Genomic DNA, 71,250 nt, shown 5'->3' with positions numbered 1-71,250 from the left:
CGCTCCGTTCAGCCCGGAGCGGGCTGCAACAGAAGCCTGCCCTGTCCAACGCGGCCCCCCTCTCCGTAGTTCACCCTGGATCCCCTTCCAATTCAGAGCAGGCAGGATTCCTGAGGATGCCTCCTTCCAAAGGCAAGCCCTCTCCCCTGGCCCCCCTCTCACAGGGCCCCCAGCAACATGCCTCCAGGATTAGGGAGGGGGCTTGCATAGCAGCTCTCTGTGCCCCTGAACAGGGACCATCTTTTGCGATGGGCAGAGGCCGTGCAGGGGGGCTCCGGTCTGAATCCTGAAGCCAAAAGGTCGACTCCGGAGGACGCTGACGCTGGCAAGGGCGGCACAGGAGTCCATGACCAGCTCACAATGAGGTGGTGCCCCATCCGCGTCTTAAAAAGCCCAGCGGGAGAAACCAGGCAGTCCCCCCCTCCAGACACACACACACTAGGAAGAGCAGGAGCTGCACTGGCAACCTCCACTGTTGCTACGGAGGGCAAGTGAGCCCCTCCCCCCATCCACACACAAAACACTGGGCAGCAGACACCCAGGGAGGGCAGACCTGTCAAGGCAACCCTCTTGCCCTAGCCCGAGAGCTTCCCTAGCTTCACCCAGAGCCTTGCCAGCCTAACGCCTGCCTCAGAACACCTTTCCCAGGCCAGGGCACAAACGCTGCCCGGAGCAGGGGGCTCTCTTCCAGAAGGCTCATGTTGCCAACTGCCCACGGAGCCTGGACTTCCTGATCAGGGCACCAGCATGGCCCAAAGAGCCCTGAACACACGGATTGCGGGGAAAGTTACAAAGGACTCTCCGGGCAGCCTCTTGCTTCCCTATAGCCTGTTCAGGATCCCTCCCCTACTCTCCAGCACCCCAGGATCTTCAGCTCTGACACGCGCACACCCCTGCAGCAGTGGGAGCTTCCAGGAATTGACTACCACAGGCAGCAAGGCAAAAACCAGAGCAGGAACACGGGCTGGTGAAGCAAGAGGGTGCGAGGCCAGCCTGCCTCTACAGCTATGCTGCCGCAGAACGGGGAAGGAAGGCCTCCTTGCAAGGCTCAGCCTGCCAAAACCTGGGAGGTGGTGGCATCCTGCCTGCCCCCGGCTGTCTGCTTTCTCCCGGTCTTCCGCAACACCACAAAATGGGAGGCGCAGGACGCTGCGGGCTGGAGGCCTATTCAGATCACGCCTCCACCCAGGGAAAACGAAAGCAATCCTGCTCTGGCTGGTGTGTCCAGGCAGGCTGCGGCACCCTTCCCTAGCCTGGCCCTTCACACCGCTCCTGCCGTGCAAGGTGGCAACCAGGAGGGGAAGCGCTCCAGCCTTGCCCCACTGCTGCCAGGGCTGCCACCCCAGGGCTGGCATTCTCCTGACCCTGTCCTCCAGGCCAGCCCCAAGAGCGTTGCTTTCCTCGCTGCAGAGCAGTTCCCCTGGAGCTCCAGGCAGAGGACACCACCGCAGGGGCCCAGAGAGCCTGCCCCCACGGGGGAGCAGAGGCCCGGGCCCTTCTCTACTGCTGCGCTGTCAGCCATGAGATCACTTGCGCTCGGAACAAATAAACGATAGGACTGAGGGGACACCCCACCCCACCCGGAACATGGATGAGGTGGGGCTGGCGTTAAGGGGACACAGAGACCCAGAAGCCTCCCATGGCGTTCCAGTGGAGCCTTTCAGCCACCGAGTGGCCGCGACCACGAGCACCCAGACCACGAGCTCTCTCCTACAAACCAATCCCAGATACTCATAATCCCAATGACTACAGGCAGAGAGGGCTGGGATGCCACCCCCGGAGCCTTGGGCATCATCCCACACTGCCCTGTCGACTTCTGCATGTGGTCAGCTGGTCCAGTTAATCCAATACAGCTGGAGAGCCATCTCTGAAGAAGACGCCGCCTTCTCAGAATGCTGCACGGGGAAAACAGGGTTACTTCTGATGGGCAACTCCGGATCAGACAGAAGGAATCCCCGAGGCATGCCAGGCCACCCTACAAAAATCCCCATTTATAGAGATGCCAACACCCAGGCATAGATTTATGTTTATTCAATTTATACCCTGCCCTCCCCCGAGACAAGTGGGGTCAGGGTGGCTTCCTTCGGCAATCATACCACACTTCACAACACTAACTTCTCCTCCAATTGTTACCAACCATCCCAGATCCTCTGCAATCCCAACCCTGGAATTCCAGAACCATCAAAGGTCTACTGAGCTCCAGGCAGGAGACTGAAGCCCTCAATGGAGACAAAGGAATGGAACGAGGAATTGACAACATCAATTTTGATGAAATACTAATTAGATGCATTTTGTTCTTTTGCTTCGGTTTTTCTTAAGTTAAATTCAGCATCAGTTGAATTTCACTGCTGTGTTGTCTCTTTTCTGTTCCCAAACAATCTTTTTATTTTGTATTTCTAATGTTTATTTATTTAAATCATAGGATCACCAGATCATAGAGAGCCAAAAACTGATGCAACCCTTCCTGCCCTCCCTCTCGTGATCTGCCCAAGTTCACAGAATCAGCATTGCTGACAGATGGCCATCCAGCCTCTGCTGAAAAACTTCCAAAGAAGGAGAGCCCACCACCTCCTAAGGAAGCCTGTTCCACTGAGGAACTGCTCTGTCAGGAAGTTCTTCCTAATGTTTAGCTGCCCCAGCCACCCCCCAGGAGCCATTTCGTTCTTGAGACTGGTAGTGGCTGACACCATTTTAAAGTGAGCAGCCCTCTCCACATCATGTGGCTGAGAATTCCACAGGTTCATCTGGGCGAAGTCCTCAGAACCTGTCAGTTCGGCAGCTGCCTGTTCACATGTATCCTCTGGGGCAGGGCCCACTTTGCGGAACAGCTTGCCTGAGGAGGCAAGAAGGACCCCACGCTTCTCTCATTCTGCAGAACATGCAAATCAGAAATGTTCCAGGTGGGGCCTTCTTCTAAAGGCAGTGTAACGGAACACCTCAGAAGGAGCTTTTATAAGGAAACTGGGCTGCCGGCTATGGCAGGGCTGATTGTATGTACCACCTTGCCTCTACTGCATGAAGGTACCATCACGCCTCAGGGAGTTTTCTGCTTGTGTTTGGCCTGTGTGCTTGTTCTTTAAATCCCACTGCCTTGTTCATTGGTAGTCCTTGCAGTTTGATCAATTTGCTTTTGGGGTTTTTTGTAATCCTGCTAGAGTCCCAGTGAGAAAGGCAGGCTGGAAATGGAGCAAATAAAATAAAACCAAGTGAATTATGCATTGCATGAGGAAATGTGTCGTGACCAGAATGTGTTTACTTGGGTAACACTCCACCCTCATGCAAGAAAAATGGAGAAAGGTTCTCTTGCTCTACACCACACAGACCTGTGTGGGTCATCCGCTCCTCTCAGTGCAAGTCATTCCCCCCCAAAAAACCTAAGCAGCCGCAAATGCCCCAGTTTGTCATCACTTCCCCCTTCCTTTTTCTCCAGCTCCCCAGTGTCTTTCTTAAGATGAACTGAATACAACATATTCAATGCAGCCACAGGCCTGATTTGTACCAAGGCATCATGACACTGACCATTTCATTTCAACAGCTTTCCTAATTAATCAAAGCACAGAGTTTGCCTTTTCACCACTGTAGCACTGGCATTTTCAATAAACCATCCGCTACGACTCCAAGATTTCCTTCACAGTTAGTCACTATCAGTTAAATACATGCATAAAGTTAGAATGCCTTTGCCCCAACGTGCATCACTTTACACGGTCCGTTCCCCAGGCTGGAGAGATTCTGCTGGAGCTCCTGGCTGCTCCCTTCGGTTTCCACAGTGTGTGTTATTTGGCGTCATCAGAGCACTTGGCCGTTCCTTGTCTGCCCCTGACTCCAGATCAGGTATTAACGCAGATCTGCAGGGGACCCTACTGCTGACTTCCCTCCATTGTCAGCAACAGCCATTCATGTTGACCTTTTGTTTTCGGTTCTTTAACTTGAAAAGACCTGGCTGCTTATCCCATGGACTTCCAAGTTTGCTTAGGAGCCTTTGGTTAAAAGCCTTCTGGAAGTCCAAGTGGCTACAGCACGGTTTCTACAAAGCAAAGTCCTGTCTCCATAGTTTCTGGGAGTTGTTTGAAGGGATCCTTATGCTTGTTGATATCTTCCAAGAAATTGGTGAGGCGGCGCTTCCCTTTGCAGAAACCATGCTTCAGCAATGCCTTTTTCTTCAATTTGCTTAACAATTCTGTCATTAATAATTTCCACTATTTCCACTAATGTATCCAAAACAGACAGCCTAAAAAGTCTAATTTTTTTGCTCCTTGTTAAATTCTATGTTATGCTGGCTACTTTTTCCAATACACTGATAAGGAAGTTAATTTTAATTACTTTTGTTAGGCAACCAGCAATTAATTTTTACTTCATTTATTTATTTATAGTCCACCTTTCTGCTGAGACACAAAGAGGATTACAAGACATAAACAGAGCAATCAGACAGCACAAGACAACAAATGAACAGTGCAACAGAAGGGAACAACAAACTAAGGAAAGGCACACTGTCATCCGGTGGTTCCCAAACTTTTCCCGCCTCCCCTTAGGTCCGTAAACTCATCCCCAGGGCCCCCTACCGTGCCCTCCAAAAAGCATTATTCATTTTTGGGGATGTGTTACTTTTGTCTAATTGACTAGCCAGAGCCCATCACGCAAACCACAGTCGAATGCAGCCTCTTTCTCCAAGGGCTTGACAGCCACATTTCCCTCCACCATTGCTGTCCGAGCGCACCAGGATGACTTCGGAGTCCTCCCAAGTGCCACCTGTGCGAGTGGAGAGACTGCAGGAGCTCAGCGCTTGGCTCCCTTGGCCTGCGGCTGATTGGGCCGGGGCCCTCTCAAGGAAGCCACCACGCCCAGTCGCTTTCTCAACAGTCCCACTTCATCCGGGCTCTTTGGGGTCTCCACCAAACAGTGTGCATCGCATGGCCAAAGTGTCAATGCAGGGATCTACCAGAACTGGAGCACCAGCTCCTAAGTCCAGCCCAAACCATCTACACCCAAACCAGCACAGGCTGTGTAGTTAGAGGAAAGCTATAGCAAAAAAACAAAAATCCAGGCTTGAGGGTACCGACACTGACAGGGGACTGAAGAAAGGAAAGGCTCTAAAGGTAGCGGGGAGGAAATTCTATAGAAGCAGGATGGGGAAAATTCCCCAGGTTGCAAATTAACGGTCACATTTCCAGAATGCTTCACATTACTGCACTGTTTCTTCTAATCTCAGTCAAGGGAACCCCAACTTGGCAGGGAAGGAAGGATACAGGAGTGGCACAAGGTCAGGATCTCTACCTTGAGGCCTTGGCCCCCCAAGTCCCCGAACCAGCAACAATGCTCCATGCAAAGGTTTCCCAAGCAGTTCTTGACCAAAATGTCAGAACTAAAGCACTGCAAAATTCTGCAAAGGACGAGGCACAGAACAAAAAAACAAGCAAGCATTTCACAGAAACGCCTAGAACTTATTTAATACCCCATCTGGTGGATGGAGAACAGGTGGCTGTAGCAAAATTCTACAAGTTCCGCTTACCCAAATAACGTGTGCGCGCATGCAGGCACACGCCACTGCTCAGCAGCCCCAAGACTGGCTGTGGACAAGGGCGAAGGGAATCCTTCTCCTAGGGGAACACACCTGAGCACTTTCCCTCCCAGTGGTCAGGCCCCAGTGTTTTGTCTGGCAGAGACTGATTCCTGACCCACCGGAAGGACTTTACCCGCACAGCCACCACAGCCGCTCCCTTCCTAGAGGGCCTGAACTTTGCTGGCCTGAGTCATCACTACTCTGAGGAAACACTCTCCTCCGAAATGGTCTCTATGAACCAACAGCCCGTGTCTCCCTCTCCGTATACCCAAACCTACTCCCACCCGAGTCACCAGACTGCAAAGGTGTGCTGCTGAATCTCGGTCAAAACAGCAAAGAACACCCTCCCAGGAAGGGAACAGAAGGGGGAACTGTATTAGCCCCTCCTTGCACATTCCACAGTCCCCACCCAAAAACATGCCTGTCCTATTAGCGCCACAGAACAGGACCCAAACTGAGCTTTGCTCAGTAACGCTGAGGGTAGCGTGGGCCCAGCACGCCACGTCAAGCCACAGGCAAAGGAACACCGAAATCAGAAAACAAACGGGGTGGCAAACAAGAGGAAGTGTACGATTCAGGCAGCAGCTGAGTGTAAGCCGGTTTGATTTTTCCTTAAGTGGTAGAGAAAGTCGGCATATAACAACCAACTCTTATTATTGTTATTATCATTATAGACATCATATTTTGGTCACATTATGAGAAGACAAGACTCACTGGGAAAGACAGTAACGCTAGGAAAAGTGGAAGGCAGCAGGAAAAGAGGAAGACCCGACATGAGATGGACTAAGTGGATCCAGGAAGCCCACGGGACCTCGGTCAGCAAGTCGGTTAAGGAGAGGCTGCTTTGGAGGCTGCTGATTCAAAGGGTCACCGTGAGTCAGAAGCGACGTGACGACACCAAACTTGCACAGAGACATCAAAAACTCACTGATGTAGTCCTTACATGATTTCAGCAGCCAGGATGGGCAAGGACTCGGGGGGCCCAAGTGTTGGGGCCCCCACAGATCCCAGGACCCTGTCAACTGGGTCAAAATGGTCTTTACACAGACCAGGTGATGTGTTAGAAATGTCTTCTGACTGACCTCATGTTACAATTGGCATCCAGATCAGAGCATATTCTCAGTATTTTATCAGCAAAAAACTTTGCAACAGTATCACAACTAATCGTTTTATCTCTGCATTTACAACCAATAAAACATACATGTATGCTTACACACGATTCCTGGAGATAATCACCTGGAAAAAAAATTAGGCTGCCGAGCTTGCTTCACTTTGTATTGCCCACGGCAGCATCCTTTTATTGCTATTAAGTTTATGAAACAAATGACTCTTGAGGGGGTTAGGGTGTGTGGAAAAATCTTCCACCCCACGCTTCTGACTGTGGCTGGCAGTAACTTCCCAGCGTTTCAGGCCAAGGCCTTTTCCACCTCTGCTGCCCAGATCCTGGCAGAAGTGAAGATGCCAAGGGGTCAAAAGCACTCTGCCCATTCCTGCCACAACAAAGGCTGCTGACCACCGTCTGCTCAGCACACGCAAGCTTTCGAAGCCCCACTGCAAGTAGCAGGCAAGCCATCAGCCCTCTCCCATCCTTATGGTGACTGATCTCCAGGTCCTTGGAGGTGGACTGAAATGCTTCTGGTTGGTTCCAAAACACGTGGGCTAGGAGGTCAACTTTAGAGTCCCACGTCCATACCAAGAGCCACTCACCTTACAAAGCTGTTGACTCTACTTGACTTACAGTATGTAATCCGCCTTGAGTCTCAGAGAGAAAGGCAGACTATAAGGAACCAAATAATAATAACATCTGAGCAACCTGTCTCCATGGACCTCAAGGGTGCAACCGCTGTTACCCTGGAAGAAAGAGAACAAGCATGGGGGCCGGGGGGGTTTAGCTTTGGCAGCCTGCTTCTGTCTCCCTGCAAGACCAGCAAAGTGTCAGCTTCCGCTGCGATTGCCCATCTCGAGCAGCACTGGCCTGTGACACTCACTTCCACTGATCCTGAATTAGATTTCCCCATTGTGATTACCCGCTGAAGCTCTCTTACAAATCTGTCAAGAGAGACCTCAAGCCCGCCGGTTCCTCGTTCCTTTAGATATGCACACCTCTATCCCGCCACCTGCCCCCAATAGGGACTCAGAGGCTTTCATCACTCTGCCATCCTCCATTTTATCCTAACTACCACCCTGCAGAGCAAGTTTTGGCCCAAAATCATTCAGCACGTTTGCCTGGCAGACAGGGGATTCAAACCAGGGTCTCCCAGACCCTCGCCCAACCATCTAACCACACCGGGTCTTTTGGGTCAAGTAAGAATCATAAGTTGGAAAGGACCACCATGGACACCTAGTCCAACCCCCTGCACAATGCAGGAAATTCACAACTACCTACTCCACGCCCAGAAGATGGCTAAGATGCCCTCCCTCTCATCATCTGCCCAAGGTCATAGAGTCAGCATTGCTGACAGATGGCCATTTAGCCTCTGCTTAAAAACCTCCTGTGCTCCCCCGCCACAGGAAGAGGAAAGCCGCTCCCAGCGTCAGAGCTTCACTCCTCTCCCTCTTGTGCACCAGCAGCCACACACAGAAGAAAAGGGGCTCTCTTTCTCCCCCCAGGAAGGGAGCCCCGGTTTACCTGCAGAAGCACTTGCGTGGGCAACCACAAGGAGGGGGCTGGCTTCCAGCAGCAGCACCCTACAGCAGGAGAGAGGGGCACACCTTCCACAAGGGGCGACGGCAGGCACTCCCCCCCCCCTCCTGCGGAGCGCAGGACAGGCTGAGAGAGGACACCAGAGTGGCTTGGCACCTGGGGGAATGCACCTGATGTCAAGTGTCAGCGCGGAAATTGCTATTGGCTTCTCCATCAACAGCGGCAGCGAGCTAAATGTTCCCCTGCGCTGGGAAGGTTCACTCGGATTCAGCCCAGCTGGCAGTATTGACAGCCCAATCAGCCACTTATCCAGGCCTCGCTAGTGGCCCCGCACTCCCACCCTGAACACGCCCTTTCCGTTTGGACCCCCACCCGTTGGCCAGGCCTGCCATCACGGGCACCATCCGGTAGCGCTGGCATGGCCTCTGAATGGAGGAGGGGCGCAGAACCTTCACAGGCCGGTCCCGGCTCTTTCCCAAACGGCTCCCTTGTGGAGCAACAGGCCTGCAGGTGAACCCCTCCTGTGCCACCTGCTGAACACCGGCATATTCCCACACAGCCTTGCCTTTCAAGCGGAAATGGATCCCACTAGGCAGGGATGCGGCCACCAGGCCACGTGGGGTGAGGCGCCCCGCTCGGCTGGCATTCGCACTCTACTGCCAGGCAAGCCCAAGGAACCTGCTGAGCAACGGGACGGCAACTGCTCTGTCCTCCAGCAGAGCTTCCAAGGGGAAATCTCAGCGCTTAAGGAAACATTTAGTCGGAACCAGTGGGCTCCTCAGGCTGAAGAGAGAGAGAGCGGGCAAGAAACCCCCCCCCGCGCTCTTTGGCCCAACGGTGTGAGAAGCAGAGAGGGGAGGGAGCTGCTAAGGGCCAGGAGGACTGCAGGAGCCCTGCGCGCCCCCCCATCCATTCTGGTAGTGAGCTGGTCCTGAGCTCCGAAAAGGTTAGCCCAGTTCTAGGCGGCCATCTGATAAGCGGCTCTGTGGAAAGCCAGTTCCCTCGCTGGGAGATATGATGTCACTAACCTCTATTGATCCACAATCAGAGAACTTTGCTTATCTCTCTGGTGTGACAGGCTGCCCTCCTGGACTCAGTGAGTGCTTAATACACTGCTGGGCACCCTGCCCGCTCTCGAGGACACGGGGCAGTGCAGCTCACCCAGCAGTGGTGGGCTGCCCCAACCGGGGACAGGTACGGCAGGACCCAGCGGACAAACCGCCGTGACTCAAGGCAGGAGCAGGCCTCTCCACTGCCCGCTTCCCATCACTCCATCTCCTATTTCAATACCCCCAGCCTCTCCAGCCCTTCCTCCTAGGAAAGTTGCTTCAAGCCCTTTATAACCCATTAGCTCTCTTCTATACTTTCCCCAGCTCTGCAATGTCCTCTTTGAGACGTGGTGCCCAGCCCATCCACTGGCCCAAGGGAAAGTCAACAGAGGAGATTGCCATGAAGTGAGGAGAGGCACAGCACAGGGGAGTCCTCTGCCTGCTTGCCCCATCCGAAAAGACTCACGGCTTCCACTCTTGGGGGTCCTCACCCAGGAGCCAAGAAGGCCAAGAAACACACCGCAGAGCAAACACCTTCCAAAACCATTTACGGAACACTGATGCAACCCGCCAAATCACCAGCCTGTATCCAGCCACACAGTTTGTTCCTTTGACAAGATGCCACTTCCGTTTGCAGAAGAGGGGGTAGCATTTTCCATGATCGGGAGGGAGGGGGTTCCCCCTGCAGACCCTCACTTTGCTCTTCTGGCTGTTTGCAAGGGTTTGCTGAACAAAATGGGGGAGCTGCAAAATGGGCTACAGAAGGAGAAAGCAGGGAAGTCCCACTCCATGAAGTCTGTGAATGGCTGGGTACACCCCACCGAGAACAGCACCAACCAGCCCAGCCAGCATGTTGTTAAAGCCATCTAATTCTTGCACCTGCTGCCATATTAATAAATCAAAAAGAAAATGCTGAATTTGTGGCAGAATGGGAGGCATGGACAACATACTGTGTAAATGAACTTAATTTGGGAAACATTAAGGGATATGTTCTGATCTAATTCAAATTTTTTGAAGTAATTAAGATACTAATGTTAAAAAGTAGAGTTTAAGATAATGATAAAGGTGGTTTATTACAATGAATTAGACATTAAATACAAAGAGAGAAATAAGAATATCAAATGGACAGAGGGGGGAGAGGGGAAGTCAACTATATATTTGTTTAATGATAAGATAGAAATTGTATACAGTATATACTGTATGGAATGATATAATAGAATGTAAATTAGTTTGAAAAATAATAATAAAAAAAATCGTCTTGGAGCAAGCAGGGCTCTGGAGAAAGGTGCTCTGAACTGGCTGAGGAGCTCTCACACAGCCAAGCCCCAGGGCTACCAAGAGGGCTCCCAGCAGGGGCTACCGCAGCTGACAGGGGGGCACCAAGCAAAGCCCTGCGGGAGAATTTTCACAAGTACCATCTTTAAAAAAGATTTTTGACAAGCAAGTATCACACTCCCACTCCCACAGGGCATCCCAGCACTTTCGAATTTAGTCTACTTGTAATTCAGTATGGAACTGACAGTGTGCCATCCGACAGAAAGTTACTCCACTCTAAGCCTATTGATTTCAATGGTCTGAGACTGCAGCAACTCTGTTTAGGATTGCACTGTGAATCCAGTCAGTCAGCTGGTCAAAGGAAAAGCCCTTTATCCTGACCCCCACCGGGTGTGCCGGAGGCAGCGGGCAGCCATCTAGGATGGGACCTCAAACCAGCTCTTCTCATAGTCCATGAAATGTCTGCTTTCTGCTCAGCAGGGAAGAGGGGCGAGGGCCACCTGGGTCAACCTGCTCCTGGGGGCTTCTGAGATGGCTCGCCTGGGCAGCCCTCCAGCCTCTGCTCCAGCCACTGGGCTCCACTCCCTCCAAATGCCACAAGAAACCACAGCTGTGTGTCACACCAGCCCTGCCCCCCACAACCCTGGCCAGGGACAGCCCCCCCTTTCTTCACTGGCCTGTGTGTGGAGGTGCTGCAGGAGGCAACACATTTGTGCAGGACCAGGGGAGGAATTATCCCGCCCATTGATTTTTGCTCTGGGGGTATTAGAAAGAACGTAGCCGTTATCTGGAGATTTCTTCCCAAAGCCGGCTGTGGACTTTAAAATGTAAGCGAGACTTGAAAGGAGCTTATCGGACGAACAATCTGCTCCGACCATTGTCATTAAAAACAGGACCCCCAACAGGGTGCCCTCTGATCCCACGGCTCTTTCTGGGGCCTCCGAAAACAACAGAGCTTTCTGCCCAGCTTCAGATAAGCAGCCCAGAAACGGTGCGGGGGGGGGGGGGGAGAAGCTACAGAAAGGCGGCAGCCCCTCTGCTTCCAGCCCCACCTAACCCAAGGGGTCTCATCCCTTAACCCAGCGAAGCCCCACGTATGCTGAAGCCATCAGAAGGGGGCTGTGAGCAGCCAGTAAGCCAGAGGGGGGCTTTCCTCCATCTTGTGGCTAAACTTGTGAAGTTACCCGCACTTGCGTCAGACACGCAGCTGTCCAGCGGATCCTTCCAAGTGGCAACGGTCGTGTCAACAGCACCCCTCCCCACCTAGCACCGCAGTGTGCCCCCCCACACCGCTCCTGCAGGTCACATCAAGGCTCCGTGCCACCAGTCACTGCAGCGGCCTCCGGATCAGATCCAGACGGCATTTCCCAGGGGCAGAGCGGAACTTTCCCACCTCTCCCCCTTCTACTGCTGCCCGCCGATCTCCACAAAATGCTGCCCTGGAGGACAGGGGAATCAGTGGAAATTGCCGGTTAACCTTGATCCAGCCCGAGGAACCCTCCTCATGGGAACAACTGGGGACCTGCCACAGCACCGCATTCGAAGACTGGCAGAAAAAGGGCCCCGCGTCACCTCACCCCCAGACGAGGTCTCTCCTCGGGCCACCAGAACCCAAGACAGGCAGGGTGGGAGGGGGAGAGGGGGAGGTCAGAAGGTGGCCCATCTATCTGCCGGGCAGAGCAAAAAAGAGCCCCTTGTGCCTGGGCTGCTTGCGGGCAGCCTCCCCACAGGCCACAGAGCCCCTCACACCCGTGCCCGCCTGCTCTGTCTTTCCCAGGTAGCTGGAAGGTTGTAATTGGCGAGGCAGGAGATTAGAAATATCGGCAGCCTCTAAGTAAGACTTTAATTTACTGGCAGATCAATAGCACTAGGGTTATATTGGCAAAGTGTCTACAACTCTATTGACTCCCGCAATTCCTCTTATCAATTTATCAGAAATCTGGAAGCCAGAAGATATTGTCTGAAGAAAAAAAGCAGGCGGGAACAAACCGGCACTGGGCTTCAGCTGCCCAATCGGAAGCTTAGACTGCAAGTGTTATCAGCGGCAAAGGAGAAGGGCCTGGCAGCACCCGGGCGAAGGAAGAGCCCACCACCCGATGGGCCCTGCCCCTCCTCTCTGCAAGCCCCTGCCAAGAGAACCGGCGGAGCCCTTGCATGCGTGGCCGGGCCCCTGCCCAGAAGCTCCGCCAGCAGAGCCGGAGAGCGCGGAAGGGCAAAGGGCTCCCCTCTCAGCCCCTTCAGCACAAGGGCGGGATGGCAGGTGTGAAGGCCCAGCCGAGTCAAAGGGGTCACCAAGAGGAGCTGCAAGTTACGCTGGACAGGCAGAACTGTTCCTCTGCCCTAAATTAGGGGGCCGCCAGTATGCAAGGAGCGCCCTTTGGGATAAAGAGCGAGGCACCCCCTCTGCAAAGGGCCCCAGATCTCAAGTGTCCCACAGTGATGGAACCAAAAGCAGATGCCAGATCCCCAAGGGGGAAGGGCTGCTGCCTGGCCGACACTCAAAGCAAATGAGGAGGGGGGTGTCTTGCCCCAGCTCAGTCCAGGAGGAATGCAGAAGAGTTGGCATTCGAGGCTCCACATCCGCCTGGGGAGGCGGGAGGGCAGACTGGCAGCCTGCAGCCATGGGGGGGGGAGCTCAGGTGCACTGGCCCAGGGCCGGCCTCCCGGCTCCCCCAGAGCCAGCAGCACAGTGCAGAGGCCTCCTTGGCCATGGGGCCTGCCTTCACCCTCCTCCTCTCCATGGAGACCGGAGCCCTGAGCGCATGAATCCCCCTCCAGCCACCCCCACCAGAGAGGAGGCTCTGATCTTGCGCAGGGTTTCCATGGAGCTCAAACAGTGACGTTCATTCATCGGACTGGGGAAGCATGGAGGGCCTGGCCGAGGAGGGGCTCAAGCAGAGCTCTGGGCACAGCCTTGCCCAGAGAGCTTCCCCACGTGAGCACCCTGGCAGTCGGCCGGACACCGCACGAGCCTGCCAGCTCCTTGCCAGGCAGGCCCTCCCGCTAGGAAGCCTGAACCCTCCTCCGCCAAAGGGCCCACACAGTTACTTCAGCCCAAGAACCTTTTCAACTTGACCCCCAGGCGTCGTCACGGTCCTTTACGGCCTCCTGCCTTTTCAATGCCGAGGTGAACTTTTCACCCAAGGTCGACAGCTGCTGTTCCCCTCGCCCAGCAGCAGCCGGGCTCCCAGCCCCTCTACTCTTCAGCCATCTTCCACTCTGGGGCAGATGGATCGGCGGGGGGGGGGAGGACGAACACCCAGCCGTCGCTGAAGCCCGAAGGGTGAGAAAGCAGCAGCCCCCCACCCCACCCTCCTCCAGCAACACAGCAAAGGATGGAGAACCAGCATCCAAGAAGCTGCCAGTAGGAGCACTACTGGATATAGCCCCTTCAGCATTTTGTTGGTCCAAAGCAGGGCAGAGCCTCATAGCTAAGACAAAGACAACAGGAAGCCATACGAGCTCATTGGGAAAAAACCCCAAAGCAGCTGCAGTCAGAATGGACCAAAGTGTACGAAGTAATGAGTAAGCTTTTGAGCTCCACAGAGGGCATCACCAGGCAGGAAACATGCAAGGGAGGGAGGTGACAGAGAAGCATCTTCCAGACGCTTTCCTATCAAGGCTGACCCATTTCCCCCATAGGTATAACAGATACCCCTAGCACTGCAGCAGTATACCTTTGCTTTCCTCGTCCAGGGGGAGAAGGAGATCCTGCCAGCTCACATGTACCTGCAACATCACCTTGCAAACACAGGGTCATCAGCACACCAAGTCCAGCATCCCTAGCAAGAGTAGCCCATTGGTCCCTCAGCAGCTGAAGGGAATGCACATCACATCAACTTCCACTGGGCCAGCATGAACAATCCCATTTGGAATGAGCAAGGCTGTACTGTAGAGGAAATTTGGAATGCTTTTGCAATTCAGCAAACAAGACAGCCAGACAAACAACTAGCCGTCTTATTTCTTTGCTTCGCAGTGAATGGAGCCCCCCTCCCTTTCCGTCAGAGAGATTATTCCACAACAGAGAAGGGGGGGGGGGTTGGCAGATCTTGGCTGTTTGCCAGGCAGCCCGTTCCAGAGGGAGGCTTTGTCAGGCCAGCAAAATGATCACAGAGCGCATCCGGAGAGCCGCTCCCGCAGGCATGAGGAGCCCAGTTCACACAGGACCAGCCAGCCCCTTGAACGGAACCCAGAAACTAACTGGAGATACTGGAGGCAACTGCAGAATAGGGGCGATCCGCACGTGCCACCCAACTCCTGAGGGTCACTGAGCAGCGGAAGATCTACTGGGCAGTCCCACGAGCCTCGGCGTCACCCTGGAACCCTTGACGCACTGGGTCAGACTGGCTGGGCCAGAGCAGGGAGGCCCGGCTAAGTGGGGACCGGAGACCCATTAATTCAGAGATGGGAAGGCCTGGAAACATTCGGAGAAGTCACAATCCCCCCCCACATTTCCCCAGGACGCCCCCCCTCCCCCATTTTTCAAACAGAAAAACTGGGAAATGTTGTGAAGGAGCGGGGGGGGGGGAAACTCCTGTGAAATATTTTCTGTTTTACAATGAGTAAAATGCTTCTTAAGGCAAAGTTTTTTACACTTAAAACATTTTTCCAATGGAAAAAAAATTGGGAAATGTTTGGGAGCACTGTAAAAAAAACAACCCTCCATGACCATTTTTATGTAAGAAGAAGAGTTGGTTTTTATATTTCGCTTTTCTCTACCTTTAAGGAGTGTCAAAGCAGCTTACAATCTCCTTCCCTCCCCCTCCCCGCAACAGACACCCTGTGAGAACTGTGACTGGCCCAAGATCACCCAGCAGTCTTCATGTGGGGGAGAGAGGAATCGAACACGGTCCTCCAAATTAGAGTCCGCAGCTCCCAACCACTACACATCGCTGGCTCTCTACAGCATTACATAATGAAACTTTTTCGAGCCTGCTGGCACATTTGAAATTTTGAGCATGGCATGGCGGGCACAGCAACAAACTAGCTGCCACAGGAGGAGGAGCCAGCCACAAAACGATGGCCACTGCTTAATTTCAGCTCCTCATGCTGTGGTGGAAGCAACTTTTTTTTTCAAAATCTGCCCAGCCAGTCAACTCTCCAATAGTCAATCAGAAGCTTTGCTGGGCAAAAACCTTACCTGGCCCCACCCACTTCCTAAAAACACTTGACAGGTGCCAGAAAAGGTGTCAGCAGGCACGCTGGTAACCCGTGGCCACCACGCTGGGGACCCCTGTAAACATACAGTATTTAAAATTTCTCTTTGCTTAAATGAGAACAATACGGGCAACAGTTAATGCTGTGTGTTTAAATGACACATTATTAAGGAGTCCCATGCTTTCAAAGTTGAACTGGATATCCAAAAAGGATTTAAACGGTTAGCACAGCAGGGGCCAGGGGAATGGAGCAGGCTGGGAGGGCACCTTGACCATGAAGCCAGCCTGCAGTCTATGGTAGTGGTTACCACATTGCCACGCCTTGTCTTTCTGCACGGTTTATCATGGTGCCCTGGCCTTAGGCAGCTTGTGGCTCACAGCGCTTCCTGAGGGGTGGGAGGGAAACGGTCTCCATATAGTGAGGCTCTAGGAATTTCCCCTAGTCTCTATGGTAAAAAGCGTTAAGAGACATGGGGCAGCAACCTAGAGCATCACCTGGAAGTGAGATCACATCCTTCCCCAAATCTCCTAGCTATAAAGTAAATCAAGTGAGATGCTAATCAGTGACCCTCTTGATACATTTGTGCCGCGGCCTCTCTCTGCCAGTCAAGTGCAGAGAAGATCAGCTTGTCGTCAAAAGGAGTTGGGCCATGGAGTTGTCATCAGTACCCACAACCCACACTGTTCTATTCCCTCTGCGTGTCCAGAGAGCCAAACAAGAGGGGTTCTTGTCCCTCAAAGGAATTCCGGACCCCAACACCCCCACTGACTGGAGCCACATGCATTCCTCCAGTAGCAGAATCAGCACAGGAATGCTCTTTGCCGGGAAAAGCATGAGTGGGGCGTGTGTCAACCTTTGCAAAGAAACAAGGCAAACTTAGCTGCCAACCCCTCCGCTTGGGATGGGGGAGGAGAGCATCTTCCTTGGGCGCTTTGATCCCCCTCGAAAGGTAAACCAGCATCACCCCCCCCACACACACACACACCCTGAGCTAATCAAAACCAAGCAGCTGAGGAATGCAGCAGGACAGGTCTGCATTTCCAGGCCTCCTTTGTCTTTGGCGAGGCGAGAAGACGGGAGGCTCTGCCCCAAGCCCGGAGGGGGGAGGGGGGCTGCCAGTTGCAGAGCCCAGAGATCCCGAGGCTCTCCCCAAGCACCCAAAGGGAGGCCTGAGCCACGCTGCTGACTCTGCCCTCCACCAGGTACAAAACTTCCCCTGTGGCCCCTCCTTGGCTTTGCCCCCCAGGGCTGATCAGACCCTCTTTTTCTAGGCATGCAGCAGTAGCAGGCAAGCCAACGCCGACTCAGACAGACAGACAGACAGACGTGCGCTGGGCAGCTCACCCCTCCCACACAGAGGCACAAGAGTCTGGAGTCTGCAACCAGCTCCTTCCCCATTGCTGTGCCAGGCCTGAGCCACCCCCCCCCCAGCAGGGCCCCCAGCCCCGCACTTCGCAGAGTCCAAAACACCCGCTTTCAGCAAAGGTCCACCAGCTGTGCGCACCAGGGAAGGAGGGAGAAGAGGGGCCGAGAGCACCCAGGGACCCAGCATCAGGCCCAGAGACCCCCGGACGGGCCTCTGGAGGCAACCCAAGAAGCACCAGCCTGCCTTCAAGGAGGCCACCGCCAAAGACCATGGAAACCCTTCCTCTCACCAGCACCCAGGCCAACGCAAAGACCAACCAACCCACAACTGGCCTTGCTGCCACCCAGGGACAGGCTTCCAAGCCTCCTGTGGGGGGGGGGGGCTTCTGTGAAGCCACACAGCCAAGCCCAACAGGACCACATACTGCCCCCTGGTCTGGCAGCCATGGGGGAGCGGGGGCGTGGGCTTGCTGCATGATCTGGATTCCCTTCAACTGCAGGTTTAAGCTGCACTTCCTGGGGGGGGGGGAGTTTCCTGGGCCTCCACGTGCACCTGGGTACCCGGTGGTCTTTAATGAGCCCGAGGGTTCAGAACAGAGCAAAACCCACCCTTTCCCAAAGTGGCTGGAAGGAAAGCACTAATTAACTCAGCAGCAAGTTGTTTGCATTTGCATATAAATGCAGTCACAAATCACTACAAACAAGCTAGGGCAAGTCAAGGCCATTAGCAAATACAAATCCAACTTAAGAGCCACCCGCTGGCTGGCGGAGAGCCTGGCCCAAGAACGAGCCGGGATGACCTGCCTGGAGCTCCAGCAGGAGGAGGAGGAGGGGGCCACCAGGGCCAGGAAGATCCCATCCAACCCGATCACATCGTTAGTGGATGGAGCAGGAGCCGTTACCCTGACACAAGCCCCACGAGCAACCAGCGGACCCCTCTGGGATGCCAGAGCACCCCCCACCCTCAGGGCTGCTGCCGGCCAGCCCAGAGGGGCTCGGTTAAAGAGGAAAGGGCAGCCCTGGAGAAGGAGGAGACACGCACACAAGCTCCAGCCCACCAGCACTGCTGCTGGAATGAAAACGGGACCGTCTTCAGGATCCCACAAGACTCCGGGGCTACATTCCGCTGAGGAGAGTAAGGCAGGCAGCTGCAGGTCTTGCTAGCCTCACTCAGAATGGCTGAGATTTTTCTTAAAGGCCCAAGATTTTTACAGACGTTGCTGTTGTAAGTTGAAATAAAATAAATAAATAATTTTCACCCACTCTTAAAAAAAAGAGGTATGTTCTGACCCATTAAAACTGCCACTGAAATAGGTTGGTTTAGTGCTGAAGACCGACGGGCATCAGACTTCGCAATGGGGGGTAATGCTGGGGCCAGACACACTTGAAACAGCCAAACAGTCTCCCTGCAGAAAATTCTGCAACTGTCAACATTCTTGAACATTGAACATTAATATATTAATATATATTTCTCCATTTTTTCCTCACAACCACCCTGCGAGGTAGGTTAGGCTGAGAGTGTGTGACTGGCCCTAGGTCACCCAGCAAGCTTCCATGGCAAACTGGGGTTTGAACCTGGGTCTCCCTGGCCACAAAGGCTTGAACTTCAACCCCAGATCGAGCTCTGTCACCATTGCTGAGGGCGTCTGACTGCTCATCCGTCCCCCACACAAAGTCTTAATTGCAACCTGCAGAGCTCAAGAGAAGGCCACAAGGCCAGGAAGCTGACCGACAGGGTAGGGGAAGAGGCCCAGGGCGGATTTTGATTTAAATCACTAGTCAATAAGACTAGATTTAAATCATGGTTTTCTACATAAACAGCACTTCTTATGATGTTGTTTCATTTGGGCCACCAGACTTTGAATTTATTTGTTGCGGTGTTTGAGTTTTGCATGCATGCCTGCCTTACTCACAGGTAGAGGAACATATAAGAAAGGCCATAAGGATATGTAAAGTGTTTATTGGTTTTTGAATGTTCTATGGGTTTATTGTTCTGAAATGTTGTATGGGTTTGCTGTTTGAAATGATGTATGGATTTTTTGGAATTTTGTGGCTTTTTAATGTAATAATAAATGTTCTTTAAAATTTTTTTTAAAGAAAGACCATGCTGGATCAGATCAAGGCCCACCAAGTCCAGCCGTCTGTTCACACATTGCCAACCAGGTGCCTCTAGGAAGCCACAAACAAGACGACTGCAGCAGCATTGTCCTGCCTGGATTCCACAGCACCTCATATAATAGGCATGCTCCTCTGACCCTGGAGAGAATAGGTACCGGTATGTGCCATGACTAGTATCCATTTTTACTAGTAGTCATGAATACCCCTTTCCTCCATGAACATGTCCACTCCCCTCTTCAAGCCTTCCAAGTTGGCAGCCATCACCACATCCTGGGGCAGGGAGTTCCACAATTTAACTAGGCATTGTTTGAAGAAATACGTCCTTTTATCAGTTTTGAATCTCTCCCCCTCCAGCTTCAGCAGATGACCCCGCGTTACAGTATTATGAGAGAGGGAGAAAAGCTTCTCCCTGTCCACTCTCTCCATAACATGCATAATTTTATAGACCTCCATCATGTCTCCTCTTAATCGCCTTCTTTCCAAGCTAAATAGCCCTGAGTTTTAACCACTCCTCATAGGGCCGTTGCTCTACTCCCCAGATCATTTTGGTTGCTCTTTTCTGCCCCTTCTTAAACTCGGCAATATCCTTTTTTAGGTGTGTCGACCAGCACCGTACACTTCATTAAATATTCCCAAACTGGGTCTCTTTTACAGCTTGCTGCCATTATAGGTTTCCTCCTCCAGGGAGAGAATAATATGATAAACCTCAGGCTATACACACAAAGATCCCAAGACTTGTGGAGTGTTCTGCTGAAAAGGTTTCACTTTAATTTTTACTGCTTGCCCCTTCACTTAGCTCCTTCTGGCGATCTGTTCCACTCCGAACAATCTTCTATTAATTGAACTTCTTGAAATTTACCACTTAAGAGGTAAGGGGTTGATTCTGTGTGCATAGATTTGCAAAGGAACAATGGGATTACCGTCTTTTCCTCAACCCTGTACAGTTATTTTTGCTGTGAAGAAGCAAAGTTATCTTTGCAGACACAAATTCACAGTTATGATAACTGCAAAACCAAGCATCTTTGATAATATCTTCTACATAGAAAAACTGCCCAAAATAATCTTAGAGAAGCCTCTGGAAGAGCATGACACCGTGAATGGATTAATGGAATTCATTTACCAAAAAAATTAAACATTGCATGGATATATAGCCTCATGCTACATAATTAAAAACTAATCCTTACTTCATGATGAATAATCTTTGTATCTTGAATAGATTTTTCCTCAAAAAGCATTTTATTTAAAAAATCTGATTAAAATTTTGAAAATCCATTATAAATTTTAAAAATTTGAATTTTTAATTTAAAAAACCATTGATTTTTATCCACCCTGGGTGTGGGGGGAGGCCTCAGGACCACACGCTACTTGAAAGGGAACACCTGGATGCGGAGCAGATCCGCGTCCACACCTTGACCTTGCAGGGTATTTTTTTACAACGCTTCATAATTTATTTATTGGCGTTATTTATAGCCTGCCTTTCTCCCACGGACTCAAGGCGGATGACACACAGCGAGCCCCGCACAATCAACAAAACAGGACATTCAGCAACCGACACATTACCCGTGTGCATTTAGGACTGCAGAAGTCTGGAACCAACCAGAAAGAACTGAAGCAGAGCACAAGTTTTCACATGACACATGAAGCGGTGCAAGAATGACATAATATGACCCTACTGACACTAAACCATGCGCAGTACTGTAGACCACAATCCCTAATAATTTATCCAAGTACTTCAGTGAATCGCACAGTACCGCACAATTGTTGTCTGCGCAGAAAAGCCCTCCTGAATAATTCTGTTTTGTGTAGTTTGCGGAAAGCCAGGAGAAGGGGTAGAGCCTTTTTGACCTCCTCGGTCAGGCAGGGGCCGCAGGGCAATCCACAAGGTGGAGGCGTTATTTAATGTTTGCCCCATTTGGACTTGTTTTTCAGTGGGCCTCTTCTTTATATAAAACAGTAACTTGCACAGCATTATATATAAACTTGATTTGTAAAAAATGCATGTTAAAAATTTAGATTTCCCACACTGAAGAATTTGTCATTAACCCCCCCCCCAACCCCAGCGGATCTAGAGGGGCTTTCCCTGCCAAAGACAATGGAAAAGTCAGAATCAGTGCAGCACCAAGGTTTTAAAGCCAGATCTCTACACCAGATGGAAGACTCCAGTCAAGGTCAAGCACAACAAGATAAGCTGGCAAGGGTGCCTAGCTGCTCCTCCCTTCTCTGCATCTACAGTTTGGGAAAGAGCCGGGGGTGGGGTGGGTGCATGCATGGTCCCCAAGCCCACACTGGCCCGCAGCCCAGCTCTGCGGCACAAGCAAGCTAGTTGGGCACGCTGGATCACAGAGCCCTGAAGGGTCTTCCCCCAGCCCCCCAGGATCCACAGGAACCAGCTCTTTGACACTCTAGAAATCTGCAACACCACTCAATTCAGGCTCAGCTAATGGAAAGGGGGGGGACCAAGGCCAGAGGAAGCGCACACACCAGTCTGGAAGAGTGTGAAGTCAACAGGCAACAAAAATCCAGTCCCTGCAGCAGGGCCACCAAGCACAGATGACGTGGGCATCGAGGTCCGCCCCCCACCCCCATGGCCTCGGCCACAGTGCCTCCAAGGAAGCTCATCACCAGGCCCAGCCACAAATCCCACAACAGCCGATAAGAGAGGGGGGGCTGCTGAGCCTCTCTTGGGGGAAATGGGGCAGGAGGACAGGGGATTTCTGCTGCACGGACTGGCAAGCCAAGGAAGAGTGGCCCCCAGTCCAGAAGGAAGCCTTCTTTCCAGGAACAAGGCAGCCGCCCAGCAGCCAGCCAGACTCACAGAGCGGACTGGGAAGCACCTCTCCAAGGTGGTTAGGCCAGGGAGGGGGCTTGGTTGGCACTGCCTCAACCTGGAAGTCACTAAAGAGGAGCAAACTCAGGGTGGCAGTGGCAGCAGGGCACAGATTCAGCCCCACCCTCTGTAGTGCCCCCAGGTGCACCCTTTTGCTTTCCTACGGGGGGGGGCGGAGAGAAAGCGCTGCATTTGGGGACAAAACACAACGATATCCCACCCCCCTCTCCAGTAATTCTGGCTCCACTGACCAAGGCTGAGGAAGGGTGCCGGCATGTCTCTGTACGTGTGCAGAATGCTCAGAGGTCTCTTGCAAGCCCTTCCCCTCCACAGAGAGGTGGCTGCAGGATACAGGCCCACCCTCAAGTTATCCCACCTGTCGTGACCATGAACATTTCACAAGCTGGTGTGCACACGTCTCTCCAATGACCCATTCCCAACAAGCGCACCTCTGTGCTCCACAGTGGACCAAACGCAACCAGAAATCGAGCTTGAAGGGCAACCTCCCCTGCTGGGAACCTGTGAGGCAACAGGGCCTCTGAGCAGCAGCCCATTCCCACCTGAGCCTTTTCCCTTGCTAGCCTGTTGCTGCAAAGGGGCAAAGCCGGCCCCAGCCCTGGGGCCTTTGGGCAAGGCTTCCCAGGGGAGCCGATGGAAAACTATAGGGAGGCCGGTGGCGGTAGCCTGAACACCCCCTGCTTAGAAGGGCTGTCAAGGCTCCGAAACCCTCTCCCCAGAGAAGGCGGCCCTGCCCCCGCCCTCCATTCTTTGAGACCCCCAGCTTAGGAGGAGGAGAAGCCACAGCTCCAGGGAACCGGGCTTGGCTTCCCACCACTTGTCTGTTATTTGTCTTTTATTTAGTTAGTACATTTTTTATCCGTCCTCCTTCCAAGGAGCGCAGGGCAGCACAAATCATTCTCCCTCCTCCTTTGTTACCTTCCCAACAACCTTGTGAGGTAGTCCAGGCTGACACAGGCTGCCTGGTCCCAGATCCTCAGTATGCTGCAATGCCAGATCCCAGACCACTGGTTCCCAACCAGGGGTCCGTGGACCCCCAGGGGTCCGCGAAACAAAGTTATAAACCCATAATAAATTAATATTTTCAATTAAAAGTTCTCTATTATAAAATATATATATTCAAATATTATTCTAAGCTTAATGTTTAACTAACAGTTATGATTAAAGTTTATTTTCAAATTCTTGGAATTTTTATTTTGAATCTTTAAAGAGTTTAGAAATAAAAAAGACTCATTTAGGAAGTGGAAGGAGGGCCTGACAACCAAAGAGGAATATAAACAAATAACTAGTGCTTGTAGGGAGAGTGTTAGGAAAGCTAAGCTCAGTATGAGCTTAGGCTAGCGAGAGATGCAAAACACACCAAAAAAGGGTTCTTTTCCTATGTACAGAGTAAGAGTAAGAACAAGGACAAGCCCATTGCGTGGACCGGAAAGTGAAATTGTAACAGAAGATGAAGAGAGGGCAGAACTCCTCAATTCCTACTTTTCCTCAGTCTTTTCTTGAGAGGGAAGTGGTGCTCAACATGGCATAAACAGAACATGTGATAAGGGAAGGGATTTGCAGCCTAGAATTGGCATTGGAGTAGTGCACCAACACTTGGTTTCTTTAGATGAAACAAAATCCTCTGGGCCAGATGAATTGCACCCAAGGGTACTCAAAGAACTTGCAGATATAATTTCGGAACCTCTGTCCATTATTTTTGAAAAGTCTTGGCAAACTGGTGAGGTGTTTCCATCTTCAAGAAGGGGAAAAAGGAGGATCCAGGTAACTACCGACCCATCAGCTTGACTTCTATACCAGGAAAAGTGTTCGAACAAATCATCAAACAGTCCGTCCTTGAGCATTTTGAAAGGATAGATCTGATCACTAAGAGCCAGTATGGGTTTCTCAAGAATAAGTCATGTCAGACTAATCTTATCTCCTTTTTTGAGAAAGTTACTACCTTGCTGGATCAGGGGAATGCTGTAGACATCGTTTATCTAGATTTCAGTAAGCCTTTTGATAAGGTTCCACATAGTATTCTAGTTGACAAATTGGGAAAATGTGGGTTAGATCCTATTATTGTTAGATGGATCTGCAACTGGTTGACAGATCGTACCCAAAGAGTGTTAGTTAATGGTTCCTCGTCCACTTGGAGAGAAGAGACTAGTGGAGTTCCTCTGGGATCTGTGCTGGGCCCTGTGTTGTTCAACATCTTTATAAATGATTTGGATGAAGGAATAGAGGGGATGCTTATTAAATTTGCAGATGATATTAAATTGGGAGGGGTAGCAAATACGGTAGAAGACAGAGCCAAGATGCAGGATGATCTTGACAGGCTGGAGAAATGGGCTAGAACTAATAAAATGCACTTCAACAAAGACAAATGTAAAGTTTTGCATTTAGGTAGGAAAAATCAAATGCATAATTATAGGATGGGGGAGACTTGTTTGAGCAGTAGTGTGTGTGAAAAGGATCTTGGGGTCTTAGTAGACCTAACACTGAACATGAGCCAGCAGTGTGATGCTGTAACTAAAAAGACAAACACAGTCTTGGGCTGCATCAACAGAAGTATAGTGTCCAGATCACGTGAAGTGATGATATCGCTTTACTCTGTTCTGGTTAGACCTCAACTAGAGTACTGTGTTGTCTTGGGCACCACAATTGAAGAAAGATGTAGACAAGCTGGAACATGTCCAGAGAAGGGCAACAAAGATGGTAAGGGGTCTGGAGACCAAGTCCTATGAGGAAAGGTTGAAGGAGCTGGGTATGTTTAGCCTAAAGAGGAGAAGACTAAGAGGGGATATGATAACCATGTTCAAGTACTTGAAGGGCTGTCATATAGAGGAGGGTGCCGAGTTGTTTTCTGTTGTTCAAGAAGGTCGGACCAGAACCAATGGGTTGAAATTAAATCAAAAGAGTTTCCGTCTAGACATTAGGAAGAATTTTCTAACAGTTAGAGCGGTTCCTCATTGGAACAGGCTTCCTCGGGAGGTGGTAAGCTCTCCTACCCTGGAGGTTTTTAAGAAGAGGTTAGATGGCCATCTGTCAGCAATGCTGATTCTGTGACTTTAGGCAGATGATGAGAGGGAGGGCATCTTGGCCATCTTCTGGTCACTAGGGGTGTGGAGGGGGGAGGTAGTTGTGAATTTCCTGCATTGTGCAGGGGGTTGGACTTGATGGCCCTGGTGGTCCCTCCCAACTCTATGATTCTATGTGCTGTAAGCACCCAAGTGCCCTGTGGCACGCACAGCAAGCAGCATCTGATGCCAGAACCAGGTTGCCCGGCCTCCTGCTACAGTGGGGGGGGGGGGCCTTCCTGCCGGCCCTTCCTGCCACAGCTCAGTTGGGAGAAAAATGGGAAAGGTGATGGGCAGTGCACTTGCATGATGACATCACTTCCAGCATGACTGGAAGTGATGTCACCACATCTTGAGCAACGCTTCAGCATTTGGTCAAAACTCCATGGTTAAGCCATAGAGGTGTGGCCAAATGCTAGAATGTCACAGGCAACACAGTGACATCAGATCACAGCTGAAATGATGTCACTAGTCTTCAGTGACATTGTTATGCTGCTGCCAAGCCCACGCACCCCCCACCCCCCGGGGTGAGTCTTCTGCAGGCAACCCTCTGCCACAACGTGCTCCTGCCTCTGACCAAGCAGCCTCTCTGAACAGTTTTATGTAAACGGAATCACGTTCTCAGTTTGCAAGCATACTGCTGGGGGTGGGGGGTGGGGGTCCCATTAGACATCAACAAAGCAGAGGGTTAATGTGAAGCTCCCAGAAGCCCTGCTGCTCCCCTGCTCGGCTCTCCCTCCGCACCTGCCCTCCTCCTTCCTTCCTGTGCAAAGCCTGACATCTACCGTTCTGTCTGGCACCATCATGGGCTCCCATACCAGGGCGGTGGGCACAGCACAGCAGTCACGGAATCACCTCCCCTGCTTTTGGGCTGAGCCTGCCACCCTCTGACAGCAGCCCCGCTTGTTCTCCCGCATGCCCACACCGTCCCCACACGGAGGGAAAGGACCGCTCCCAAAAACAAGGTCCCCCCCCTTCTGGGCATAATTCCGACCCACATGGGCTCTCGCGGGTCAGCAGCCTCCAGCCCAGAGGCCTCCTAGGGCCGCCCACCCCGACTCTCTCTCCTTCCACCCACAGCTTGCTGCCGTTTCTGCCAAGCAGCCTTTCCTCTCGGTGCATGCCCAAAGAGACCTTCCTGCAGCACAGGGTGCTGCTGACCAACGGCACCACCCAGTGAGATCTCCACGCGCTGCTCCAAGAGATCAACCACGCACCACCATTAAGGAACGAGATGGAGCGCCTGACATCTTGCCTGGACTGGTTTAAGGTTCAAATGCGAGACGCCATTTTAAAGCTTGAGTGATGAGGCTCGCAGATGGGGGCTGCAGGGAGCTTGCTTCTTCAACCACTGGCACAAGGCAGAGGCATCAAAAGGAAAGGAAGAAAGGTAGGGTGCCCAGCCCTCTGAAGCATGGCAGTGGCCTGTGAAAACACAGGGCAAAGACCGAGCAGGCCACGAGGAATGTTCAGCCAGGAACAAACAGACCAGCCGGCTGCTCATCCCCGCTGCCCCCTTCGTGGAACATCACAAAAAAGGGTGATCGAGAAAGCATTCTTCAAAAGAGGGCCTTCTGGACATGACCACGCCAACCCTCAATGGCCCAAGCACAACACCTCAAGGCAGAAAAAGGACCGGCAAAAGTCCAGGAAAGGCAACATAAAATTTAACTCTCCCGCTCCAACGTTTAGTAATGAAGTTCTTCTTGTTGTTGTCAACGCGGCACTTGCAGCCGATCACGAGCAAGCAAGACCACATTCGGGCGTCGACCACTAAAGTCCTCCAACTCAAGCGGCTGGCCAAGAGCAAAGCCCCAGCACCCGTTCCTCTGCTCTGGAAGCAGCGACACTCCCCCGGGATTCAGACCGCCGCACGCCCCCCGCAAGTCGCTATCCCAAGCGAGCAGGTAATCCAGCAGCCGTGGTGGCGACTCTTTTGCCGCTGCAGAGCAGATCTCTCCTCAGCCTAAGAACCCCCAGGGTGGAAGAAGCTCTGGAAAGGGATCCTGTCACCAGCTGCACGTTAGAACATTCCCTGAAAACAGAAATGGTATTTCCCAAGCGTGGCGAGTATCACCATTGTTCTTTAAATTGTGGTTGCTGTGGAGATAGCCACTTCACCGACACTTGCCCTGGGGGAACTCACAAGAAAAATGTGCCCATGCCCCAGGCCTCTTTCCGATCAACAGCAGAGCTCTAAGAGAAACACAGCAAAACAAATAAACAGAAAAGCCGGAAGAAAACAGGGGAAATCATTTGAACTTGAGCCCAAGAGATCAGTAGATCCCTTCTCTTGCCTAACCCGGGGGGGGGGGCACCTTCAAGAGCTCTATGGTCACAACACTCCATCTCCAGCGGTGCAGAGCCGCCTGGGCTCTCTCTCTCTCACACACACACACACACCGTGTGCATCCCCTCACTAGTAGGAACGGAGACAGCCCCTCAGCTTCGTAACAATGCCCGCTGCCCACTGGATTCTTTATTTCATGGGAATACAATAGCTCTGTTTTCTTCGCATAACTTGGCACACAGTAATTTATCCTTACTGTTCCTTCCATTTTAATAAGTGTTTTTCAAGTTACATTTAATAAACCATGTATTTCACCACAAAGTGCCAAACAGGGTGCATTGCTCAGGTTCTCCCCCTTTTCCTACTTCATCACTGCACGCCTAGGCAGTCAGTTATATTTAGGTATCCCTTCTGTACCAAGCCCCCCCCCTGCTCCACTCCAGGCACATGGATTTTCCAGACAACAGACCACAACAGCTTCATCAAAACCATTAGAGGATGCTGCAAAGAGGTCTACGCACAGATGTTTCAGTTCCCATTCTTCCATCTTGCTATAAAAGTCCAACGGCTCTATGGCAGCTAACATACTGCAAAAGATTTACAGTCTCAGGAAAAATTCAACACACAAATAAGGTTTTTTTTTGGCGGGGGGAACAGTGGTGCAAAGAATCTTTCATTCAGCCTCCCTTCGGAATGCAAAGGCACAGGATGAAAACACAACTCGAAGAACTGTAACATCAGGGAGAAGAGAGACAAGTCTAGAAAACACAAGGACAAATACTGACCTGTTAAAAATTCTCTTTAAAGAACAGGATTTGCCTTATTAACTAGCAAACCTGTATTGTTCAGAATTCGTTCAACACAAGGGCACGGCCCCATCAGGAGCCTTGAACCCATTTTGTTCACCCCAGGAAGACTCTAAATAGGCAAGACGGGTTCCAGAAACATCCACGCACTCACAGCGCAGGAGAACGAAGGCTGATGGGGGGGGGGGGAAACACCGGCCCTTGCTTTGTTCACGAGCCGTCCCACAAGAGTTACAGTGCTGACCATTTTTTAAAGTTAAATCAATAAAAGATTGGACTCCCCTCCCCCCAAAAGACAGCCATTTGTATTAATCATCTCTGAGCGACCACAACACAAATGCTACTTCAAAAACAGTAAGGTTGCCTAGATGACTGGTCAGGTCTAGCTCAAGCCGACCGAGCTAGGAATTGCACAGAGAGAGGATTCGGATGCAGAAATACACCCTGGCAAGCATTTCTAGATCAGCTTAAAAGACAGCCTCGTTCCATGCCTTTTTTAACACAACCTGTTCTTGGGAAACACAAAAGTGGGACACATGGGGGGTGGGGCACAGGCCCACACCCAGAGAGTTGTTTTGTAGCCAGCAGTCAGTTGGCAGGCCGGCGCTAAAGAAAGGGAATCCGTTCCACTTGAAATGCAACGGGACTGCCGCAAGTGGGGAGGGGGACGGCACAGGACAGAGGAGGGAGAGCCTCCAAGGCTCGGGATTGATCCTGGACAAAGCTGCCCTCCACTCGGCACGCCCAGACAATGACCTCGGGAAGCTTCCCCCAGGAACCAAAGGCCGCCGGCCTCACCGGCCTTCTTCACGGCTGCGGCTTCAGTGCTCCCTTCACTCAGCGGCAGAGCCACGGAGCAAACTTCCCAGAAGCCATTCTCGCCCAGGCCTGAATACATCTAGAGCTTAAAAAAAATTAAAACCAAGTTACACCCCCCCCCCACACACACACACACTAAAACATTGAAGCTTCGTTCCTCCCCTGGCATTTCTTTTGTGGCTGACAGGAGCCGGCTTCCCAGCTGAGCATGGGCTGGACGGCGTCCTCAGCGCTGGATTTGCTTTCCAAAGAAAGTCAACTGACCAAAAGGAAAAGAGAAAACACGCTTTACTGTTCAACTGGAGACAAGGAGCAGAAACTGGGGGGGGGGAGAGAAGAGAAGAGGGGTGAAAAGCCCTGGAAGACTTCCATGCCTTCTTTTCACAGCAGGCGCCCTGCTGCTGGCTCGGGCCTCAGATTTGCAAGTGAATTGAAGTTGTCATTAGAACTTAAAAAAAGGAGGGGGGAGAGCAGAGATTTAAAGATGTGGCTGAAGGAAGGAGGCAGAAGAAAGGAAAGCCAGCAGGAGTCTTTGCCTGGTGCTGTGGCCCACAGGTTGCGCTCAAGCCTGCGACTGCAGCACCTTCAGAGCGCAGGCAGTCAAGGGGCAGAGGCAGGGCACCGTACACCCACCCCCAGGCTGTGCCCTCCAGCTGGGCTTCCACAGGCCTCCCTAGGTCTCAGCTGAGGGGGGCAGGCAGAACACGACAGCTCAACAGGGGAAGGAAGTGGCCCCGGCAGAGTGGGGATCCCAGGCCCGGCCAAAGCAGGACTCGCCGCATTGGCCACAGCAGCGGCAGCTGTGCAAGACCCACTCCGGAGGCAGAAGCCGCCCAACAATGACCAAGGCCAAGGGGGGCAGGAGGCCCCCAGCCCCACTTCTCCACAGCCTTCCCCTTCTGCCGCTAGGCCAGGGCCCTCCAACCCACCCCGCTGGGCCCTTCATCCCGCCTTCCAAGTGGGGCCGGGGGCAGAAGGTGCGGCGGCTGCGGCGCCACGCGGGACCCCCCCGGAGCCCAGCAGAAAGGCCGCCCAGCAGCCTCCGGGCAGCCCCGCAGGTGGGGGGGGGCGTTCACCTGCCTGCGGGCAGAGGGGAGTCCAGCAGGAGCAGCTCCCTGTCGGAGCGCCGGCCAGACACTGCCCGGCAAGCGCCATGCCGAAAGGCGGGCGGGCAGGCGGGCGAGCGAGCGAGCGCTGCCCGGGCAGGAGAAGCGCCGCGGCCAAGGGGCCACCCCCACCGGCGCGCTGCCCGGATAACGGGGGCGCCTCCGCCGCCGGGCCCGCAGCAGCCGGAAAGCCTCTCGCCGCGGCCATGATTTCGCGATCCCGAGCCCGATAACACGATGCCTGGCGCAAGGAGCCGCCGCCACCGCGGCGGGGCCGGCCTGCCTGCCTGCCTGCCCGCGCCGAGCCAGAGGGCAGCAGGAAATGCGTGGCTCGCAGCGATCTTGCCCAACTCCCGGCGGCGGCGGCGGCGGCAGCAGCAGCAGCGGGGAAGCGCCGGCCCGCCCGCCCGCGGAACTCCCCCGGCTCTTGCGGGCAACTTCGCTCCAACGGCAAGGGCTGCTCCGCGCCCGCCCGCCCGCGGCCACCGGACGCGGAAGCCCAGCCGGCCTCGCGGGAACTCCTCGGCGGCGGCCGGGGCGGAGGGGGGGGCAGGCCCGTCGGGCTCGCCGGAGCCCCCTCCGCCGGCCCGCCGGCGGCTCCCGCAGCCCCCCCGCCCCGAAGGCCCCTGCCGCTTGGCGCAGGCTCCTCGCAGGAGCCTCCGCCGGCCGGGCTGCTGGGCCGGGGGAGCCGGGCGCTGCCCCTTCCGCGGCGGCCTCGCCACGGGGCCAGGCAACGTGTCCGGCCGCCGCCGCCGCCGCCGCCTCGGGGGCCAGGGCGGCTGGTCGGTCGGTCGGCCGGCGGGCGGGCGGGCAGGCGGGCAGGCGGAGGGGAGCGGCGCAGCCATTTCCCGGCCCCCCTCTTGGCCGCCCTATCGATTATGCAGATGGACCGATCAATCCGCCGTGCGCCGAGCCCGGCCGGGCCGAGCGGCCGGCCACTCCCGCCTGCCCAGGCCAGGCGAAGCCTTCGGGGCGCGGAGCGGCGAGGCGGCACCTGCCAGCCAGCCGGGCGGGCGGCGCAAAGTTTGCCGGAGGGCCCCGATCCGGGCGGGCAGGGGGCCGGGCCAGCCTCATGCAAAGCAGCCCGGGCGGGGCGGCAAAGTTGCCACTTACACGGCTGGCGGCGGCGGCGGCGTCCTCCTCGTCTTCCTCTTCCCCTCCTCCTCCTCCTCCTCCTCCGGCGAGGCGGCTAATCCCGGGAGGCGGCGGCGGCGGGGCTGCGGCTCCCATGAAGGCTGCGGGAGCGGCGCGCTCCGCCGAGGAGCTCGGGCGGCTGGCGGCGGCGGGACGAGGCGGCCGGAGCAGGGGCGGCGGCGGCGGCCGGAGCCGGGCGGGAGCCGCTTCCACTTGCGCCGCGGTTGCTGCTGCCGCCGCTGCCCAGCAGCAGCAGCGGCGGCGGCGGCATCGTCGTCTTGGCGGTGGCTGGCGGGGAGCGGCGGGTCGGCGGGGCGCCCCCCCGGGCGGAGGGCGCGGGGCGGGCGGCGGGCTGGCGGGGCGGCCGGAGCAGGAAGCGGCCGCGCGCAGATCTGCTGATTGGGGCGAAAAAAACTCTTTGGATCTTTATTCTGCTAATTAGTTTCCTGCAAAAAATGGCTGATTAGTGCAGTGCGCATGTGCCTCATTACCCAGGCACGACGGGAAGGGCTAATTAGCCACCTTCTGGATCAATAAGATTCAGCCCAGGCGGTGGCGGCGGAGGGGGAAGGAGGGAGGGAGCGAGCGGAGAGGCGCGGGGGGGCGGGGAGGAGAGGAAAGAGGAGGAGGAGGAGGAGAGGGGGAGACAGGCAGGCAGGCAGGCAGAGCGGGCGAGGGGAAGGAGGAGGAAGGGGAAGGAGAAGGGAAGGAGGAGAGGGGGTGGTGGCCAGCCGGCCTGCCTGGCCGCAAGGAGCAGCAGCAGCAGCGGCGGCAGAAAGAAGAGGAAGGAGCGGCCGCCGCCGTGCTCTCGTAATGGGCGGGGGGGGGGGTCCTGGTGGGGGTGGAGGCGGCAGCGGCGGCGGCGGACGAGCGCGGCCCTCCACCCCCAGCCGGGCTGGGCCGGAGCAGCGGCGGGAAGTTGCCTAGAAAGTTGCGAGGGCGAGCGAGGAGGCCGAGGGGCTGCGGCCCCGATCCAGCAGCCGCCTTCCTTCGGCCCGCGGGGACTCCGCCTGCCCGGCCGCCCGCGGCTTTGGGTGGCCGGCCGCGAGGCCTGGGTGCGGCGCGGGCGGCCCTCTCGCCAGGCCCCTGCCCCCGCCCGGCCCTGCGGCCGCCTTCCGGGCGCACCGCCCGGGCCAGCCCAGCCGAGGGATCGGGGCCGGCGGGCCGCAGGCGCCGGAGAAGGCTGCGCCGGGCTGCCTCGGCCGCGGCGCCGCCGGCACTCTGGCGCCGCCTCTAGCCGCCCTTCCCCGGCCCTGCTGGCGTCGCCAGGAGCCCGCGGCTTCAGGACCGGGGCGCTTCTACGGCACGGGGCCAGCCGAGCTCCGCGCGGGGTCTCGGCCTGAGAGCAGGCGGCCGCCGCTTCGGCCTTGGCCAGCCGAGCGGGCGAGGGCTGCCGCGGCCGTTGTTCGGGGCCCCCGGCGGGCCGGCGGGCGGGCGGGCGGGCGCAGGCAGCGAGCTGCCCTTCCGGCAAAAGGCGGCGGCGGGGCGGCTTTGGGCTCCCCGGTTGGCCCTCAGTGGCTCCATCGTTCCCGAGAGCCGCCGCGAGCGAGCGGGCCCTTTCCCTGCGGCATCCTTCCAGGTCTCTCGCATAAGACCCGAGGAGTATCTGCATCAGGGGAAACGGAGCCCCGGCGGTGGGGAGAGGACCGGCCATCCTCGGCCCTGGGCTGCGCGAGGGCCCGGCCTGCTTCAAGCTGCCCCAGGGCGGAGGACGCCTTGAGAAGCGGCGCGCGCCCGGCTCGGGGGCCGAGGGGCTGCCAGCGGAGGAAGGGCTCGCCGGGGGCCGCTCGGCCCTCCTGCTCAGGAACAAGCGCGGCGCCCTGAGCAGAGAGGCGGCGGCGGCGGCGGCAGGGAAGCGGCCCCCTCCCCCCGCTGCAACAGGAAAGGGAAAGCCTTGCGCCAGAGGTCACCGGACAGACCAGCCTCGGGGATCAGGCAGCCTGTGCGGCTGCGGCCACGTTAGGGGGCCACGGGTGGGACTCGTCTTCCCCTCGAATGCCTGCCTTGACACGCGTTCGGTGGGAAGACGCGACCTTCCTCCTTGGAAGACAGCTCAGGGTGTGTACCACGAGAGGTTTTTTGCCACTTGGAACCGGAACCCAAGAGTAGGGCTGTCTGCAGAGGAGTGGGAAAGGAGCTTAGCCCTGTGCAAAGACTGGGGGGGGGGTTGCTTAATGGACGGACGCTAGGTCGGGAAGACCGGACTTCTGTGTGTTGGACAAGTGCCTGACCCACCGCTGGAGAAAAAAAAAAGCACACATCCAGGGAAAGTGCTGGTAAGAATTCCTCCTGCTGCTTCTTTGCAATGGAAATGCGCAATCAATCCTGAACACCGGGAGTCGGGGAGGGCTTGGGGCTTTCTCAGTGTTGTGCTAATTTAGCTGCGCAATCTGCAAATGCGCTGATTGTATTTTGATTTAGGAAGTTTCTTGCTCAAATCAGATCAGCTCCACCGCGCCAGGAGAGGAAAGGGAAACGCCTGCCATTGAGCAAACAGCCAGCACACTGGTGGTGGGGGGGCTTCCGAGATTTAAAGGGTTGGCCTGCTACCTTAAAGGTGCCAGTAAAAGGCATTAATAAATGGGGCCTGCTAGAGGTGCGCGTCACGGCCTAGAAAGGTGAAGCCCAAAGCCTGCCTCTTAGTACGACCAGAGCAGGCACTTGTCCCTCTCCCGCATTTCTGCTATGGGGAGCCAGGAGGGCCCATCGGCCCTTCTCTGACTGCCGGGGGGGGGGGGAATGCCAGGACTCTCTTAGTACCCTCGCAGGACACCTTTCCGCGGCACAGCTTGTGTGAAAAGGAGCCCTTGAAAGCAGGTCACTGGTCGTTGCTAGGAATTGCGAGGTATTCATGGACCGGACTGCCTCACCTTTCTATATGCTACTGCAGATGCGGCATTTAAATGCCGTTTTTTGTGTGCCATAGGAAGCTTATTTTATACATATCTGATGTGACTTGACTGCACACACACACACACACGTGTGTTTATATGTATGAATATGTCTTACCTTGTAGGACAGCCTGCAAGGTATTATAGACTGACGTATTATTAAAAAAACGTCATTACCCAATTAAAGTGTTGAATATACATTTGGTAAATTCTTTGCGAACTAAAGCATCTGCTCAGGGGTACAGTGGCTGTTGCGCCTGTTAACTCCTTCTAGGAGTGGTGGGAGCTCGACCTCAGTACAATCCGCATGAGGCTCTGCATCTGTGATGAAGTTAATCAAACAAAGAGCAAGAAGCAATTGGCGTTCCATTGGGACAGTTGAAAACTAAACTGTGAGACGGACCATTGAAGGTCTGTGTGGGTGATGAAGTTCAAAGTCCCGACCCGCCATCCCAGCTGAGTGGACAGAATCCTCCTCTGGTTCTGCGGCAGCTGCTTATAAAGGAGGTCATGTTTTTTCCTGCTCCCAACGTGGCCTTCCCCTCCCTACCCTTGCATGCGAGGGCAGCTTCTCGAACTAGCCGGCCAGCTCTGAGCAGGAGGCCTGCCCTTTGTGTCCCTGCTGTATTCTTCAGCACAGAGAGCTGTGCGTGTGCCCTTGACACAGAAACCGGGACGCAGTAAAACCGTGGCAGCCTATTCCTCCACAAATCAAGCTACCTGCACCCAGAACATCTCGCATCCTCACTTGTAATGTATTCACCTGTGTCTCCTAATCCATTTTATTTTTTTCTTGTTGCAAACCTTCCTGGTAAAAGTCAGAATGGGGGGTTGGTTAAACCCAGATAATTTTGATTGAGGACTTGAACTGCATATGGGGGGAAGACAGGAACTAAAACAATTTTGGGGTAATGGGGCTGATTTTGTGTTCAGTCATGATCTCTGCATTTGGAATTTGCAAGCAGGAATCCCCTGCCCAAGAGAGAGCCCTCTGAGGGCTGGACTAAACAATAGAAGGACGGGGTGGGGTGGGGGGTGGGGGTTCGGAAGCAGCCGGTGGACTCAGATTCTGCAACCATTTTCTGCTCTGCTGGAAGTGCGCCCCCCCCCCCATAACGGCATGTCTCCAGTCTGCTTGCCGTGCAGTGGTCCCCTCCGCTTTCTGGCTGAGAACTGCCAGAATTCTGCATTTGGAAACTGGCCTCCCTCGCCCCCTCCCAGGTTGGTGCCACTTTCCCTTGGGTGGGTCTTGAGTGGTTTTAAAGAGAGTTAGAGGAGAAGAGACCAGGACTAGTGTAGCTATAAGGCCTTATATTTGTTTTGAGCAGGGTCTGGGGTGGATCTATGGCTGTCTGCTATTCTATACATTGCATTTGGTGGAAGAGAGTATGGCAGGGGGGGAGTGAGGAAGATCCTGCTAGGTGGGTGCCAGCCGCTGAGGAGATCCGGCTGAATTTGTTTCTCCTCTGCTCACAGGTACTTGCGGCCTAGGCATGGTCAGGGGCACAAGCCTTTGGCTGCAAGCTGGAGAGCTCCAACCAAAGGGTTCTTGGCCTTCAGCTCTTAGCCTAGACCCGGCAGGAAGGTCTGTTTGCGAGGGCAGGAGGGGGACTTGCTCAGCGCTGAGAAGCCTTTTGCTCCCCCCCTTTTGCGTGTTTCTGCTGCATTTTTGTATGTTAGCTGTTCTGGGTTCTCGTTGGAGAGAGAAGTGGGGTCTGAATGAATAAGCTGAGGCTGGGCTCCAGCGCCATGGCCTAAGCGACAGGCAGAGGCCTCCGCAGCCCTGCATGTTGCCACCACTGCAGCCAAGCTGTAGGGCGAGGCATTCATGATCATGTCTCCACCCCCCCTCCATGCTCCTGCACTTCCACTTTTCCCTCCATGCCATCGGATTCTCCTCTCTTCCCCGCCTGGAATTCCTACAGAGACTGTTGCCCAGGAGAGTGGCAGCACTGTATCGAGGGGGCTGTGACGCTCGGTCGCTGGGGCCAAGCAGTGTCACCCCTCCCCCCCCCCATGGCCACCTGGATCACTAAACATGTGATGTCCTTTTTCCCCTCTGCCATCCACTCTCATTTGTGGTCAAGACGAGGTTCTTAACCAAGTGGCAAGGGTCCCTCTTCGCCATATGGCCAGAGGGCTGTCTTGGGAGTAACACCTGGCTGGTGACACAGAAGGGGGCAAGATGTCCCCCCAAGATGCAGAGCCTCATGGCCAAAATCTTCCCTGCTTTTTCTCCATGGGTTTCAGATTTCTCGAGATCAAGGAACAATGATACATCTGGGAAAATTCCAATAGCAGTTTTATGAAGTATCTTTTTAAAATTAATGTTTTAAATGTTAGCCGCCCTGAGCCCGGCCTCTGCTGGGGATTGAGGGCAGGTTATACATCCAAAAAAGTAAAATAAATAAAAATAAATTCAGAGTTGTCGTCCCCCCTTTACACAGAAAATGTACTTTATGTTTGGCGGTGTTCATTTGTGTATTGTATGATGAGGGGTTGGTGGTGAGTGTGTGTGCATATTTTGCTTTTACTGTGTAAAGGGAACATTTTGTGGAGGTGGTGCCAACATGTACATGTGCAAATATGGCTAAAAAATAAACACTTCAAAAATAAAGCAAAACCCACTTGAGTAAAGAAGTTGTGTAGAAAATGTACGCAGATCATTTGGTTAATACACATTCAGTGCTTGTCTTGGCCTCCCATCCAGCCTTCTCCCCTGCAGGGAAGCCGACGGATGGAGGGATACTCCCAGGCCATAGCAAAACAACCGTGACCATGAAATGTTGCAAAAGCCACAACACTTGTCTGTACTGCAACCTTTTAGCACGTGTTTAGGGAGTGAGCAAACTTTCCCACATATCCATGAGATAAACTGGTCATCTCTCTTTACCCCACCCATCTCTAGCTGTCCTTGAGAAAGGCACTGGTTCTGCATCTGGGGAAATTTGGGGAGAAGAAAAGTAAAGAAGAACTTCTTCTCTCCCCCCCCCCCACTAAGTCTCCTGGTGTTTGAAAGGATAATCAGTGCCCCTCCTTTGGCAAAACCTCCACCACCAGGCCACACCCGCTCCCCCTTTGTTCATCCTGGAGGTCTGCTGTTGGCTGGTCTTGGAGAAGAGGAAGAGCCTTTCCAGGAGAGCCCTGTCCTCCGTCAGAGGCAGAACAAAATCCCCAACCCCACCCCGCTATATTGTCTCTGCGCATTGGTCTGGCCCAGTCAGGATCTGAAAGGAGAGGACCCCCCTAGGTTGTGATGAGATGGATAATAATGCCCACCTCCCCTAAAGCTGCTGGGCCTCCCTGCCTTTCTCTCACTCCAGAGTTTAGAAAAAAGATTGGGAGGAAGAAGTAGGAAACTTTAGCCCAAGGAGATAAGATGGGATAGGAAATGTCTTAAATAAATATGCTTATTTGCAGATGTTTTAAATAAACTTGTTTGCAGATTTAAAATAAACTTATTTGAAATGGAAGTCAGAAAAATTACTTCTTGGGGGTCCACTTGGCTTACACACTTTGAGCATCCTCTTTCCATGAGGCGGAGGAGACTGCCAGGCAAAGATGGGCAGCCTTAACCGTGTGGCCAAAAAGAAAGGGAGGAAGCCAGCTCTGAAAGACACGGAAGGAGAGCAGAGAGCACTGAGCTGCAAAAGGATTGGGACCGCCTGAACCAAGAAGCAGAGCAATGCAGCAGGAAATGTTTAACTCAGAGGTCCAGGCGGTTGGCAGAAGGGGGGAGGAACTCGGCCCCACTGGATGAGCTCTGCAAGGAGGCTGTGTGGCTGTGAAGACACTCCTGTGCCCACAGCTGGCTCCTGCCAAGGGGAGGGACTGGCGCTCAGCCTGTGTGGCCATGTCGTCTTCTTGGACAGGGTTCAGCTGGCCAGTGGACTTCTCTGGTCAACTGGCTGCACCCAAGATGCTCTTCCTGTGATGGTCAAAGACCTAGCATGATGGACCCAATCCTCAGCTCAATGAGAGAGTTGGGAGGTGACTTACAGCTATTCCCGTCTGGCCCCTGAACTGTGGCATTCCCACAGTCTCTCCTATCTGAGCCCTCTTCTGGGGCTTCCTTATGAATAAAGGTAATGGGGGAGGGGAGAGATGGCTGCCAAATGGGGGTTAACTTGCTTGGCATGAAGGTAACTGAGGTAGAAGCTACCTCAAGATGCTTCAGTTGAATTTACCTCTAAAATATTACACTGCCCCTCTGCACAAATATTCAGGGCAGTGGATGGACTACAACAACACTGCAATCAATTATTCAAACAAATATTGGTACCTGCCCTTTTCGCTAGGCTCCTCCTCTTCATGTGCCTTTGAGACCCAGATGAGGGAAAGCACACCCAGAGTCACCAAGGGGCACCCGAGACTGTTTCTGCAGATTTACTCTTTGGTGAATTTTTGTAGGGATTTTCCAGCCCCGTCCATTTACTGTTTCAAAGCATTTTTTGGTTCCAGCGAAGGCTGATAAAACAAATCCCTTCTGCATCTGATTGTCCAGCTGGCAGACGAAGCACATGTTCAAGGGTTGCACGTCTCTCCAGACAGGTCCTTGGTAAGGAGTGTCCCATCCTAAAAGAAGAAGAGAAGGTGGAGTTGGTTCCTTCACGTGGGACATTTCGCATCTCCTGATTGGACCATGCAACAGCACACTTTTGCCTGCCTCCATCCCCCAAAAGCCCTGTCCTTGCAAGAAAGCGTACAATGCCATTCCATTACCCTTACTATCTTAATTCGACATTCCATTTTGGCCTTGTCTTGGAATATACTGGACAAGTTACAGCTGGAGACCAAAGCACTGCTCACAGCAAGCACCCCACTGAAAACAAACGATAGGGGGCAGCTAGGCCAAAGTCCACCTTGTGTCACACTCAGTGAGGAGATATTGAGAGGGTTGAGCCGTAGGCTAACCGTACAGAGCAGAGCCCAAGATCAGAACAGCATTTCTTGTGCTCCACCTAAATGCAGAAAGGAGGAAGCACTTGGAGATAAGGACCTCTGTAGGTTAGTACCACTGCACAAGTTTGACAATCATGCAAGAGCCAAGGCCCGGAGGGGTATTCCTTCTTGTGCCACACAGGTAAAGCGCTAAACTCTGCCAGTTAACGTTCCACAGGGAGACAAGAAAATCCTGGTCAATATGATTTGTAGAAAAGAGCAAAGAGTCCGGCAGCACCTTAAAGACGAATAAAACTTCTGGCAGGGTATAAGCTTTCGTGAGCCTCAGCTCACTTCTTCAGATCAATATGGTCAATATGATGTCCTGCCTTGCCACCCAAGGGCCCCTTCTATTCTGCAGTGCTGACGATTCTAGCCTAAACATACCTCGTTCACTTGTGTTCATGTGCCCACTGCTGGAACACTTTAGTCTGGATTCACAATCCGGTCACATTTCCTGACTTGGGAATCTGATTATTTTCTCTAAGTAACAAATTATCACCAAAGATTTAGTTTTGGGCAGGCTCTGTCTTTGAAAATGCCCACCTTGCACATGAAGAACCCATTTTAAAGATATTCCTTATTCTGTATTCCAGTGTGCAGGGACGGGTCATGCCAGTTCATGAGCAAAGTTCTAGTGGGGTTAATTAAGCCAATTACCTTCCATGATAGGACAAATGTATTGATGCTAAAACATTAGGCACCCTGCCACAAAAGCCTTACTGCTGACCATCTTTCAGTAAGTGAGAGCATTGTTAAAGCAGGTATAAATCATTCATTGCTACAGCTTTTTTGTAGAATGGTACATGCAAGTACACAGTCAGTTGGGTAATTTATTTACTTTTTGGAGATTATGATTTCTTGTGGACTTGAGAGGCATCTAGTTTCATGAAAGCCCCCATACCCTTTCCCCCTTTTCTGCTTCTTTCTCTCCTTCCCAACCAGTAGCCAACCTACATTTCTCTGTCTTCCGCTTTCCCTCTCCCACCCAGCAGACTCTACCTAGGAAAACTGTGGCCCAGTTTTGTGGAGCCAACCACAGGACTACTCCCACTTGCCTGCTAGGGAACCCTCAAGGACTTGTGGGGTGGCACCTCACTCTCCCCTGTATCCCACTCCCTGCACTATTTCCTCTTTCCCTCCTCCTGGCAACCTCCATATCCTCTCCCCTTCCCCTGCCTCATTCTCTCCTTCTCAGCCATTCACCAACCCACCTTTTATCTGCTGCCCATCTTCAGCTATATTTACTATTTGCTTAATTTTTACCCCACCTTTCTCCACAGCGGGGACCAAAGCAGCTTACATTACTCTCCTCCTTTTGATCTGCACAACAACCCTGTGGGGAAGATTAGGCTGAAATTATGTGACTGGTCCAAAATCCTCCAGTGAGCTTCCACAACAAGATGGGAATTCAAACCTGGATCTCCCTACTCTGAACTCTAACCACTATACCACACTGGCTTTCATAGGGTGGCTGCTTTTGAACAGTAGCAAGCAGCCAGGCCTAGTTGAGTCATGAAAGTTGGTGGTAACGAGTCACCCAGAGGTTGCTGCCAGGCCTAGGTTTGCCAGCCTCCAGGTGGGACATGGAGATCTCCCAAAATTACAGCTAAACTCCAAATGATGGAGATCTGTCCCACTGGAGAAAATGGCTGCTCTGGAAGGTGAAATTATATCCGGCTGAGGCCTCTCCCCTCCCTGAACCCTCCCCTCTTCAGCCTCCACCACAAAACCTCTAGGAATTTCCCAGGTTGCAAGATTATTACTTGCAACCAAATGGAAAGAGACGGAAGTACTAGAAGATTGGATTATTAAGATTTAAGAGCAGGTGAGATGGAGAAATTAACATGTTATATTAAATTGAAAAGTTAATGTATAATCTATGGGAAAATGGGAGGCTTGAATGAATTATTATATCTATAAGATTTGGGGAAAATGGAAGGTTACTCTTTACTCTGATCCAGAAAGTAACATTTTATATGACATGAGATCAATATGAGGATCAGAATATATTAACGATGGATTACAATATTTTACTGAGAGGCGGGCGGGGGGTGGCGGGGAAGTCAAATAGTTTATTTTATGTTTACTTGTAATGAAGACAACAATCGTGACTTTGATATTATCCTTAAATTGTTGTTAAAATTGTGAAGAATTTATAGTTTCAAAAACCAATAAAATTTATTTTTTTTAAAAAAAATCTCTAGGAATTTCCCAACCTGAAGATGGCAACCCCAGGGCCGAGGCCTGTCCCCAATAAGCCCCCCCTCCTTGCCCCCTGCTTTTTACTGACAGAACCAAGTCTGGAATCTGTGGTTGCCCAGTGACGGCCACTGAGGGAATCCATTGCTTAAAGCTTCAGGTGCTCCGTTTTTCGTTTTGGGAGATTCTAAACCCTCCAATGTATTTATTTTCGATTTTACATTTTTCTACAAACCTGGGGCAATTTTCAGGTTTATAGAAAGATCTGTCTTGCCCATTCACAGTATCCTCAGATTTGGCCGACGGCTATTATTATATAGATTATCATAGTCTGAATCATAGACACTGCAACCAAGAAACCAGAAGGAGATTGAGACTGGGAAGGGCAGCCATGAAGGAGCTAAAAAAGATCCTTAAGTGTAGGTGGCCACCAAGATCAAGATAACTCATACCACAGTATTCCCCATTACTGTGTATGGGCGTGAAAGTTGGACAATGAAGAAAGCTGACAGGAAGCAGATTCTTTGAATGTGGTGTTGGAGGAGTGTTATGAATACCGTGGACGGCCGAAAAGACAAATCAGTGGGTTCTAGGTCAAATCAAGCCTGAACTTTCCCTAGAAGTTAAAGTGACCAAACTGAGGATATCGTACTTTGGTCACATTATGAGAAGATAAGAGTCACTGGAAAAGAAAAGAATGCTAAGAAAAGTGGAAGGCAGCGTGAGAAGAGGAAGGCCCAACATGAGATAGATTAACTCTATAAAGGAAGCCACAGCCCTCAATTTGCAAGGTTAGAATCATAGAGTTGGAAGGGACCACCAGGGCCATCAAGTCCTGCACAATGCAGGAAATTCACAACTACCTCCCCCCTCCACACCCCTAGTGACCAGAAGATGGCCAAGATGCCCTCCCTCTCATCATCTGTCTAAGGTCACAGAATCAGCATTGCTGACAGATGGCCATCTAGCCTCTGCTTGAAAACCTCCAGGGAAGGAGAGCTCACTACCTCCCGAGGAAGCCTGTTCCACTGAGGAACTGCTCTAACTGTTAGAACATTCTTCCTAATGTCTAGACGGAAACTCTTTTGATTTGAGCAAGGTTGTTAAACATAGGATGTTTTGGAGGTCATTGATTTATAGGGTCAACCTAAGTCAGAAGTGACGGGCCAGGACTTCACACACACACACACACACACACACACACACACACACACACACACACACACACACACACACAGCTATTTCTCTTTTTTCTTGAATAAGAAATTTCGATATATAGACATACGTTTAAAAAAAGAAAATAAACAATAGATATATGTATACATATACATAACGCTTCCGCTTTCAATTGCAAAGTATGTATCTATAATAACAAAATTATTGTTAGCTTTCTAGTTACCTTTTATACTCTGTATCTTACTTATTATCATTATTGTCATCATAGATTATCTACTTTCCTCTATTATTCATAAATTCTTGTTTTAATCTTCAAATCCACATATCATCAAGTCATTTTTTTCTGATTTCCATATGAAGTCCATCAGGGGATTCCAATTTTTGATGAATTTGTTTAGATTCTCTTCCCTAATTAAAGCAGTTAGTTTTGCCATCTCTGCTAATTTTAGCAGCTTCATCAGCCATTCTTCTGAACTGGGTACTGCTGGGTTGTTCAATTTTTGTGCATAATAATCTTGCTGCTGAGATCATATATAGAAACAAAGTTCCATATCCTTTTTCAAACTGTTTATCCATAAGACCTAAAAGGTACCGTATATACTCGGGTATAAGCCGACCCGAGTATAAGCCGACCCCCCAAATTTGAGGCCAGAAAAGGGACTTTCTTACTGACCCGCGTATAAGCCAAGGGTCAATAAGAAATTCCCTTTGCCGGCAATGCTGCGCTCTAAAATGGCGGCTGCCATTTTAGAGTGCAGGGATGATCTCGCCCCTGCCCCAGGTCGCCCTCCCGCCGGCCTCCCGGGCCCTCCCGACCCACCCCAACCCACCCCGACCCCAGTGCCATCCAAGGGGGGAGGGGGAAGAGCCCCTGAACCCCCTACTCACCGGGAGAGGCGGCGAATTGGCGGCAGTGGCGGCGCGGCCTTCCTGGGCCGGCAGGAGGCCCCTCCAGGCCGCTGCCGGCCGGGGAAAGGTGCGCGGGCCCGGCGGCGATGGCGGTAAGTTCCCCCCTCCCTCCTCTACCGTATTGACCTACATATAAGCCGAGTTCAGCTTTTTCAGCCCTTTTTTTGGGCTGAAAAACTCGGCTTATACGTGAGTATATACGGTATATATCTCTGGCTTCTAAAGTTAACTTTTAAAATCTTTTGAATTTCCAAATGTCTTTGTGTCCAATTTTTTTTAGCATTTGTACAAGTCCACTATAGATGATAAAAGGACCCTTCATGAGTTTGACACTTCCAACATTTATTTGTAACATTTTAATACATTTTTGCTAATTTCCTTGGTGATAAATGCCAATGATACATCATTTTGTACCAAGTCTCCTTCAGATTATAACTTAATGTAAATTTAAGTCCCTTTGACCACATATTTTCTCATTGTTCTAAGAGTATATTATGATCCACATTAATAGCCCATTTTGTCATACCATCTTTTACTTGTTCATCTTCTGTTTCATCTCTCAATAACATTTTATACATACAGCTATTTCTTAGTCGCAATGAGGAGCGCCAAGACTCAGCTTTGCATAGGAAAGGCAAAGAGCGCCCCCCCCCCTGCCCTGGGCATGGCATCATTTCAAAACTGGGCCCGGCACATGCAGCCTGAAAAGAGAAAAACACCGGAAGTGGGTGCTGGGTGAGACCCGCTCTGCCCCAGACAGTAGAGAAGTGTTGCCAGTGAGAGCCAACCGGCCTTGGGCTTTATTTGCAGGGAAGGGCCACGCCACAGCACTTCTGCAGACTCCCCATACCTGTGCCACGCCGCACACCGTCTCAGAGCAGGAGCAGCTGGCAGGTCCCCCAGCTTCGCAGCAGCTATGAGAGAGGGTTCTAAGCATAGGGTTCTAAGTTGCTCTCCGGGGGCCTTATTGCTTGTTGATTATTGCTCCTTTGGGGACCGTCCCCAACCTTTCTGCAATAATAAACACTCCCTTCATTGGGAACTCTGTGACAGCCTGAGCTGCCCTGCAGGCCTCTGCCCTTGCCTGGAAAAGGCCCAACAAGACCAAATGGCTCCCCTTGTTCTGGAGGTGGAAGAGCTTGACCTGTGAGATGTTTCAAGATGGTCCTCAGTCAAAACTGAAATGAAGATGGCTCTGATTGTGGGAACACATACAAGGCAGCTTGAGACCCTGCTTCCATACTGTGACCAAGACCAAAGGGGAGTTTCCGCTGAAGACACTGGGAGGGGGCAGGAGCCCGAGGTATAACGGAGAAGACCACAGAGAGCGCCTCTTCCCCTCTTCTAAGGATGGGCTGGGGCAGACTCTGACAGAAGGGTGGGAAAGACATATAATGCACATCTCACAGAATCTCAAGCGTGGGAGCAAAGCTTTGCGAGAGGGCACGGGGCTTCCTTCAGATCCTCTGTAAAGAATTAGCCTGAAGTTATCTCAAGTCATTGCCTCAAATCGCCAGCTACCTGTTGGATGAGGCCTGATCGATGCAAACGAAAGCAGCCGCGCACGAGCTGTTACACAGTGGTTAGTATTGATCAGAGCTAAAGGCTGCCGATAGGAATGTAGAGGGAACTGACAGGCGGAGAAGAGGAAAAGAGGAAACAGCCTTCGCTGATGGCAGTCGTACAGAGGAAAGCCAATAAAAAGTCAATTCCACTTCAGTGAACAGCTGCTAACTAAATATTTTGGGGGGCAGCACCTTCTCTGATAGCAGCTGGTGTGTCTCTCTTCCAGAACTGAGACATCAAGCAAGTGCTGGGTGGGCATCGACAGGGGAGATCCGGGAGACACCTGGGATGGCCGGCAAAGCAGAGCAAGAGAAATGCCGTTTGCTAAGCCAGGCCTTGCCAGCAAGAGATGGGCAGCGAGCATGCAAGATGGGTGGGATCTTGGGAGACTCAGGCAAAGATGCAGGCGCCTTGGAAGGCGTCTCTTCAAGAAGTGAGCTGAAATGAAGGGGATCACATCCTCTCCTCTCAGCCTGTACCAGTGAGTAACTCTGGGAGGTGGCAGAGGGTGCCGGTTTTCTACTTCCTACTTAACGTTGAAGCTGAAAAAGCTGGCAAAAAATGTTTACAAACCCTTCACAGCTTTAGGCTTCTTCCTTTTCTACCCTGCCTTTCTCCCCAATGGGGACCACACCGGCTGACATCATTCTCCTTGCCTCCATTTCATCCCCACAACGACCCTGTGAAGTAGGTTAGGTGGAGAGTGTGTGACTGGCTCAGGGTCACCCAGTGAGCTTCCTTGGCACGAGTGGGGATTCTTCCAGATACTCGACTGACACTCTTAACCACTACACCACAAGGTTGTCTTAGCCTTCTGAGTTCTCCAAAAATAGGGCCTAATTTTGGTTAACAGTTCTCCATTTATATTGTGAGAAATGACATAAAGGGGGTGGGGGTGGGGGAACTCTCCAAGCTCCAAGGCAGACATTGCAAGTGTTGGTCAGTTGAAAAGGCTGTGACTTTCCGGTCTTGGAAGGTTTCTTCCTCTGAGCAACGTTCCTTTCTAGACTAAATGTGAGGACTGAGGCTAGTGATCAGCTAGTGGGCCGACTACAGCGATTGCAGCATCATGGTTTGGTTTCCTCAAGGAAGTTTGTAGCCTTACAAACTGCTGTTTGGGATGAAGTTGTTCTAAAGATTATGAAGTGCTTCACTCCACCCCCAATACTGACTTAAACAAAAACAGAAGCCAACAGTTTCCTCTGAGTAATGCTGTTGGAGTGGCTGGGAAATCCACCTGGAGTCATCCCTCAAAGTCCTCTATCAGGAGAAGAGTGGGTGTGAATGGAGGAAATAATGCTTAGGAAAGGGAATACTGAAGGTCAAGCCGTTCAGAACAAGGCAGCAAACGTTGAGTGATTTTTGAAGGTGTGACACAGTGTGCAGGTGACCCTGGCTGGTCTTCCCAAAGACACAACAAGCAGGTTGTTGTAGCCATTTTTAATCCTACATTCAAAAAGAGCCTTGTGACAACTCTTGTTTACATCACGCCCCTTTCTATCCAGTTTTGGGTGACCTAATATTTTGTGGAGACACTCTTGTTCCACACCAGCCTTCTGTGTTTCTGGTGCCCATTTATTTTTTCTGTTATTCTTGTGCACTTATATGCAATCTTTGCAGACTAAAAGAAAGCAAATTACACATGTGAAACCCGAGTCCTGAGTACAGCAATCCTTATGCAACAGAGAATGCTCAGAGAGAGAGAGACAAACTACACAAGAGCAGAGGGAATGACCACTGTACATTCGGGGGGGAAACAGAACCAGCTCCAGCTTGGCCGATAAGACACCCACATCTCCCCTCCCATCTGTCATCTCAGGCCAGCCACTCTCGAAATTTCTTAAATTAAATGAATACATCCAATAGATTTTTTTTGTTCATGAAAGCTTAGGAGAACATATCCAGCAGCAAATTAAACTACTGCACTGTAATCAGACAATTCTGCTCAGTAAACCTTATCCTCAGCTTCAGTGCTCACGTTGACTCCAGAAAGAAATCAGCCACAGACCCCCAGGCGGGCAGGGGCCTCTTCGAATGCCTGCCAGCCGCTGAGCCCTCCCCTGCACCCAAACTGGCTCCTGAGGCAAGCTACCTCTCTGAAGAAGGGTTTCAGCGACAATCTCCAAACAATTCAAAAACGGACAAAAAAGGAACGGGAACGTTGCTTACCAGAAGGACAGGACTCAAAGCAATGGGCAAAAAAGACAGGGAAATCAATTCAAATCAAGGTAGGAAAAAATGAACGTAATACGCCAAGTCCAGCCTCAGGACACTCCCAATCAGGGCAGGAAGGCCACAGCCACCTGGTCAGGTCCATCAGGACTTTCGGGAGGAAGGCAAAGATTAGGATTCTCTACTGCAATGGGGGGGAAGCAGAGGGAGGTTCTGGAGAAGACTGGCCATATGGACTGGGGGGGGGGCTAATGCCCAGGTTTTGACTCCTTGTATTAATCTTCAACTGGCAAGATTTCAATAGTAACATTATGCCACTTGACATCAGGGATAAAATCACGTAAGAGGAAGTAAGTTTTCTATTTTGTTCAATGAATATACTTCACCCTGTGGCCAGCCCTCTGTCATCTAACTTCATTTCCTTTCTCCTCCACTGTGAACTTTGTTTAGTCCATGGGTTGGAAAACTAAAATGGCAACGTCAGGCTCATTTTTGTCCCTATCTAGCTTCATCTCTGGATTGCTCTGCAACAGCAAACTCTAAAATCAGTGCTCAGACATCAGAGAATATAATAAACTAAGCATCTCCGTGAACGGGCAGTTTGGAAGAAGTATTTTAAAATCAGAAGCAACTATTGTAGCCTGTGAAGGAAATTAGCTAGACTGGGGGAGGGGTAGACCTTGAATGAGTCCCTGGAAGGAAGAGGCCACGCCTGCCCTGGGCTCCAGGCCCCCTCAATCATTGCCATGGTGGGCTCGGGTGCATTTAGATGAACTCAGCTGCGTGCTCAGCCAGCAGAAGTGACAGGAATCCAATGCTGACCACTTCATTAAGTGGTGACCTTGCCCTCCTCCTGCCCTCCCGTTTCTCTGTCCTGGGCAATGCCCCTTCCTCCTGAGCCCTGGGTAAAGGCCGGGGGGGGGGGGTCCTGCCGCTCTTGGGCATGCTGCTTATGGGCCTTTGAGAAGCAGCCTTCTTCAGAGCAGCCGAGGGCAGTTTGGGTGGGATTCTGTTCTGCCCATCAGCCTCGCATGCCCTGTTCCCGTTCCAATAGGTTTGCCTGCTACTGACCCTCCCTGGAATGAGGCGTCCTTTCAAACAGGTGCCTTGTGCAAAGTGCACAATTGTCCAGTGGATGCATTCTCTCTTCGGCAAATGGTAAGTGGCCTTGCCTCTTACAGCCTACAATGCCTAGATATCAATGTCAATAAAAAGAAATACAAACACTGGTAGCCAAGCTATTAGGCACCCTTTTCACAAAGACAGCGTGAAGGGGGGGGAACCCAGAAGCCCTTGCTTTCTTTGCAAGGGGAGGTTCTTCACTTTTCTGTCCCAGAAGAGAGGCGCTCTCGCCTCCTGTGCCCAGGGGACGGGAGGTCATGATCATATAGCTTATTTGCAAGCCAATGTGTCTACTAATTAACAAGACAGCATCTAGGTGAAAGACTGATGGGCCCCAGGTTATGGAGAAGACTTGCTACTGTCTTGTACCTCCAAAATTATCCAGAAAGAGAGAAACAGAAAGATACTCTGTGTGTGTGTGTGTGTGTGTACACACACAGGTCCACATTAGAAAGGCAAACGTTATCTCTGATCAATATCTTCACAAGCCTAAGGGAATCCTAGCTCTCAAAGGGTTAATTTTGAGAACCAAAGCTATCCAAATGTTTAGTGAGCAAATGTTTCATGTGGATTGGGGGGGGGGTGCCTTCAACAAGGAAAAGGAAACCGGGACTGAGCGCCAGGCTTTCTCCGGGGCAGCCCTGGCCCCACACAGGTTGACTGTCCAGCCTCTCTCATGAGCCCATCCACATGCAGCAACTTCACAATCACACACACAACTGTGTTCACAACTGCCAGGCCCATTCCAGGCTGACAGCCCTGTACTGCCTGCAGGTCAGAGCTCCTCAAAACTGCAGAGGGTGTTCTAAATATACAGCCCATTCCCCCTTTTTGTTCCATCCCTGCAGTGTAGCAATGTGTAACATTTCATTTGCAGTGCAATTCCAGCCAACAAACATAATGATTGCATAGGATAATGGTTAGCAACTTCCCCACATGGCCATATGTCTTGTGATGGCTGTCTGAAAAAAAGTTGTTCATTTCAACCGTCAGCTCCTATCTGCCTTGCGCAAAACCTGTGGCGAATGCCCAGATCCACAGTCAAGGTGTCCTAGTCTGCTAAGAAAGTAGAAGCGAACATTGTTGTCAAGTTGCTCTAGTCTAGGCAATGGACAATGTCCACTGGGGGAGGTGGCTATTGGCTTTATTGAAAACTTGCCAATTGAAGAAGTGTTGGATGGAAGAACGCTCCAAAAAGCATTTCATTGAGTGGTTCTAAGTCATACTTATGAATGACTGGATTTTCTTCACTAGAAGGATCTCTCCAGCTTTGCAGCAATGCTGCTTCCACTGTGCAGAATACATAGATAACGTGTGATGGAATCTCAAAAACGGAGACACTGAGCACAAAGAATATTCATGCCACCCCCTTCTATAACTGTAAGAAACTGGAGCACATACATTTCTATAGAATATAAGAGTCCTAAAGACCAAAGGCTCTCCGTGGGAAACCAGCTATGTACGAAGAGCAGATGGACGATCAAAGGACTGTCACCCACAGCGCACAAATGGTCTTCTGGAAGAAGATGGTTTACAGGACCAGATGACTGGCAGCTTCACCTATGAACTTACCTGGCCATCTCGGAAAGGACACATGAGAAGCAAAGCTATCTTTCATCTGCATCGTCAGGTTCATTCCGTGTGAGCAGGTGAGTGTCACCGAGCGGTGAAACAGGGCACACCACCTTTGCTCTTCCCTTTTCACATCTTACATCCTATAATTTGCATATTGAAAGTCCCAGTGCCTGGCTATCAGAGATGGTGAAGGTTGTGTGTGCGCGCGTGGGGGGGGGTTCTAGCTTTATCAAGGAGGATTATTTCAACTTGAATTATTTTGCATAGTAAATGTTTAAATTCACATTAAACCCAGATTATTGCACGGAACATTCTGATGGGGGAAATCAAATTATTGCAGCCAATTCCCATCCAAAGTAGTCTTAAAAATGTTGAATTCCGAGCTTTGGCTATCAGAAATATTGGCAAACTTCTCTCTTAATATTACCAGCAATATGAATCCTTTAGCACTTTTCTGCAACTCAGCAGGAATTAACAAGCAGATAAATCCTACATAGATCAGGATTTCGGCTAACTACATCTTGAGGTTTAGTATGCTATTGTGTAGTGAAAGGGGGCAGAGGCAGCTGGGTCTCTAAAAGCGGCCAGGCATGAACAAGGGGTGGAGAAGAAGAGGCAGCCCCCCCTCCCCAGCTGAACTGGGACAGGAAAGGCTATTGCATCAAGTTCCAGGAGGGGCAGCCATTGTAGTAGTCTGTGAAAGGCAGCTTTGCAGTCCTTAAAGAGTAACAGATTTATTACAGCAGAAATGTTTGTGGAATGCAGCCCACTTCACCACTTTAGTAGGAATAAAGATGATACATTCATGATTACAGAGGAAAAAATGGTAAACCATGACGTCAAAAGGGCATGAAATGGAAGAACCGTTTGATAGTCACGGATCTTGTCTGGACTCAGCTAGGTAAAGTCACCCTGACATGCAGTTCTGGAAGAGGATTACTGAGAAGTTTGGTTTATTAGACTTGATATTTAAAAACAGACTATGAAAATCTACAGACCACAAATTTATTCTCTCAAACTAGGAAATGAAGAAGAAATTATGGTTCGGAACCAAACACTAGAGCAGAACCTGGGTGTGCAAAGGGCTGGGACAGACACTACCAGGCTTTCTGGATCCCTGCAGGCAATTCTTCATAGTCCAGGAATATTTCATGTTCTATAAAAATAGAGATTGAGATTGAGACTGGGAAGGGCAGCCATGAAGCAGCTAGAAAAGATTCTGAAGTGTAAGAATGTGTCACTGGCAACCAAGATCAAGTTAATTCATGCCATAATATTCCCTATTACTATTGGATTTGAGAAATAAAAAAGACTCATTTAGGAAGTGGAAGGAGGGCCTTATAACCAAGGATGAATATAAAGTAATAACTGGTGCTTGTAATGAGAGTGTTAGGAAAGCTAAAGCTCAGTATGAGCTTAGGCTAGTGAGAGATACTAAACACAACAAAAATGGTTCCTTTCCTATGTGCAGAGTAAGAGTAAGAACAAGGACATGATAAGCCCATTGCAAGGACCAGAAAGTGAAATTGTAACACTGTCGAGTTTGGATTCATCCCTGCTTTTCGAAAGTCATCCGCATCTGGGCAGAACCCGGCTGCCACGGCTTCTCTCCCCAGCTCAGTCCTTGAATAGCTGAAGCCAGGAATGGATATGGCAAACACAGTGATGGTGGGCGAAATGGGAACGTGGGACTTATTTCTCCTATGTTTAATGACCGCAAAGGAACTGGGAACTGTGGCAAACCCCAGATTAACATGAGCCATTTCAATTATGCAAACAAAAATAAGAAACATGAAAGAGATGTTTGGAAATCCATCCATTATCTGGTTGCATTCTCCATATGGCCAGAACAAGAGAAAAAAATCTGCCATTTGTCCCCCAAACCACATATTTAATCCATGTGCTTATGTCAAACTTAATTACAGCACATTTGACATAAAATAACAATCCACATCCTTGGAGAGGAGAACTTAAGTAGTTAATATGTGTGATTGAGTGAAATTGCTTTGCAGAATGTTTATGGGAAATTTAAGACGAATGAAACGTGGTATTTTAACCATGTGCATTCCAGTTCTTGATTTCAAACACTATTCTCTGCCCAAAACTTGAACAGGATTGCCAGCTTTTTAACTGGCCCTGCTCTTGTGCCTTTAAAAGCAGCATGGTGGTTAAAATCAAGCGGAAGAAACCTTTCCCATCACTAGCTGTCCAGCTGCATTTTAAAAGCAGGCAGTCTCTGGAACGGGCCTTGTTATCTGTAGCCATTGCGGAATCAAGCGCATCTCAACATTAATGCTGCAAAACCTGCTCGGAGGGCTCCATTCTTTCCTACGGTTCACTCTGACAAACTGCAAAACTGACCTGGGGGGACAAGATACTACTGCTGAAAAGCAGGGTCTATTAGCAACCAGGTGGTGTGGATGGACTGCACTTAAGCCTGGATGTGGAGAGTTGAGCATCTGAAGTCTTTTTGTAAAGCACTTGAAGTCAGTCATGGATCTGGAAATGGCAGGAGGATTTATTTAGTTGTAGAGATAGCAAGCTGACAAAAGCAAGGTATGAACAAGGCATGCTAGGAAGACAGAAGCTGTAAGGGAAGGTTTGCATGGGTTCTGCTGAGATATCGCTCTCTTTAGCGCGTCTGTGTAAGCACTAGACAAATATGGATCTTGGAAGGTCAGATGAAACCCACGGAAGACGCGTAATGTGGGAACTACTCTCACTTTACAGCTCATAGGCAAAGCTGCTGTAGTTCCTCCACAAGGATGTCCCGTCCTTTCAGCCCAGCCAAAAGCTGTAGCTGGTTCTTTCACATTCCTTAATGCATTCAGTCTCAGGATTCCTTCTCTGTGCTGGGCGAATGTACAGCACTGCTAGTGTAGCTTGTTATGTGTGAATCGGGGATCACTCCCATTTTGCTGGTATGATTCAAAGAGTGGGACAATCCACTGAGGCACTGAGCGAGCAGGTCTTTGATTGACAGGGTGTGCCTGCCAGTCTGTTATTGCATTCCAAGGTGTGTGGAAAGTTTCTTGACACAAGGATGGAAGACTCGTTGATGCCGCCCATGTTAATGTAAGTGCCATACACAGGCAAAGCTGGCCTCAAACCCTGGTAGCTGCATTCCAGCTCCTTGCTCCATCAAGGCAATGGCCCAGCAGATGGGAGTTACAGGTAGAGGGCACCTCTCGGCAGCACGGGGCCTTGTCTGTCAGCTGCCATCAGGGACTACGCAACACTCCTCCTTGCCTCACTAAATCTCAGAGTTTGCTTGTGCTCTCTACAAGTCTGCATGTTTTACCTCTTCTAGCCAAGTCCACGCTGCTGCTCTTCTAGCTGCCAGACACCATCCATCGTCCGGCCTGCAGGCTCCGGCTGTCATGTAACAAGACTAATGTTTGTGTTCAGCACTCTAAGAAGTTCACCTTCTGGAGTGAGCTGATGTGGCCTGTGAGTTGGACCCCCTTCCCCGTCCCCCCACACACACATCCTGGTGAATGTCCAGGGGAACAGAACTGAGGCTGGGTAGGCTTCTTATCCCCTTCTCTTCCCTGAAAGGAAACATTTTGCACGCACACACATGCACATGCAGGAAGCTCTGGACTGTGACTGTGACTTCACGTTCTTAGCCAGCCAGTAGTGTTCTCGGCACAAGTGAGCACATGCTGGCACACAGAAGAGGAAGACTTGGGCATGGCTCTTGCCTAACCCCATAATGGATGCCACTGCCAAGCACCCCTCCATCGGAGCAGACCGAGCGCCTGAGCTCGACTAGCAGGGCTTTACAGACTGCCCTGCAGCCATGGGTGAAACGCACCATAACAGTGCATGACAAGTAACGGGGCAGTTGTAGGTGCTCTGATAAGAAGAAACACCAACCCAATGATGTGGGAATAAAACAGAGTAATTTGCTTCCTGCCTACTTGAACCTACTTGAGAATAAAACACCTGATCCTTCCTATGTCGTCGGTCTATGCAGAGAAAAACCAGCTGTGTTGCCATCTTGAATTTTTATTTCAGCCCTGCCTAAACTGCCAAGTCTGTTGCCCTCTTCTATCTCGGTCTGAGCCGTCAGCCCTTCTTCTTCCTGTATCCACTGAAAATGTTTGTCTCCTCTGTTAGATCTGAGATTCCAGCCAGAACTTTCCCATGCCACCGTCCCTCAAAATAGCCATGTTCCTCAGTATTTATAGCAGCATTGCTTTACTGACCAAACTGTTTGGATTTCCACTGCTTTCGTGTGTCACTCACCCCTCACCCACGGGCAGTCTCTTCATGCCTTTATTGCTGGGGTGTGTCTGGGTGGCAGAGAAGAGCATTCAAGATGCGAGCTGTATAGACAAAGCAAGAGTTACTTTGCATATTTACTGTTCTTTAAGGCTGGTTTCCTGAGAGCGAGAGGTTTCTGTAAGTAGCTAGGACAATGAGAACAAGGCCGGCAGTATGCCAAGCATGGGACGGCTGCCAAAACACAGATCATTAGCTTGGGCCAGCTCTAAGCGAGGAAATGAGAAACACATGTGGGAGAGCAAGGTTAGGAGTGAGGGCCTGTGGGTCAGTGACGGTCGTCCAAAAACGTTTCCCTTGTTCTGTGGCCCAGCAGAGTCAAATGCCATTCTGGTGGCCTTAATTTCTCATGGCACTCAGGGCTTGTTTGGGTCTGAGTGGACTTTTTTTGTTTTTCTTTTCCTGGTGGGAGTTTTCAGGAGGAGGAAGGGAACAGGCAAGGAAGCTTTGCTGTTTTTGTCACAGCTATGGGAAAAGAGCAGCTGTGTTGTGCTCCCGAAATCCCTCACCCTGCCCTGAATAGCGAGCAGGCTTGGATTCTGGCTGGCTTGGGAGGGAAGAAAGGGGCGAGTGGCGTGATCCCCAGCCGTCCTTGCTGTTCCTTCTGAAGCATAATTAGATGCGCCTCATTCCCTTGTACTGAGGGCCTTTTGTGGTAATGCAAAGTTGTGTTTCCTGAAAGCCAGGGCATGCCACAGCTTGTAGCACCCACTATTATTCTATGACATTAACCGTTTGTGTGGTTGAAATCTTTTAAAAACCCGGAGTGAGTTCTTTGCCATTTGTTTGGCCTGCCTCTCTAGCCCGCTGCTCCCCTAGTCACTGCAAGTTTGCTCCTGGCCTGAAGCTTCTGCTGTCCTCGTGGATTCTCTGACTCGCTTGGGGACAAACGTGTCCGTAGGAAGAACAGGGAAGAAGGTGGGTTTTTCCCTCCAAGAGGTTTCCTACACTCTCCAGTTCTCACAGTGCACTCAAGAGAAAGCAGCAACAGTGTTCAGACACGGGCTGAGAGCCCCGGCTGGCGCATAAGCTCTTCCTTCACGGCCGGGGGCTCGTGGAAAGTCAGACTGATCAGGTTATAGTCAAAAAGCTGAATCAACTCCAAATTTTTGTCCAACTGGAATTGAAAGTAACCTTCTATGAGCAGAGGATATCCCTGCACGCCTGGCTCAATACTGTGGTATTAAACTAAAAACAGAGGAACTGTTCCAGAGAGTGCGAATGTGGTCTGGGACAGAAAGTTCACACGGACATGGGGCACAAAATGCATCTTGGCCTTGACTCCTTCTCTGCGTTGGGGAGTCAGCGAGGGCCAAAGGTTCAGTGCCAGGCAAAGGCCCTTTTAGAGAGCTCCTCTCTGCTCTCTGTGTCAGGACAGAGCAGGTGTTTCTCACCCTGGCTTGTGACGGGCCTGCCGTTGAGACGCCAGGGGTGCCTTCACTGAGGAACAGCCCTCGCCTAAGAGGAGCCAGAGAGGGACGCAAAGAAGGCTCACGAGCGCTCTTGCCCAACGTCTCCCTGCCGTTTCTGAATCTCTTGTCCAGGCAGAAATCAAAAGCTGCCCATTTCCCCTCTCCTCTGCATCCCTGGGTGCACGGGGTGCTGAGGGTTCTGGGACGCTGGCCAGAGGCACAGGCTGCACCTCCCTTGCCTTCTCAGGTGGTACACAGCCAGGATGAGCAGCCACGTGAGTCACACTGCTACCCAAGGGGGGGGGGATGACCACACAGTATCAATGCCAGCCACTCACCCCCCTCACTCCCTTGTCATCAGCCACTCATCTGCTCTTCTTGCAGTGAAGTAAGCAGAAGGCACCAAGGAGGGGAATCGGCCCTGGAGGCCGGCAAGCAAGGAGCAGTGGTAGCCCCCCCCCCCCAGCATATGGTGTGTGGGGGACCTACCGTGCCTGGGGATATTTGGAGGAGAGAGTCCCCAACACCTGGAAGTGGCCCTGGATTTATTTGACCCCTCAATACATACACACTGCTTTTTCATTTAGCAAGACAAAGGCATGGGCTATGGGCTATCCCTGATTCTTGATGTGCACCTCCTGTTTTCTTTTGGTTGTGTGTGTGTGTGTTACCCCAGGTTAATCCATCAGAGATTTCCCCCTGCTTGAAAAGGAAGACCCCACAGATATGGCCATTTTTCTCAAACACAAATTACACTAGATGCTATTGTTAATAAAGCTACATTAATTCATGTCTGAAAAATCGAATGTATTTTATCCAACTCCTAACTATTGGGCTTCCCCAGTAGAAACTTTGGTTGGTGGTAGACAAAAGAAAGTTGTAAAGAGAGAATTTAGCACTTAGGCAAAAAAGCAAAATGCTGCTACGCAGCGGATAATATCCTCCAGCCTAAAGCTCAGAAGCTAAGCAGGGTCAGCCCTGGTTAGTATTTGGATGGGAGACCACCAAGGAATACCAGGGTTGCTGTGCAGAGGAAGGCACTGGCAAACCACCTCTGTCTCTTGCCATGAAAATCCCAAAAAAGAGGTTGCCATGTGTCAGCTGCAACTTGATGGCACTTTACACACACACAAAGGGCAGATTTATGTTACTGTCCAGACACCTCTGCAGCGAGCAAAAGTGATGTAAAAGTAAACAATCGGCCAGTAATTTGACAGAGGGGAAAGCCGCTGAGAAGCAAAAGGGAAAATGAAAGCACAGCCCACTTTCAAGTAGAATCCCACCTGAGCCTGCTGCTTACTGAGGCCAGGGAGAGCCTCCTGCGATGGCCTCCTGCCAGCCAGATATTCCCAGCATGCCCTCTGCCCCTCTTAAGTGCACCCTGTCACCTGGCTCTTAACACCTGCCCTGGTCCCCCAGCCACAGTCTACCCCTTGTCCTGGGCTCACAGGAAACAGTTGCCCACCGGCCAGCCTTTGCTTGTTCCACCACAGCCCCAGGAACGCCTTCCCTCAGTGCCTGGTGTTCCCGGAACTGGAGAGGCTCGTGGAGATGGGGAAGAGAATGTCTTTTCCGTCTCTGAGGTCACCACACATATGATCCAAGGCAAAGGGCTGCCTCTTAAGTATGTTTTTTTTCTATGCAGGGGAAAACAGCATCTGTAGGAAAGAATTTTTACATCAGGAAAACTGTGCAGGGAGAAACCTTTAAACCACCCCCTTCTCCGAGGCCATGGTCTTGATCCGGTTCCACAGTTGGTTCTACTTCCCAGGGGCCAGAGTTGCAACGGCCTTCAGAGGAGCCCTGCCAGCTTTTTAGGAGAGACTCAGGGCATTTTCACATGTCACAGTGAAACCTCTTCAGCTTCCACTTGCAGGTACGTGTGAAAGACCTGAATGAAATTTTGATGGTATGCATACATAACAGAGAACAAATTCAAAGGTAGATTGGCTGAATTCTTTGTACCTTTGTGACATCATTAACCAATAGCTAATCACACCCTTCATCTCATACAGATTAGCAAGAGTCCAAGTCAGGTGAGTGAACAAGATGCAAAGCAAACAACAGTGCAATACTAAGTAGAATTACACCCTTCCAAGTCCACTGACTTAAATGGACTTAGAAAAGTGTAACTCTGCATAGGACTGTACTATGAGTGGACTTCAATTTAACCATCTCGTGTCCACTGCAAAAACTGAATGTTTGACAAATCACCACCACAATGTGAGTCTGTCCATTAAAAACAAAACATTTCTGCATCACTCTGACCCTCTCAATCCCTAGAACCAGCACTCCCAAACCATTTCCTGCTGGGAGAAATCCTTAAGGAATATCTTTATAGAAAGGATATATTTTTGTCATATGAGCACAGTGCGGAGCAACTCTGTGAGTGAGAAAGGTATATAACACTTGGTATAAACAATTCATGTAATTGTTACCAAATTTGCAACAGAAACAGAAACCAGCCCCATTGTTAATTTTAACGCTTTTGCAAGACATGCATTAATGAAATGCTGATTATATGACCTGTGGCAGATCATGAGAGGGAGGGCATCTTGGCCATCTTCTGGGCATGGAGTAGGGGTCTCTGGGGGTGTGTGGGGGAAGGAAGGGCAACCATGAAGCAGCTAGAAAGCATTCTTAAATGGAAGGAGGTGTAACTGGCAACCAAGATCAGGTTAATTAATGCATAGTATTCCCTATTACTATGTATGGGAGTGAAAGCTGGACAATGAAGAAAGCTTACAAGAAGAAAGTAGATTCCTTTGAAAAGTGGTGTTGGAAGACAGTGTTACAGATACCATGTCCCCCCCCAAAAAAAACTAATAAGTGGGTTCTAGATCAAATCAAGCCTGACCTATCCCTTGAAGCTAAAATGACAAAACGGAAGATGTTGTACTTTGGTCACATTGAGAAGACAAGAGTCACTGGAAAAGACAAGAATGCTAGGAAAAGTTGAAGGCAGCAGGAAAAGAGAAAGACCCAACAAGAGATGGATGGACTCTATAAACGAAGCCACGGCCCTCAATTTGCAAGACCTGAGCAAGGCTGTTAATGATAGGACGTTTTGGAGGACATCATAGGATTGCCATGAGTCGGAAGCGACTTAACAGCACCTAACACACACACACACACACACACACACACACACACACGTGTGTGACTGCACCTTTAAAGTATTTTCATTTATACTGTGTGTCTCCATCCTATGTTTGTTAGAATAAGCTTGAGAATTCCTATCATCTCTGTAATTCAAGAAATATGTATAGATGCTTCTGAAGATTCTTTCATTCCAATAAAAAAAAATTATGTGGAACAAAAACTGAATGTGTTTGCATCTCCTTCCTGTACAAGGAGTCTAACCCAGCAATGAGGGAAAGACTATAAAAAATAAAATAAAATAAATGAAGACTTCCTTGGAGCCAAGAAAGCCAGAAAGTCTTCAGAGCTGTCTCTGGAAAACACAGAGAAGCGCAAGGAAAAGTACTCTTCAAATAGCAACGCCCCATTAATTATTTACTAAGTCACTTTATTTGTGGCCCACCTTCCTTGCTGAGGCTCAAGGTGGATTACAGAATACAGAACAATGCAATCAGACACCATAAAACAATAGATGAACACCGCAACTGGACTGGGAATACAGAATTAGAAAACAATGCAAACAACTAACTGCCTAAGGCAATATATACTGCAAACCATGCAGAAATGCCATTCCAAAGACACAAGGCAACGCGGTACAAGCAAGGGGATACTTACCGTAGTGTTTAAGTAGACTACAGTATCACTCCATCCGCCCCCTGGAACTGTGCCATTCTACTAGAGTTCTCATCCCTTCCGAAAGATGCCCTCCGGAAGAACTGTCTTGGTTTCGGAGGGTGGCTGTGCTGGTCTACCGTAGAAGAGCTCAGTTCGAGTCCAGGAGCACCTTAGAGACCAACAAGGTTTTCGGGGGCTTTCAGCTTCCGAGCAAAAGCTCCCTTCGTCTGAGATTTTTGACTCTCGAAAGTTTATACCCCCAAAACTCTTGTCCATTTCTGATTTTGCTGATCTTACCCAGTTGAAAGGTGGCCCCTTTCTCACTCTCTCACACGCATGCGCACACACACACAGAGCCATATCTGATTCTTACAGAATTCTGTCAGTAATAAAAATGGCATTTTGCTTTTCTGAGCACTCCTGAAATATGGGAAATATTTTTATTCAGTTGATGGCAGCATCACCCTACAGAAAATCAACAAGGACAGTATATAGAATCCCCTCTAACCCCTCTATTGTTGCCTTCCGCCAGGGGGTGAAGACTTTTCTTTCATTCTTTTGGCCCCTTCAATAACCATCCTCCTCCCTGGTTTAGGTGTTGTATATTTATATGTGTTTATTGAACCTTTTAATATATTTTTAAACGCTGTTGTAATATTAAAATGCTTTCATGTTTGCCACCCTTGGGGACCCTATTTGGGTGAAAGGATAGCATTAAAATAGTTTAAAGACAGCCAGCATGGTGCAGTGGTTAAGAGCGGAGGTTTGGAGCAGCGGACTCTGATCTGGAGAACAGGGTTTGATTCCCCCACTCCTCCACATGAGCGGTGGAGGCTAATCTGGGGAAACTGGGTTGGTTTCCCCACTCCTACACAAGAAGCCAGCTGAGTGACCTTGGGCCAGTCACAGCTCTGATAGAGCTCTCTCAGCCCCACCTACCTTCCAGGGTGTCTGTTGTGGGAAAGAGAAGGGAAGGTGATTGTAAGCTGGTTTGATTCTGCCATAGGTGGTAGAGAAAGTCGGCATATAAAAACCAACTCTTCTTCTTAAATAAATAATTCCTGCCCTCTCATACCTGGCTATTCACACTGAACTGAAAACCCTGCAGTCTCATTGAATCCTAGGAAGCGCCCAGAATTGGTTGGAAGGCCTCAGAATGGTCTGACAGAAGTAATCTGTTGCCTAAAATCTGCTTTGGACAGAGACTGCCATGCCGCCCAGCCACACCCCATTGGGAAATCTACTCAGACCTCTCCAGTAATGGTTGGCAGCCAGGATGAACTGCCCCGCAGATGCAAAGGCCCTGGATTCTGCCAGAGATGGAGCCAGGGAAGGATCCTCCCTACCAGGGTTTCCCAGAGAAGGACTTCACATGGCCAGACCCCAGACCCGGGAGTGGCATTCCGACCACCCCGGAGAGGCGTCTGCATCCCCAGGCTCTCAAAGGCAGCCTCGTGCATGAAGCCCAGCCATGATGCTGCTGCTGCTGCTTTAAACGCCTTGCCGCCTCTGTCCATGAGCAGGCTCAGGTCCTGTCCTTGGATCAACTTCTGCTTGTCCCTGGGAGCTGTCCCAGGTCCTGCAAGGTGTGAGTCTGACCAGCTGCCTGCCACAGGCTCCCTGCCACCACACCTGCCTGCCTATCAGGAGTCCAGCCCACAGCAGCCTTAAAAGGAGTGACCAGAGGGACGTCGGGCAGAGATTCCATCTGTGCACCACCATCCACCTCAACTGCAAAGCAACCAGCTTCACCAGCCAAGGTCAAATTTTCAAAAGGCAAGGCCCATTAGGACTAGCTCTTCAGCTACTAGCAGGCTTTGCATGTGGCTTCCAACAAAAGAAAAGCGTGTGAGTGTTTACAGAATGAACAATCATTGGGCTACAGGAATCTGCAAGTCTCACCTTCACATTAACCTGTCAGTCCATCCACACAAATAAACAGCCACCGAGATGAAGACGGCTCCATCACCAGAACCTTCTCTTCATCCTCATTATCACCATAATTGATGAGAAACGAGGAAGGAAAAAGGCCTCCTTTGGATATTTAATCAGTCTTCTGCAAGCTTTATAAGCAGCCCTTCTAAGACACCAGAAAATGAAACAAGACATATTTCGGGGACTGTCAGCAGGTAGATCCATGGATTTCACGGTAAGTAATCTCTCTGGGAGGAAGCTTCTGACTGAACTGAACATTCTGTGGCTCCCCCCACCCCCAGCTACACCAGTGCAGGGCTCTTTACCAGGAAAGGAGGCCGTGATGATATTGCTTCTAACAACCAGACTGAAGTGTAGCCCGAGGCGATCTTCCAAAGCCCCCTCCAAACAGCCTCTAATTAATTTTTATCCTGCTACTCCAATGAGCCCCAGGAGGGCAGCAACCAAAACACAAAAAAACCCTCTCATTTATTCATTCAGAAAAGCTTTGACGGCCAGTTCTTCAGGATTTTAGAGTTTCAAAGAGGAAAATGGCATGAAAGATTTTGTTGTTGCTACTGCTGATTTCCTTCCGGGGCCCTCTGTGACCCTTGTTTCCAAGCAGCAACTTGTTTTTGGTGCCCATCTTCAGACACCTAAAGACTCCTGGAGAATCCGACTAACTAACGTTTGTCTATAATAGACCCTGACTCGGAGATTTGGATTCAGTAACTCGTCAGAGGCCCACATGCAAACTAAAGGGAGCCTGGGCAGAAGCCGAATTCAGGGCTCGGGCTGGCTGAGGCCGAGATCTAGGCACTGTTCCAAGCGGAACATTTGTGGAATGACAACTGAAATTTCATGTATGTTTATCTGCTTAATTTTATTTAAAATATTTCTATATGTCTGTCATTGGACATTATACAGCGGTTATCAAATCTCCCTGCACACACCAAAACCAGGGAGCAGAATTTAAATCTAGCCTTCCTCCCTAATAGGATAGTTTTGTTTCACAGGAAAACATTCAGCCAGGTGGTCCCCCACCCACAGACTGAAATGGTGCATTTCAGGAAAAGTATTATAATCTCATTGGCTGTTAGCATGAAAATAGGCATTGTTCTGAGTTACACACGCACATCTGGAGCCAGATCTCAGGACTACTTTGCGGACACATCCAGGGGTTCCACTCTACAGGTGTTCTAAATCTACACTGTGGCAACCTGGACCCATTTCCTCTGTCCAGGTAGAAGAAGCCTGTTGTTTTCCACCATCTGCATGGCAATATTGGAAAGCAGCTGTCTCATCTGCCTTTGACGTTATTTTCTCCCAGGAGCTTCCTCCAGCCTTTCCCCTTTATGCTGGGATGTAAACCTGGCAGTTCGTTGCTTCTGTCTTCAGCGTCTTCTTGAATAACCAGGAGATGTTTTTTTAAGCAGCTGCCCTTTGGTTGTGGCATATTGTGAACAGAACGGAAAGGTCACTGAGGGTGTGTGTGTGGGGGGGAGGTAGTTGTAAATTTCCTGCATTGTGCAGGGGGTTGGACTAGATGACCCTGGTGGTCCCTTCCAGCTCTATGATTCTACCTGATTATAGAAAAGCCAGTCTAGAGTTAAGCAGCGCTTGCTATAACCTTAAGGGAAAGCAATGTGTTTCACTTGCCCAAGTGAGAGCGAGCGCCTTGCCCCTACTTCTCAACTAGCCTGCATTTCAATTTCTTTCCTGACCATTGGGGATAATTTTGTAACTTCACACCAAAACATCTTCCTTTCTATCTGACAAAATGAAGCCGAGTCCTCAGGATTTTTCCACCCATTGCTCTCTTGGCTACTCTGCTGCCGTACTATTTCATTACTTATTGATTTTTCAACATGCTGTCTGCGTGGCTGTAATTTACACAGGTTCTGATGGCCCTCAGCAATTCTTAACACCTCAAGGTGAGATCATGGAGTTCATCATAGCCAGCAAGTGCAGACCACGAGAGTTTGAACAAAGGATGACACATTGGCAAACTCAGTAGCCAAAGAGAAGCTGCTGCTAGCCCATGGTTTGCCCCATTTGTTTCTTGTTCAGGTGCCCCAGAACCCATTGGTTGATACAAGCTATCCCTCTGGAGCAGTTCAGCTGTGTGCCCCTGAGAGGCAAGGGCCTCTGACACAAGGCGCGCAGGTCCCTGGCCATAGCTCAGCAACAGCCACTGTGGAAAGAGGAAAAAGAATTTGGTTCCTACACCACCCCTTCCCCCCAGTCTGGAGCCCACACCACTGCATCAGACTATTTTTATTGCCTGAGCATATTTTGCAGATAACCATCACATCCTCCAGCTATTCCTGTCTTCTTTTTTCCAGCAGCATGTATTCCTTCCCTTTTAAGCCTAGCTGGGAAAACGCCCCAACACCCCACGGTTAACTGCAAAGATATGTGAGATTTTGCTGTGAAAACGGCAGCAGTAGCAGCTGGGCTTGGACACGTGTGCTGCTCCTCCCATCAAGCCCAGAAACACAGGCTCAAGGCAGTGACTCCTCCTGCTACCGCATCTATACACACTGACTTGGAAGGAAGGAAGGCCGACTGAGTTCAGGGTCACTCGCATAAGACTGCAGCCTCAAAATAACATGCCCTCAGAAACAGCCCTGCTAAATTCCTGTCAGAAGGCATGCTTAATGTAACAAGAATTAATTGTTGCATGGTACCATTTGCATGTAACAGGAAGTTAATGGGAGGGAATTATCTGGCTTAATGCTGCTGAACCTCACAAGCATGGGTACACACACAAACACACACATATATACATCCAGTCATTGGAGGTATGCTTACATGGTGGAATCCAAATTGTATACTCAGTGCTGTACAACTCACTGAGGGTAACACAAAGGAGAAGATGACAACCCTTAACACAACTGCCTTTCACGACCTTCCGCATTTTGCTTTGTTACCAAAGTGCCATGTTTAAATTGCTCACTTCGTTTCACTTTATATATTTAAACGCACACACACATATTCATTGCGGCATTCAAATTTGTGTGAATAATACCAGGAAAAGACCCTCTTCTACAAATCGAGATGTCAAAGGTGCTGTTTTAGGGCTGCTCTCGTTGTTTGTTGTGCTTCTGAGTTATTCCTGTTGACTGGAGTTCAAAAACAAGGTGGGGATTTATAAAGTACCTTCAGTAACCAAACACACCTCTTCTTCTAGCTACCCCTGATAACCAGCCGCCCACAGCATAGGTGGCTCTGGCTCAGCTTGGCAGCTCCTGGGTCAAGAGTCTGCTCTAAAGCCAGCCATCCACCTTTGGTAGGGCACAAGGCTGCAGAGCAATTGGTTCTTGTAGGTTATCTGGGCTGTGTAACTGTGGTCTTGGTATTTTCTTTCCTGATGTTTCACCAGCAGCTGTGGCAGGCAGCTGCAGAGCAAAACCAGTCGTCGGCTGTGCAAAGTCAGGAGCTCTGCGGCAGGAGATGGCCATGTGCGGAGAGGCATGCATGACCCGACGGAACAGGTGGCCCCTGGTTCTGGGTGCCGCTCTGATGCTTTCAGGGCTACACAGCAAGCACTCCCCCCCTTGACCAGAAACTCAGCGGCTGGGTGTGTCCGTCCAGCAAGAGACCTGCACCACAGCCAATGCAACCACACCTCCCCAGAGCTTTCTCCCAGGGAGGGGGCACCCAGCATTGTTTTGGTGCCGTGTCAGAATATACGTTTGCTGGAACAAAGATCAAGCTCCAGCTGAGCCCACAGCCCCTGCCGTCCCTCAGTCGCAGGCCATACCATTCACCACCACCCCAGCTTAGGGAATGTCCAACATTTTCTCAGCCGTTCCTTTGTATCCTCCAAAGCCGTGAGTCAGAATAGTGAGAGCACTTCCTACGGGGGGGACAAAGAGTGTTCCCTTGGAGCTACATTCTGCCCCTCCATCTTTTTCTTTCACAATTTTATATCGCTATGGATTAATTTTTTGCCTTCCATTTGTGGATTTCCCATTATATAACTAGGAGTCCTCACACTGACCAGCAGGGGGTGCCCTCAGAGCAAAGCCAGGACTCCTGGATAGTTCAGCAGTCCCTTGGCCATTTCAAGACCCTCCAAAAGGCGGCTGGCCGGGCCTCGTCTGCCAAGTGGCAATAATATAACACCTTATGTTTCAAGAATGCTTTTGTTCTAGAAGGCCTTTTCATTCCAGAGAGGAGCTGTCAGAAGCAGCAGCCGGGCAGCGCCGAGATGCCTGAACACACTCAACATCTCGACTATACAGTCCAGGAAGACTCCACTTAAATAGCAGTTATAGAACACCTTCTTCAAATCACAACTCTTGAACAATAAACTTTGGGTTATCAATCGCCACCCTACTGAGCAGCACATATCTGGCAGGCATGAGGGCTGACAAGCTGGAACTTAATCCTGACAAAACGGAGGTGCTACTGGTGGGGGGGGGGGGTTGACCCAGGACTCGGGATGTACGCTGTTCTGGATGGGGTTGGGCTCCCCCAAACGGAGCAGGTTCGTAGCTGGAGGGGGTTGCTTGGCCCCAGTCTCCTGTCTGATAAAGAGAGGCAGCGGTGGCAAGGAGGACCTTTCACCAGCTCTGGCTGGTGGGCCAGCTGCCACCTTTCCTGGGCAGTAAATATTATGCCACTGTGGTGATTGCCCTGACAACATCTAGATTGGACTACTGCAATGTGTGGTGCATGGGGCTGCCCTTGAAGATTGCCTGGAAGCTACAGCTGGTGCAGAATTCTGTGGCCAGCACACTGAGTGGAGCGGGTCACAGGGACCACATTACTGCAGTCGTGCTCCATCTACTCTGGCTCCCAATTTGCTTCTGGGCCCAATTCAAGGTGATGGTATTGACCTTTAAAGTCCTATGCAGGTTGGGGCCAGCATACCTTAAGGACGCCTACTCCCATATGAACCTACTCAACCGCTACAGTCATCTTCAAGTGGCCCCGTCTTCTGAGACTGGGCAGGTGGCAGTCCAGGAGAGGGACTCCTTGGCCATGGCACCAAAACACCAGAACTCCCTCCCCAGGCAGGTTCCTCTGTCAACTTCTGCTGTGGCCCCTCTGCCACTGGGTGAAGGACTTCTTTGTTGGGCATTCTCTCACTAACCCTCCTCCCTGTTTATGTTTTATTTAATTGTTTTAAAATATGTCATATATGTTTGAAATCTAAACTTTTTTTAAAGTTTACAATGTTTTAATGTTTTTAATATTTGCCATCTTAGGGATGCTGAGTTGGGCAGAAAATTCGCAAAGAAATGTTTTAAATAAATAATATATTTTCCATCAAGATGTGATTGATACACATGGCACTTCAAAGACCCCAAGAAAATTCGTGGCTGACTAATTTTATCTGAATCAATATTCACTTGGAAATCAATCTGAGTTTTAAGAGTCCCACAAAATTACACAAGGTTGGAAGAGACCACGAGGGCCATCCAGTCCAACCCCCTGCCATGCAGGATCCCACAATCAAAGCGCTCCCGACAGATGGCCATCCAACCAGCGCATTCCACCATCGAACCACTCTCACCGTCAGAAAGTTCTTCCTAATGTTTAGGTGGAATCACTTTTCTCTTAGTTTAAATCCATTACTCCTTGTCCTAGTCTCTGAAGCAACTGAGAACAAGCTAGTTCTGAAGCAACCGAGAACAAGCTAGTTCTAAACATCACTCTACAGCGCAAGTGGTTCTTGGCGCTCCATCCTACTGTGCAATAATTTGACAACGCAAGACAGAGAATGTCGCGTAGCCCAGGGGGGCCGCCTGGTGCAAAAGATGCAGGTGCTGCTGCACCCATTGGGAACAGACCGCTATTCAGGTCAGCAGAAAGTTGCCTCCAAAGTCCGAAACAGTCACTTTCGATTTCAAAAGAGGGAACTTTGCTAAAATTAGGGGACTAGTGAGAGGAAGTTACAAGGGAAAATTAAGATTGTCAGATCCCTCCAGGATGCTTGGAAACAATGTCAAACTACACTACTCGAGGCCCAGATCAAATGCATCCCTCAAATCAGGAAAGGCATCACCCAGTCTAAAAAGATGCCTGCACGGAAACTGCGAAAGGCAAAAGGCTCCTTTTAAAAAGAGGAAAGTTTCCCTGATCAAGGTGAACAGAAAGGAACATGGGTTCTGGCAAAACAAATATAAGTTGACAACAAGGCAAGCAAAAGAGAATCTGAGGAGCAATCTGTTTGGAGGGAGATGTCCAGCGGAGTGCCTCAGGGCTTGGTTCTGGGCCTGGTACTTTTCAGTATTTTTATAAATGATCTGGATGAGGGTGTGGAGGGACTTCTCATAAAATTTGCAGATGACACCAAATTGGGAAGAGTAGCAAACACACTGGAAGATAGAGATAGAATTCACTGAGATCTGAGCACACTGGAAAAATGGGTGGATGTGAACAAGATGCAATTCAACAAGGATGAATGAAGAGTTCTACATGTGGGTATCTTAAAATGATAAAAAGCACACATAGAGGAGGGAGGTACACTTCCGGGTAACACTGTGTGTGAACAAGAGCTTGGGGTGTGTGTGGATGGACTGTAAGCGAAATATGAGCAACCAGTATGATGCAGCAGGAAAAAAGGCTAATGCAGTCCTGGGGTGTATCAACAGAGGCAAAACATTCAAATTGCAAGATGTCATAGTTCTGATGTACACTGCATTGGTCAGGCCACACCTGGAGTACTGTGTGCAGTTCAAGAGGCCTCACTTCCAAAAGGATGTGGACAGAATGAAGCAGGTGCACAGGAGCGACGAGGATGACCAGGGGCCTGGAGACCAAGAAGCCCCGCGAGGAAAGGCTGAGGGAGTTGGGAACATTCAGTCTGGAGCAGAGGAGGTTGAGGAGGGACATGATTGCTCTCTTGAAGGATTTGAAGGGCTGTCCCTTGGAGGAGGGCAGGGAGCTGTTCCTGTTGGCAGCAGAGGAGAGGACTCGCAATAATGGGTATAAATTACGGGCGGAAAGGTACCAGCTGGATATTAGGACAGTAGGAGTTGTTCAACAGTGAATTTGACTCCCTAGGGAGATAGCAGAGGGTGAACAAACACTTGTCAGGGATGCTCCATTTCATGGAGATAAGTAATTTCACTATCGTTATCCATGCTCTGGTCGCACCCAGGTTAAATTACTGTCATCTGCTCTATGTGGGGCTGCCTTACGGAGACCTCTCAGAAACACCAACTGGTTGAAAACTGCTGCAGTCACGATGTTCTGGAACATGCCACTGAGCAGACGGTTCCTGCGTTGGCTTCAGGCACACATCTGAGCCCTTTTAAACGATGGTTCTGATTCTTAAGGCCATAAAAGTCTGGAACCAAGTTTCTGAAGGACCCCCCGGGGGCATCTGCGGAGCTCTTGTGCCAGCTCCCCTTGCCAACTGAGTGGAGGCTGGTTGTGAAGGAGGTTTTCCGTGGTGGCGGCAGCTGAGGAACAGGTTCCCCTTGAGACGCAGGGCTGCTCAGCTCCTTCTTGCACTGCAGACAGCTCCAGAGGGTGGCCGGGCTGGTCTGCAGTCGAACAGCCGGATTTGAGTCCGGTAGCACCGGGTTAGAGACTGACAAGATTTCCGGGGTGTAAGCTTTCGAGAGTCAATGCTCATGCCCTGAAAACCTTGTAGGTCTCTAAAGCGCTACTGGACTCTAGCCATTTTATTGCATTGAAAGGCGGAGATGGTTTTGGCTTTGGGCTAACTACCCACATGGACTCTTTTGTTACTATCCCCAGCCTGGGATTAAACTGAGTTTTTTCTCTTCTGCCCAAAATTTCTATTCTGGTTGTTGTTTTTTCTGCAGCAGAAGAATTGAGTTGACCAGTTTGATCCTATTTTCCTGTTTTAAATTTCTACATTTGCTATAATTTCAATATATTTCTGAATGCACTGTGGCATTCTTAGTGCTCAAGATGCCAGGGACACACCACAGTAAAGTGAGACATAAATGTTTTTAATACATCGGTGACATAAATATGATGCAGGCCCATCTCTCTCTCTAAGAGGCTGCTGCGGCTCACCACGTTCTTCCAGCAGGCAGGGAGCTGTGGCTTTTCCAGGTCTTCCCATGACGCTGCCCAGGGAGGAGTGCGGGCCCTGTGCGGGAGGTGATGGGACTACACTGTTAGCCAAGAAGCAGCTGTGGCCAGGAGACTCCCATCCCAGAGCCCCCCTCCCCCCAATCCAAGGCAGGGGGGTGGGATCCGCACAGGGCAGGAGACTGCCAGAGTCCCCCAGCAAGCCTGCTCACGCTCAGCGGCCACATCCTGCAGAAGGTGCCTTGCATAGCCCCCAGCTGGGACAGGCAAGCATCACCCCACAACTCTCGCTCTCCCGCAAGGCCTCGCGTGCACCTAGGAGGAGCCTGCCCCTTTGCGGAAGAAATGCAGCAATGGAACGGGCCTGGCTCCCGGTTCGCAGGCAATGCTGTTGTAGCCCAGGGGTGAGTGGCCGGTGGCCCTGAGCTACAGGAGGCCAGCTGCTCTAAGAGGCGCTGTCATTCCCAGGGGATTGGCTAAGGAAGCTACTTATGTCCCTTTTCATTTTCACCCGCTCATTACCAGCTGCTGCTGCTGCCGGCGTGTGCATTTCCGCAACACTTGCAGGGACGACGCCCCCCCTCCATAATTTTTATCTAATTTTAATTTAGACACCCTTAATTAAAAACAGGACAACATTAGGCCTGACAACTGACAGCGAAATCTGGAGTCAGTTCACCCCGGCACATGGGAGTTTCTCTCTCCACCTCTCTCCTGGGGGCCCAATTCCAGACTAAGCAACTGATCCCTGGCTTAACTTTTAAATTAAGTCTATTGTAAATTTGGGGACTCAAGAAGAGAGAGGACCCCCATAAGCCTTTGCAAATGTCAAGTGCCTCTCAGTGTGGTTACTTTCCGAAGGTAGCTAGGTTACAATGTTCTGTGGGAATGAAAAGGCCCAGCTACGCTCACTCTGTAGGGTTTCAGTCAACATACATCATATTATCAAATTTGACAGGATTAAAGATTGCTTCTTTTGCGGTCTATGAATACGGCAGCCGTCTCTGCCAAGTGTACGAGATGCCCCCTTGTTTACAAAGGAAGACGGGGGGGGGGGAAAACCTGATCATCGGGTGGCAGACCCTCAGGCCCCTTTTCAGCAGCGCCACTGGGGAGGGCAATCTCTTGCCGTCAGAACCGTGAGTAAGAGCTGCCCAGGCAGATGCCACTGGTGTCTGTCCTTCTGCAGTGCTTGCTTTGCCGTGACCTCAAGACAGAAATGGACAGCAGTTTTAAACCACTCACAGGCCAGTTCCAACCTGCAAGGGTGACCTTCAAGGTTTACTACTAGGCACTTGAGAAATGTCTGTCTGCCTGTTTCTCCCGCTGAGGCACAAATGCACCCACACATAGCATGTCTGCTTCAGGTGGGTAGACAGGTGAGTCTGGAGTAGTAAGGCAAAATGCAAGTCAAGTAGCACCTTGATCAAGTAGCCAACCCCATTTCCTTGGGTGTCAACTTCTGTGAGCCAACAGCAAACGGAAGCGTCTTCCCTGCGTGGCTCTGACAGGGCGGGACCATCTAACGGAGCCCCTGACGGAGTTGAACCTACAGAAGTCGGAGTAAAGAGCACGGGGAGTGAACTGTGGTGCCGCCGCCGCCGCCGCTACTACTACTGAGGCATTCTCTTTGTTATCGATTCATGAAAACGGCTCTACCCGGCCCATCCTGCAAAGATTCATCTGGCGGCTTACACACCGAAAAAATGCTTTGCAAAATTAGAGTTGCCAACTTTTAAACTGGTCCCTCTAGCAGTCCCTCTAATATCACTTTGCTCTGCACCAATTATCAGGGGATGTTATTTTCCTCCATGTCCTGAAGACCTTCAGCTGCCCATTTCTGCACATTAGACCTCTATTAAAAGGGCAGGACATTTTTTTCCTGGCTAGTTAGCAAGCTTAAAGTGTAAAACAAAAAGAAATAATGACAGAGATCAGCAGCATAAAAACAAGACACCAGGTCAAATAAATACTGCAGGCACACCGGCTCAAAACCCAGGAAATTCCAGAAGCCCTCCCCCAACAGAACAGGTTACTCATCTGCTGGCAGAAACCTGGTCCAGGTGGTGCCCCACAGT

The 71,250-nt window shown here is 50.9% G+C and overlaps 1 protein-coding gene across 1 annotated transcript; it reads right to left on the bottom strand.

Moving 5' to 3' along the window:
• Positions 1 to 29,889: 29,889 nt before the first annotated feature.
• LOC130488782 (nascent polypeptide-associated complex subunit alpha, muscle-specific form-like) lies at positions 29,890 to 30,935 on the bottom strand. Its single transcript, XM_056862421.1, has 2 exons — positions 30,522 to 30,935; positions 29,890 to 30,381 (listed from the first exon to the last, which is right to left on the bottom strand). The coding sequence occupies exons 1-2, from the start codon at positions 30,933 to 30,935 to the stop codon at positions 29,890 to 29,892; spliced, it is 906 nt and encodes a 301-aa protein (XP_056718399.1).
• Between the last annotated feature and the right edge of the window lie 40,315 nt (positions 30,936 to 71,250).

The sequence above is a fragment of the Euleptes europaea genome, chromosome 17, assembly GCF_029931775.1.
Source record: "Euleptes europaea isolate rEulEur1 chromosome 17, rEulEur1.hap1, whole genome shotgun sequence".
NCBI classification, from domain to species: Eukaryota; Metazoa; Chordata; class Lepidosauria; order Squamata; family Sphaerodactylidae; genus Euleptes; species Euleptes europaea.
This window is presented reverse-complemented; position numbering and strand designations above follow the sequence as displayed.

Coding starts and splice junctions, on each gene's coding strand:
- LOC130488782 (XM_056862421.1), bottom strand. CDS start 30,935: ATGGCTGCGCCGCTCCCCTCCGCCTGCCCGCCTGCCCGCCCGCCCGCC. Junction 30,382..30,521: donor CCGTTGGAGCGAAGTTGCCC/GCAAGAGCCGGG, acceptor CGGCGCGGGCAG/GCAGGCAGGCAGGCCGGCCC.